Source organism: Cyprinus carpio, chromosome A7 (assembly GCF_018340385.1).
Source record: "Cyprinus carpio isolate SPL01 chromosome A7, ASM1834038v1, whole genome shotgun sequence".
Classification (NCBI taxonomy): domain Eukaryota; kingdom Metazoa; phylum Chordata; class Actinopteri; order Cypriniformes; family Cyprinidae; genus Cyprinus; species Cyprinus carpio.
Window position 1 is genome coordinate 21,851,267 of NC_056578.1, and position 72,089 is coordinate 21,923,355.

The 72,089-nt window shown below is 37.2% G+C and overlaps 1 protein-coding gene across 2 annotated transcripts; it reads left to right on the forward strand.

The window, feature by feature from the left end:
- The first annotated feature begins 23,254 nt into the window (after window positions 1-23,254).
- LOC109085223 (sal-like protein 1) lies at window positions 23,255-36,995 on the forward strand. 2 transcript variants are annotated; one of them, XM_042760345.1, is made up of 3 exons: window positions 23,255-24,195; window positions 30,732-34,138; window positions 35,459-36,995. In XM_042760345.1, the coding sequence occupies exons 1-3, from the start codon at window positions 24,123-24,125 to the stop codon at window positions 35,897-35,899; spliced, it is 3,921 nt and encodes a 1,306-aa protein (XP_042616279.1). In that variant the 5' UTR covers window positions 23,255-24,122; the 3' UTR covers window positions 35,900-36,995. The 2 variants fall into 2 exon arrangements, with proteins under 2 accessions (XP_042616279.1, XP_042616280.1); XM_042760346.1 differs by lacking the exon at window positions 23,255-24,195 and adding an exon at window positions 24,272-27,772.
- Window positions 36,996-72,089: the final 35,094 nt, after the last annotated feature.

The following is a 72,089-nucleotide window of genomic DNA, read 5'->3' on the forward strand; positions in this document are numbered from 1 at the left end:
TCACTGGTGAACAAGAGGATATTGTATTCGAATGAATGTTCGAATATCGTAATACCTGAATAAGCATAAAATTATTGAACTGATTAGTGTTTTTTTTTTTTTTTTTTTTTATATGAAAAACATGAAGGGTGACTTTCAAGCTGGCATATAAGCCAAATATATGAATCAGAAGTCATAAAGTCTGTCTTTCCCTCTCTTGTGCTGTCTCATGGTGTGGTCTGTTGCATCACAACCCATCCCCGTTCAGAAGCTCTGCTTTCTCAGCTGTTTAATATAAATTCTCAGTAAATATCTTTGTCCAGATGGTTTATTTTTACAAACAATACACACAGCCCTCGTTCCAGTAAAACACCCCTTCACTGTCAGACTACTCAAGCACACAGCCCAAGAAAGAGAGACATGAGGGTACATTCGAGGATGGATGCAGGATGAACAACAGATGGTTAGCTTACACAATAAAAAAGATATATGCACTTGTACAGGTACAGATACATAACACACACATTCATATTCAGAGAGGGTATGTGGGCAGATACATTAAGAGAGAAAGCGTGTGTATGACTGAGGGTTATTTCAATATGACAAAGTGCTATTTGTCATCGCTCAGCAAGTCTTTACATGGAACCATATGACAGTTGTTTAGTTTTATTAATGCCACTGACATCACCCCTAAAAATCGCTTCTGTTGTTACAAACGACTGGCAAAAACCTCTCTCAGACAGAGACACACACATACACACATCCTTGGTTTCCTGCCGGCCTCTATAGACCCATTCACTCCCCTCAAGACAAAAGAAGCCCCTCCAGAGAGAAAAAAAAAGAGGCAGGAGTATTTGGCCAGGATTACAGGCCAGTAAGAGAGCTCAGCCTGGGCTTCCAAACGCCCCTGAGCCCTCCCCTCGCCTGGAGCTCACTGAAGCGAGGGAGAAGAGAAAAAGAGAGAGACTAGAAGGACGAGGCAAAATCTTTACAAGTAGGAGATATATACAGATGTGGATTAAACTCAGATTACAGAGTAATCAATATTAACCTTCAAAGTTTCTTACCACATAACTGATGGACCGGCTTGTAAAGTTCCATAAAGTAACTACAACACTGGTAAAAAATAGTGTTTCAGGTTACATGTTTTTATGAAATATGATCATTATGTTATTATATATAGTTATATATTCTTCTTTTTTAAAGTTTGACTACCTTTTTGAACATGTCTTGGTCTGATTTATAATAATTTTAATATTGCTCCCTATTGTCACCAGCCATGCCTTATTAAATGAATAGTAATTCATAGGAGGATGGAGTATATATATATCTATATATATATATATTATATATATATATTTTTTTTTTTTTTTTTTTTTTTTTTTTTTTATTTTTTTTTTTTTCATATACAAGCTAAGTCACACGATATCTTGTGATTTTGTCATCTCATATAAACTATTATTAGTTGCCTTGTGGGCTGTCACCTATGTGCTGAAGCTCAGGGCATCTAACCTCAGCGACTGTTGTTATTAAAATAAGTCGCTTTGGTTAAAAATCTCTTCTACTTCGGTTTTTAACTGTACTGTTCTGACCTCTTCTGTCCCCCACCCCCTGCTCTTTTCCTCATTTAACTGTAGTGGAAGTCTCTCTCTGACAGGTGCATAAAGGTAGGAATCAGCAGTGCTAATGAAGCGTATGAAAAAACTGAATGAAAAAGTTCCACAGTTCCATTTAGAACATAGCTGCAATTCCAGAGCTGAGGTCATCAACCTGAGACCACCGTCAATGAAGTTACAGGGATTTCCGTTCCCAGGGGAACCGAAGACGGTGGCAGAAAAAGCTATTGAGCTCACAAAGTATCTAATAACATCTGAGATATTTGTCACAAGAAAGACAAGGGCATGAGACCGTAGAATATGAGTTCTGAACATCTGCGGCCTCCTGAGCGAGACTGCAGATGTTTATGGGTTTCTGATAAAGGTGCAGATGATTTTGGCTTAGTGGCTGCAGTCAATCATGCATGCTGCTGTCAGAAGTCTGGTAAATGTTTCACTGTCAATCTTTCTCTGAAAGTAAAAAGGAGGTTGGTAACAATTTTAGGTACACTCTTAACAATTAATAAAGGTTCTTTATTGTCATCTATGGTTCCATGAAGAAACTTTCTGAAGAACATTTTTTAAAATGTTCTTTCCAAAAGTGAGAAAATAAATAAATAAATAAATAAATAAATATTTTAAGAACTATTCACTTAAAGGTTAATTGGGGATCCAAAAAATGATTCTCCTATGTCTTTATTGCGAAAACCCCTTTTTGGAACCTTTATTTTTAAGAGTGTAAGGTTCAATTTGTTAACATTTGTAGATAATGCATTAGGTATCATAAACTAAGCACTACAGCATTTATTCATCTAGAATCTAGATTCATGTTAATTTACAGATATATTAATTTATATTTTATGTGACTTTTATATTATAAAACTCTTAATTTAATTTATAAATTTTTATACATCATTGTTATATGTTAAGTTTTCATTCATAATTTGAAATGTTAACTTATTTTGTTATATATAGAAATTAACATAAATCTAGATTAAAAAATGAAACTGTAGTACTGTTCATTATTAGTTCATAATACCTAATATATTAACTAATGTCAACAAATTAAACTGTTACCATAAAGTTAAAATCAGAGCTTCTTAATTTCATACACGCACATGACACATTACCCACTTAACACCCCACCACCACCCACTCACACTCCCTGGAGCCTCTCCCGGAGTTCCCCCCAAAGGCTGATGTCTGGCCCCAGTACGGAGCTCCTTAGCCAGGCTTGGCTCTTAACGTCACTCCCTGGCTGCAGCGGCGGGTTGGTGTGATCCCAGTAATTGATGCCTTGCTCTGGGGATATATTTAATCACTACTACAAGCCTCTCAGAGGAAGAAATGGCCTTGTAAAGACTCGCTGACTACACTGAACCAACACGCGGGAATCAAAACTATGAAAAAGGGTGGAGGTACAAGCTACACCTTTCTACTACAAGCACATCACGCCACACACACATACACACAGACCCAAACAACTCCCACATACCCACACATTGTTCACACACACATATTCAGGCCAAAAAAAATCTGATTAAATCCCACATACCCACACATTGTTCACACACCCTGTAATTATTAGCGCTTCAGATGTGGCTGGGTCGAGAAAAGCAGTAAATGAAGAGGAGAAGGGGTGCCAGCCCTAAAGCTGTGAGAAAACTGAAAACAAATGATCAAGCCCTCCTCTGCTCTCTTCACTCCCCCTCACCCCACACATGCTACATGTGAAACATGTGCGGATGGAAGTGTGTGTGAATAATATGAGGACAACTGAAAATCCTGGTCATTCTGGGTGGATTAGGGTGCATTCTTTAGGGAGCATCGTCCCGCTGCTGTCATCTCGGGAGCTCAGAGACGAATTGGCAACAGTGCAGGAGAGAGTTAGAGGAAGTGAGACAGGAGGACAGGTGCATTGGATGTTACAGAAACTAACACAGAGATAATTAGAAGAAGCTGTGAGCATATTTATACACATTGAATAGTGATGTATTCAGGTTTGAAGGTGAAATGATCTCTATTACGTGTCTGTGTGTGTGAGAGAGAGCGAAATAGAGCAAGAGGAAGAGTTTATGAGTGTGTATGTGTGCGAGACCGTGTCCGGATGACACTACCTGGTCTAACACTAGAATGTGTGTCTGTTGTTCACTGTCTGGCCTGCCTGTCTGTAATCAAGTCTTTTAATGGTTCCAGCCAGTAATTGCACTGTATAGCCCCAAGATAGCAATCAAAGGACTCAAAGATGCTGGATTCTTTCTCTCTCTCCCTCTCTCCATGTCTACCGTTCTCTCTCTCAATTTTCAACGTCATTTTATTTATTTATTTATTTTTTATTGTTTTTATTTTTTTTTTGCAGACCATTTAACAAAAGCATCTTGGCATCTGTTTCTTAGTGTTTGAGGGTAAAAAAAAAAAAAAAAATCAATTCAAACTGAGCTAATGGCAAAATGGATATTTCTTTGAAGACTGGCCTGGCCAACGACCCCTCCCTCTATCTTCTGAGCATTGTTTTCCTCTTATCTTTTTCCCATTACGAGCCCACACTAATGGCCCTTTTAAGTCTATGGCCATCTGCATTTGCTAAAAAATTCTGTCCTCTTCATCTTGAGTTAAACACAGCCACTTTAAGGTTAAGTCATAGGTTTGTTTCACAGCGCACTTTGTAAGTGGTGTGTATTTACTTCAGTGTCCATAATAACAGGTAACAGCATTCACACTGCCAGCATAAGCATCAAAAAAACACAGGTGAAAATACAGTTGTAAAGTGCTTTGGATAAAAGCATCTGCTACATTATGAAATATATGTAAGATTTTATGACAATCACACTCAAAACATTCAAAAGTTTGGGGTCGGTAACAAAAATGGGGATCTTAAAAAATGCAATAAAACAGCAATATTCTGAAATGTTTTTACAATTCGAAATATAACTTTTACTTGGTAAATATATTTTAAAATGCACATTTTTCACTCTAATGATTCTGATATGCTGATTTGGTGCTCAAGAAACATTTCTTATATTATCAATGTTTAATATTTTTGTAAGGGAAAAAAGTATAAAAGTACTACTTTTTTACAAATCAAAACAAAAATCGTACTGACCCCAAACTTTTGAAAGGTAGTGTATTTATAATAGTTTTCAATGACCCATTTAATTGCCATTATTACAGGGAATATTTATGTAAGCCTGTTTTTGGCTAAGAGAGAGAAAAAAAAGTATTTGTGATTTTATATCTCACAATTGTGATATTTATATTTCACAGCTGGTACTGTCTATCCGTTGCAGGTACGCTAAGGTGCCAAGTGAAACAGGCTTTATTCAGCATCAGTCACAGTTGTTGAATCAGATATGGATATTTGGCCTCTATGAAGTGCAAAACTCATGTCAAAGAGACATCATTTTATGAAGAAAAAGGTTACTAATCTAATCTTGATTGATTGGCTGACTTGATCAGTTGATGCAGTTTACAATAACATCTTCACAAAATCTCTTTATAACTGTAACTTTAGAGTAGCTCAGGGAAAATAAACAGTATAGCAGAAGAGAAAGAAGGACACCTGCAGATCTGCAGATGTTCCATCCATTATCAATTCACTCCTTCTCTTCTTCTTAGTGGTTTGGGCCTGTCAAGACACTGCTGCTCTTCTCTGATGTTTAGTGTTATAATGTAAACTGCGCATTTACACTTAAGTTAATAATTGTGAGAAAATAATAGGGATCTTAAAAGTGTTTTTTTTTTTTTTTTTTTTTTTTTTTTTTTTTACTTGTTTGTCTTGAACAGTTTAACTGTCCACTGCTCTTCAGAAAAATCTAAAGAATGTGCAGGACCTGGAGGATTTTTTTTTCTTCTTCTTCTTCTTTTTCTGAAGAACAGTGGACATCTTAACTGCTGAGGATGAACAAGCAGTTTAGGAACAACTATCAAAAAAAAAGGAATCAAGCATTTGGAACTGGATAATTTTAACATCTGTTTTGTTAAATAGATTGTTTGAGGTTGTATTGAAAATGAAAAAAACAATATGCAAGTTTGCAAGTTTTATGATCACTGATTTTGTTAAAATTATTAATATGTATGAGGTGTATTTGATCTTATGAAAGCAAATGTACTGCATATAGCAGTCTAGTACCTGTTGTTGGAATTCTTTCTGCAGAATCATGGATATTAATCTCAATTTTCAAACTGACAAACAAATGATTTAAAGTGATATTTCGTTCATTGCTCCCAAAAGGTACCTGTAATTTTTTCATGGTTTATAGTCACATGAGTGAGTCCATCCTTAGACATTTGTAAACATCATAAATACTTATGAGAAACAGAGAGGAAAAGAGGAGTCAGTGTGTGCTTAATGTTTGTGGATTGTTTTGAAGTGTATGAGTGCAGGCTGATCCAGAGAGAGGTTGCAGTCTTGTTTTGTAATGTCTCTGTCTCTGTGTCTGTGTGTGTGTGTGTGTGTGTGTGTGTGTGTGTGTGTGTGTGTGTGTGTGTGTGTGTGTGTGTGTGTGTGTGTGTGTGTGTGTGTGTGTGTGTGTGTGTCCTTTACAGCGCAGCTGGTCGCTCTCTTCTTTTGCCCAGAACAGAATAATCACCACAGTCAGGTTAACACGACCCATGGAAAATGAAACACAGTGCAAATGAGAACACTTGCACTCTTTACTGTGCTCTCACCTCATCTCCTTTACTAGGAGTTTCACTTTAGTGGTTTGAGTGGTTGAGGGGTAGAGGGGAAGTTGGGGCATTCAGGAATATTTGAGTCACATACATACATTAGATGCAGGAAAATGCCATTTTTAACCTTTTTCTTCTTATGTATTTGTGATAGGCAGCACAGGTCACAATGTCACTCACAGCGAGTCTGTGTGCGAAACACTACCCTTTATAAAAAAATATATAAAAAAATATGCCCTGGTTTTGGTGGCTTAATACAAGCAATAGTTTGTTTCGCCACATGAAGCTTTATTATTATTATTATTATTATTATTATTATTATTATTATTATTATTATTATTATTATTATTATTATTATTATTATTATTTTAAATGAGTTTTGTAATTTTGCAATCCATTAACTAAATATGTTGTTTTTAAACACAATTGTAAACCCTGGGCAACTAATCGTAATTAATGGAACATTGATTACAAAAATGTAATTTTTATTTTTATTTTTTTTGTTTATATAAAATAAATAAATAAATGTAGATTGTGAAGGTCTTGCAGCAACAGTGTTATGTGGGACACAGTTAAACACTTTGTTTTTGGATGTTTTTCCTACAATGAAAAAATTATTTTGTAATCTTTTAAATTAAATAAAATGTCATCATCTTGATAAAGTAATAAAAATAATTTATTTTCTGTTATATTTACTAAATGATGAAAGCAATTTTGGGTCTGGCTACTTATGGGTCCGTGCCCCTCTTACAGCCCCCAAAATCCACCTGTTTCTTCTCTTATTCTTTATAAAAAAAAAAAAAAACTTTTGTCTTGTTAATATAATTTCTCTGTCTCTTTCCAACTTTCCTCTCAAATTTATGTTGACAGGGGTTGAAAGTTGTAATAATATTTTGGTTGTTCCACAGAAAGGCCTGTGATGAATGCATAGGAGAGTTCAGCCATTGAGATTCTGAGCATGATACTGGCACCAAACAACTTTATATGGCCAAGGGCCATATGCAAAGAATGGAGAGGAATATTCCGGGGGAGAGAGCTGGGGAATTAGAGAAGAGGATCTAAAGGACAAGGGACTTTTTTTTTTGGTATTTAATATTCAAAAGAGACGGAGCAGAAAAGCAACATCATCAAAAGCAAACACAAAAGTAAGTATTGTAGATGTCAAAGTGCGGCATGAATTCATTTTTATGTGTAGCACTTTTCATCTGTGAATTTTCCTTAAATTGGAGGGGTGTTAAAATCATATCCAGCTCCTCAAGCACACTCGGCCCTCTAATGACTCCAGACATATGCTTTTTAAAATCTCGTTCCCTCTCTTCCTCTCTCTCATTTTCCTCTTGGTGCCTCGGAGGCTGTGTGCTGGTTCCTGTAGTATTAAGGCATGCAGACTCCCATTACTAAATTGTATAGTGTCATTTCCACCAGGGCTTATGATTAGAGGAAAGAGGGTCTTCGTGCATCAGATAACATCAGGCAGGAGAGACCAGGGTGAGACCCCTGCCTGGAGGGATTATGAGTGCATGTGTGTGTGTGAATCCCAAAACAAAGTACCAAGTGTCCGCTTTCAATGTGAACATCCTCTGTGATAAGATCAGAGAGAGGGGTGTGCTGGTCTTGTCATGGTGGTAAAGTTTTACATGTGTGGTTTTGTGAAGAGCACAATCTGCAGACGGTATTTGCGATTTACAGGTTTATGTGCTGATAAAAACACAAAAGACCAGCCTGGGCCATGGAGAACAGTGATTTTAGCCACCCAGCTAGGAACATATCAGACATACACATGCAAACGCACACAGATCAGTCCTTTCAATACACCACTGACTGCACCATCAATTAGCAGAGGAGTGTGATAGCGTGATTGTGTGTGAGTTTGGGAGGGGGCTGGTTTATAAGGGACAATGAGAAGGACATGGAGGACGGTGGGAGAGAGATAAGTTTGTAGGGTATTGTCTCATGACAGAGACCTGGATAAATGCCTTGTCTTTTGGTTAATGGAATGAAAGGCAGAATTATTCATTTGTTTCTCATATGTAGCCTAGACAGCTGGAGAACAATAGAATACAAGGCCCCTCTCTGCACCGCTGCCAAGCTACTGTACAGCACAGCTAAATACAGCTCAATCAGTCACTCTATTATAAGCCTGAATGCAACAATTAATACAAACATATTATAAATGTATGTACATATTTTTATTCAGCAAGTATGTAATAAATTGTTCAAAAATGACTGTAAAAATGTCCAATGTTACGAAAGATTTCTATTTCAAATAAATACCTTTCTTTTGAACTTTGTATTCATCCAAATAAATAAATGAATAGTACATCTGTTTTCAACATCGATAATAATAAGCAATGTTTTGAGCACCAAATCATAATTTTAGAATGATTTCTCAGGATTATGTGACACTGAAGACTGTAACTGGCAACACTTTACAATAAAGTTCAATTTGTTAACATTAGTGAACTAAATTAATTAACATAAACTAACAGTATTATGTATTTTTACTAAATAACATTAACAAAAATGAATAAATACTGTAACTATGTATTGCTAATTGTTAGTTAATGTTAGTTTATGCATTAAATATAGTTAACAAATAGAACCTTATTGTAAAGTGTTACTGAGTAATTTCTGTTAAAAATTCAACTTTGCCATCACATGAATAAATTTAAAATATATTAAAACAGAAAACAGTTATTTTAATTGTGTTAAAATTTCACAATATTGCTGTTTTTTTTAAAAAATAAATTCAGCCTTACTGAGCTTAAGTGAACTCTTAGCAACCACAAACTTTTGAATGTTTATGTGTGTTTTTATTTATTTATTTATTTTAAATCTAAGTAGTGGTATGATGTGAGAGGGATTTAAATTTTTCCAGATTTCTAATTCCACCAAAAATCTATTAAACTAAATATATTGATGCTGCACAAACATCTTAAAATCGTCACTTAAAAAATATATAATAAATACAAATAAAAATAAAACAGGTACACATCTGGTGGTATTTTGATATCAGTTTCTAATAATCTTCTCTATAAAATTGAACTCAACATCTTTTTAAAAACACCTCTGTAAAACATGTTTACACAAGGGATTATCAGGCCAAAGACCCCAAACATATTTACAGCAATGTCAAGAATCACAATAGGATTTTCTTTTCTTTAAGGGGTATGTGGAAAAGCCACGTATGTTTTCCGTTTTTTTTTAAGAGGATGAGTTTAATTTAGCTAGGCAATAATTATTTTGAAACAAGCCCAGCTGTGCTCCTAATCTCGGGCTTCAATCTGGACATATATAGTCAGATTAAATGCATTGCATTTTTTTTTTTTACATGCCCAGAAATGCACATTTTCTACAGTAAAACAACAAGAGTATGTGCAAGTGAATCTCGCCTGGAGTGAGTGTTTACCAGAGCAGCAGAGATTAATCCTGTAGTCTCTCTCTAGCTCACACAGGAGGGGGCACTTTTCAACAGACACTGAAATGCAACATTCCTAAAGTTTCCAAAGACACACACACTTAAATACGCTCATGTGAATAAACACACATACATCGCTCTCATTACAGTGCCATTGACTTTATATGCAATCAGCTTGTATATTGCTTGGATGCATTCTAAAACCACAGCAGTGAATTAGGGGTTCAAATTGACAGAAGGATTAATCAAACGGATGATAAAACGAATGACATCATCACATCCCCAGACTGATCCAACCAGAATGCTATGTCAGACAAAACCAACTCTCTCCCTTTCTCTCACTAACTCCGTTTAGTTTTATGTGTGTTCTTAACTGTAGGTGTCCTTGTAGCTTTGAATGTTCTCTGGGCATTTGTTTTGTCTTTAGGTGACCACATCAGAGAGCTTTTTTAAAAGCACTCATGCCCACTCAACCTGCCGTTACCTCTCCACTCACTTACTCACTCACCTGTATTAAACACTGAGGAGGAGCCAAGACGATGGGAGAAACGCTGTTTGCAGGTCACCAAGGATCAAAGAGGCTTGTCAAAGTGCTTTTAAACATCTCAACTTTTCAGACTGCTTTTAAAAGAACAGTGAAAACTTCCAAGATTAAAACTCCTTAAACAAGCTGGTTGTATCCATAAAAAATTCACTTCTCATCACCCAGGTACACAATGTTGTCCAGATGTGTAGCAACTGAAAATAGTATGTTAAAACATCTGTATATAACTGAGAACTTGTCTATAGCATGACAGTCACATATTGAGCACCCTCTGGCAGGTCTTGTAATGATGCTCTGTTCATTCAGCTCAGGTTACAGCTAATAAAATAATGTCTAAATAATCTTATTATAAGGTGATTATGATCACATTGGCAAAGTTTAGGTGAGATCTGACAGGCAAAAAATGTCCATTCATTATTTCCATTAGCATAGTAATGTATAAGCTCACACTGAAGTTACTTTCAAAACAAGCAGCTTTTTGTTGGTCAGATTCTGCTGTGAATTTGTATGCATGAGCAAAATCTACATGGGATAATTTAAACCTTGAATAGAAAACAGTTATTTTTATAATATAAAAATGATTATATTATATTTTTTGATAATATTTCACAATATTACTGTTTTACAGAATGAACAGTTTTAAATTAGTGTTGGTTAGTATAAGTGAAAAAGAAAAAAGAAAAATCTTGCCCCCAAACTGTTTTTTTAAATATAAATATATTTATTTATTTACTTAAAGAAGTGGTATGATTAAATGTACTGATTACACAAAACATTCTCTTTTTAATCTTAAGGTGATTGCGATCACATTGCCGAAACTTCACTGGCAAAATAATCTATTGTCAACAGCGTAACGATAAATAAGCTTACACCAAAGTTACTGCTTTCTGATAGTCAGTGTGGTGAATTCATGTGACTAACTTTAGCATGAACTATATTTTAAGCGAAACTCACACATGTGTTGATTTCTGTTAAAATTACTGAATTTCTTCTGTGAACTTTCACTGAGCAACAGTAAATGTGATTGCATCTTAAAAGTGTAATTTGCAAGGTCATTGGGAAACCTATCATGTCACTGCTGAACAAATACATAGCCAGTGTGCTACTGTGTTGTAATCCACTGTACATGCGAAAACATATTTGGTACATATTCCCTATGAGTCAAATCGCTAGGCACAGGGCTTTTCAAGTGCAGGTGTGTTTCATGTTAAGACTGTGGAGGTGAATCTGGAGCAGATGTGCTTTTCAGTGTTTTTTCAACTTCATTCTGTTCTGATTGTTATCAGAAATTCATTTAAGCAATGAGTTACGAGGATGAATACGTTTAGGTCTGTTTTGGAGAAGGGTATCATTTAGGCCCCGGCATCATGACCAGTGTAAGTCAGGTAAAGTAAAATATTTTAGCAAATACTGTCAGTTGGTGACTGGGTTGACATGCAAAACTTTTTGGAGAATAAAACAATGTTAATGCTAAAAGATTTTGGATGTACTCGAGGAAATGTATAGCATATGTTGTTACCTTTAAAATCAAGTACATTTAATGAAACCAAAAAGACCAAATTAAATATTATATTTCAAACATGTTACTAGAATAACTAAAAAACAATATCTTCATTGGCTGGCTAAATGTTAAACCAAACAGAGAGGTGGAATCTAGTGATCAGAAGAAGCTTCACAACAACACATGTTAAAATGTGATAATAGAGACTAGCAACTGTCAGCAAGAGCTAAAGTGTCTTACTCCTGTCTGACTGACCTCAGTCTGTCTGTCTGGCTGTTTCACATTCAATTTTTTTTTATTTTGTATGTATATATATAAATATAAGTAATTAATATGTTTTGTCTGTGCAGTAGTTTGTTTTATATGTTGGTTGCTTTTTTTTTATTTTTTTTTTAGTGTGTGTAGTAAGATATGTGCAATTGGCTATGCATCATTTCCCTTCATACAGCAAGCTATTGTGTGTCGAGGGGACACAAGTCTAAGAGAGGTTTGTAGAGTATGTGAGTGATTTATGTCATATAAAGTTGCACATTGTATTTGACATTGTGCAAGCATGCTATAGCTTAGATTGTCATGTGGGTTTATGTAGCATGTGTATTTGCATTTGTGTGTATATTTATGTTTCATTATGGACCCAAACAGATTGACTCTATCCGTGACGAGTGTGTAACTAGTCTTGTGTTGCAAGCAGCTGTTGAGTTATAAAGATTTTCTGCTTTGACAGGCATAAATAGTGTGTGCTGAGAGCAAAACTACTGTATATTTCTCCTCACAAGAGTAAAGTCATTGCAGGTGTTTGTATTTTTGTTGTTGTTGTTGTTGTTGTTGTTGTTTTACAATGCTTAGCACTGCACTAACAAAGTTTTAAAATCCATCTATACATTTTTATGATTAAGTAATTTTATTGTATATTAGTAATTTCAAAAATAAGGATGGAATATTTTTTTTTATTTATTTTTTTTTTTTTAACAATAAGTTTGATGGTAGATTTTTATGCAGTCACACTGGCACCAATTAACACTGGCACACTAGGACTGTGTGGAGTAAAATCATCCTTTTTTACACTTTATGAAGCAAGACATACATTTCACTCCCATTACAAAACAACAGGAAGATAATACACATATTTGCACCACATTCGCATGCATGCATACTTTAACAAAAGGAAATGTCGTTAAAAGCTGTCATAATTGACCATGAAATATGTTGACATATTTTGTACCTTTCCACAGTTGCATGATGGCAAAAGATGAGATATTTCATAAGTACAGTTATGACACTTCCTCTTGACTTGTGTCAGGCTTACATTATTATTTGCCACTAATGTCAGAGTCCTATGTTAATCTTTAGACATCAAAGACATTAGCTGCAAATAATAATATAAGCCTTACACAAGTCAACTTGATTATGGCTTAAAATGTATGCTAAAATAGTATTTAAAGGAATTTAATGGCATTGCCTTAATTTTAATTTATGCATTTATTTACATTTTAATTAATGTTTTCAAAATAAATAATAATCTGAGGATTTATGCAGAGACATTGTTTTTTGTTTAATCTATCTATCCGTCTGTCTGTCTGTCTATCTATCTATTTATTTCTTTTTAAGAGGAAGAGAGACAGACCGCAGACCGCATGGAAGAAAATCAAAACTCCCTCAGGTAAGCTACTTACCCTGTCTCAAGAGCCTCTTACACAAATCTCCATAAGGATGAGAGAGAGGCAGAGGGGGATCATATCTCATCAGCATGTGCTTCTTGGTGTGTCTTGTTATCACTGAGCGCTGATTCTGTGTGACGATGTTAAACAGCATGATCACTGACCCAGTACTACTGTAGGGATCAAAATGTCATCCTGTGTATGCGGTCACGGTAATTGTGTGGCTGCCCTCTGGGGCGACTGATCGGAGAGAGAGAAAGAGAGACAAATACAGCAGTTCAGACTTCACAATCACGATTCACAAGAGCATTGCACACAGTTTTTCAATACAACTTCTCGCCCACATGTAACTTCTTGCATGCATCTGTGGATGGATGAATTGGAAAAGTATAAACAAATGAAGTGAAAAAGAGCCACAAAGAATGAGAGAGGAAAGGAATGATGGGCCTTCTCCAAACAGAAAGGTGCTTTGATAGAGGAGCATCTCTGTGCTGAAACACTTTGCACCCATCTCTCTTTCTCTCTCTCTCTCCCTCGCTCACACTCTTTCTGTCACTTAAAGAATGGTCGCCAGTGCTGGATTAATTAAACTCTAAACATTAAATATTGATTGATGCATTATCAGCACCTCCCAGTCGCTTCCGCCGAGATTGATTTCCGACGTGATTTATTGTCATATTTGTAGAGTCATTTCACTTGATAACAAAGAGGAATTGCTGCTCACAACCTCAGACCACCCCCCGTTTCTACTTCCTCTGTCTCCCCCCCAAACCACCAGCCTCTCTGCTCACTTTTCCCTCTGCTTCTCTCCCTTTCTCTCTCTCTCTCCATTTGTTAGGTGTAAGATATGTCTGCACACAGCCTGTGTATATTATCATTATTCAAATTGAAATGATAAAACAGCCCATGACTGATGTTTTTCATCTTTGTCCTGCTTGCCTATCATCCCGCTCTGAATGAATCCATAGTGAAAATGGCTGGTTAAATCAGCAGCTATAATTCATGAAACAGAATCTTCACCTTTTGTTCAGTTTAAATCCTCAATGGTTTTTGTAGTTATTAAGTTGAAGTGAGAAAAGTTTTGACTAAATTTGAATGTGATGTGATGAATGAAGGATATTACAATCAGAACAATCTCAACTGTGCTCACGTGATGTGTGTGATGCCTTTGTTTTATGAGCATTTGACTACATCATATCAAATTACTATTTAAATATCATTAGCTCATTATGTTTCTCTTTCTCCATTGTTTATCCATGTTAGACTTTCATGTAAAGCAGCAAGTTAAAGTCGGTTTGAGTATAATGACATGTCCGGCCGATCACACTTCTTTCTCCTTTTATTCATGTTTATTGACAGCATATGTCAGGTATGACATTCTATTAAACACTTTGACTTTTTATCACATTCTCAGCTTCTCCAACAGAGTCTACAAATAAACACATAAAATGAATGGGCCTTTATGTGGAACGATAACACTATCAGAAGTTTTTCAAATCACCAGTGACAGGACGGGGCTTTATGAATTGGATGTGGTGTGAGAAAGCATCTGCTTGACTGTTTCAATCCAATTATTGTCTCTTCCACTAATCCCGGTGGTATTTTTAAACTGTGCAGTAGCACAAACAAGCTTTTATTTAAATCTGTGATAACTACATAATTCTATTTGTTTGTGACCTCCTGACAAACAAATGCTTTGTTTATTTTAGCATGTTCTTTGTATATTTAGAATGTCTAAAAAATTCTGCCGCATTTAGTGAGAAAATTACATTTGACTCTTGTCAATTTGATTTGGTGACATTGAATTATGAGAGGATTTGGTGTGTTTTGGGGTCAGGGGTTTGAAAAGAGAGGACAGTTGCATGTTTGCATGTGTTGTGTGTATTTGTGACAAGTATCTCCAGTGACTAATTCACAGACCCGTGGTAAATATTCTCTCTTATTGTATTTTTACATTACAAAAACCTCTAATTTGGACCATTAGGTCATCTTGCCTTTAAATGGGCCATGGGCAGGTTGAACAGTTTAAAAGGAATTTAATTTTTTGTCAAGCAGAAAAGACAAGAGATCCTCTTTCACCACTGTAGCACTAACAATGATTAAAATCATCATAATAATCAAACTAGAGGGGAGTTCTTGACATTCTCTTAAAGACAGGAGACCCTAAGTCATTTTAATATTATTATGAAATATATTTTAGTGAGAACATTGGACAGGATAATTACAAACCATTACTGAAGCATAGTTGAAATTACATAACATTTAACAGACTGGCATAACCGATTATGAAATGTTTTAATATTGCAATTGTTCAAATAGTTAACTAATCATTATCAAGGGGGGTAAGTTAAGAACACTTAACAAATTAACGGTTTGTATAGAAAAATAATGCTACTCATTTTGAACAACTTTGAGACAGATAAATCACTTTTCTCATTACTGATACAATCAATCTCCCTCTCTGCAAAGGTTAGAAGCAGCAGACATTACATTGTGTAATTGAATCATTAATATACTTAATCTCATTAACAGCAAAATTAGGGAAAAATTAGTCTTTTCTTTATAAACCTGCCACTGATGACCAATGAGAACTCTCAGTATAATTATATTCATCATAATTAGTGCATAGTAATAAGTGATTAACATACAACAATGGCTAAGAGACGCTCTTTGTTCCTAATTACTGGACATGTACTCAAGTTCATACCTTTTTGTCTTTAATTGATACAGTTTTGCAAATGATTAATCTTATTAATTAGTGTTGAATTTTCCTGTGCCTTTAAAGATTGAAGTGTTGGAAATTGGCACTGTAAAAGTATATATGTGGAAAACTATACCTTGTGTGTGTCCCGGTGGTGACTTAAACCTGAATACACACCAACTCATGAGGACTCGTGTCACCATGGGGAACTAAATTGAGGTCCCCATGGGGAAACAAGCTTATAAATCATACAGAATGAGTTTTTTTGAGGATGTAAAAATGCAGAAAGTTTTCTGTGAGGGCTAGGGTTAGGTGTAGGGTTGGGGTAGGACGATAGAATATACGGTTTGTACAGTATAAAAATCATTATGCCTATGAAGAGTCCTCACAAGAATAGTAAACCAGACGCATATGTGTGTGTGTGTGTGTGTGTGTGTGTGTGTGTGTGTGTGTGTGTGTGTGTGTGTGTGTGTGTGTGTGTGTGTTTGTTTCACTTTGGAGAAATTGTTTATTGATCTTATTTATTATTATTATTATTATTATTATTATTATTATGTTTTACATCACAAATATACAAGCAGAGAAACGCACACTGTCTATTGTTTTAGGTTTAGCCTCCTCTAATCAATTGCATCGATCACCTCTGAAACGGCAGAAGGATCAATAGAGCCTTAATGCGAGTTTGCTGTCCAATCAGAGCCTGTTAAAATCAAGAGAAGGTCTTCAATAGACTGTCTGCTTCCTGTCACATACACCAGGAGATAAATGTGCATAATGGTGTCTATACAGCACACACACTGTCATCGTAGAGTTTAAATGTATAAATATATATAAAAACCATATGTACAGAATAGCTTATCGGCAAAGAAATAGCAAAACACAAGTTTATAGATGCTTCTAAAGAACAGTTGATTTGTATCTATTTGTTCTTGCGTGCTAATGTGTATGCAAGGGTTACCGGTCCATTTAGTCTAAATGGTTTGTAATAGTATAAATGCATGTACATAAATAACTTTATATGACCTGTGAACTATGATATTAATTCAGATTCCTCTGCTGATATATTCCTGAAGGAGACTGATCTAGTGGTACCTCATGTAGATGTTTGTCAGCTGTGTATGTTTGTTCTCACAGAGCCACAGTTGGCTGTGACTCTAGAGGAGACTTTGTGAGTGCCTGGGCTCTTACTGTGAATATTAACGAGAGAGAAAGAGAAAAGGAAGGAGAAAGAAAGAAGGAGAGAAAAACAGAGGAAGAGAATAAGGGCATGAAATCTTAGAAAGCAGCTGAGACAGAGAAAGAAGGGGAAAGAAATAGGAAAACTGGGCCAGAGAGTGTAATAGGCTAGCACTATCACTGCTCTCTAAAACCTGCACAAAAGAAGAAATGAAGTGATAGTGGGACATGTGGGGGTGGGACTGTCAATGGTATATGAAGCATTAAAAAAAGAAGAAATGTTCCCTGTACAGAAACCTGTGCACATTGGTGTGCGTGTGTGTGTGTGTGTGTTTGCTGGGTGGTCAGTGGGTCAGTAGTTGTACTCAAACATGTTTTGTTACATGAAGCTATAAACATAAACAGGGACACTGTTATGTTTAAAAAATAAAAAATAGATAGAGGGAAAGAGAGAATAACTCTGTGCTGCATTTCAAGGACATTTTTACTCAGCATCTTTGGCTCCACTTTTTATGCCGAAAATGTCATACTTTTTTTTTTGGTTTTCTCTCCAGCGAGTGTGCATGTGTTTTACTGTGTGGTCTTTGTGAATGAGACTGCCTAGTCTGCTTTTCAAAGACAGACTCACATATTGTTTATCCTCCCTCCAGACAGTGGCAGTTTCAAACCACCGAAACCCCAGTTCCGTCTTATGTGTTGTTGCTTGTTTTAAAGAACAATTAAAACTGAAAAGCTTGAATTTAACTTAGTTTTTCCTTTGTTGGGTGCTAGAAAGATGTGAATGAAAGAGTAAACATCTTGAAACATTCATTTTATATTTCTCACAACGAAAATGTCTTGTGCCTGCCATTTACAGCACCTCTTCATAAACATCCCAGTTATTCCTGAAATGTGCTGGAAATTTAAATGTGTTAAAAATGATGGTAGCACATCTTTTTTGTAATTAATGTGTTGCCCCCATTTCGTTCCAAACCCATAATATGTAGTTTGGTTTTAGTAAATGATTTTAAGATATTTTGGATGAAAACCAGGAGGCTTTTGACTGTATATTTTACTTGGCAGTCTATGGGCAGTCACAAGCCTCCCGGTTTTCATCCAAAATATCTTAAATTGTGTTCCAAAGACGAACGAAGCTTTTACTGTTTTGGAACGACATGGAGGTAAGTGATTAATGACAAAATTTTCATTTTGGGGTGGAGTATCCCTTTAACCACTCAACAATAAACAACTCCTCAATAATAAAATCATATAATGTTCATGTGGGATTATTAAATTATAAATCCATCTTTACAAGCTGAAGATATCACTTAAGCCAAAAGTGATACTTTCATCCTTTTTCAAAACAATTTTTAAAGTCAATTATCTGCTGTTTCTCTTTTTACTTCTTGTTACTCATTATGTTAATCTGATCACGTGACTCCTGCTAGCTGATTTATATATTTTTTAAAGCATAAGCAGCTCTGTAGTCAGTCACTCTTTCTCCTCATTTTTACACACTGACTCACTCTGAATCTGTGAGTGTGTCCATATATGTGTTCAGGTGAAGTGGGTCGGTGAGAGCTCTTCCTCCTTTCTTTGACATCTAGGCACAGTATGTATAAATTTTAAATTTTAAGTTATTAAAAGTTTTTTTTTTTTTTTTTTTTTTTTTTTTTTTTTTTTTTTTTTAAAGTTATTTAATCCATTTTCTTACCATGTTTTATGTGTGGCTTCTTTAAGATTATTTACAAGGTGAATTTTAGTTCTTCTGTTTTCCAAATTTTCAGTGAAATGTGTCAAAATAATCTCCCTCTATCACTACTAAATGCTGAAGGGCTCTTATTCCAAATGCCATTTATCAGTGGCATAAGAGAAGTGGATGTGATTCATGTCGGCCAGTCATCATCAGCTCTGCTCTGTTAGTTTGTTAAACTAACCCTAAGTACATCTAATGGAGATTTTTGATTGTAAGTCAGCTAAAACAGACCATGCATGTTTTGACAAAAGTGGTCATTTTGTTTTAGTATAAGCATTCTTACAATTATTCACGTTATGGAATATTTATTTACATTTTCTTTGTTTTTCAGTATTCAAATAGGATGAATGTCAAACATGCAGAGTAACAAGAGATTGATTGATTAATATTGTACATTTGCATCACTTTATAGAAATAGTGAGAACAAGAATGTTCTGTTTCTACTGTTACCTATGTGTTGAAGCTAGCATAAATTGAGACATAACTAATCATGAATCACTAATTCAACCTTTTCTGAAGATAACAAACCTCTACAGACATCTCTTTCTTTTTGGTCCGTCTCACAGACACTCTTATGCACACACGTAAGACGGACACAAGACTTGCCCATGGGCATCCTCTTGTTTTTTTTCTGGTACTCAACACCGAATTCCTCTGTCCCAAACAGCTAGATGCTTGTTGAAAGTATGTGCAATTAAAAATCAGGACATCTGAGCATGTGCAACAGCTTCATCTCTTTTCTTTCATTTATGCTGTGGTGTTCTTTTCCACTATTTCGGGCTTTCACAGTGGTAGAGCCCTGGTAGTGGATACCTCCTCTCTATTCCATGTGACTGAGGTGGTCACTTAATTTACTGATAAATTGTAAAATCTATCTGTCATCTAAGTTTTTCACATTTAAAAAAAAAAAAGAAAGAAAGAAAAGTTTGACACTTTTCCTTATAAAATATCTGTATGCAGTAAAAAGGTGACTTTAGAAATGTTGTGTAAATATACATATATTGTGAATGTATATATGTGTGTGTCTGTAAAATCAGAGGGTAACTTTATATCATATTTAGTCATATTTGAAATCAGTCTGATATATTTGAAGCAGCCTATTTTGTTGTTCATTACTTTAATGAAATGATGCAAATAAAAGTTATTTGCCCAACAAAATAGAAAACTATTTTAATTTTGATCACATAAGTTCAGTTAACTGATTATTAACAGATAGCAGCAGCTGAGGTAAATAAACGATATGTTATTTATTTGTAATATAAAGCATTCACACCCTGAGGTCTGGAACTTAACACATTAGAAAATGCCTCGGTGGCTGCAATAATCCCCGTCATCTGTTGATAACAGATGGTAGATGTCATCAGGAGGCGACTGTCTGCCGCTTGTCATGATCATCACGCCTGCCATGGAGACAAGATCACAATTTACAGCCCCAGATACATAAACTTTGTCCACTTTCTAAAGAACAAGAAATAATTTATAACCATAATTCATAGTCAAGATTCTTCCGTTATATTTATTCTGTCCCCATCTCTAAAAACTGTGAATGTCCCATTGTATTTTGCATTCCACTCTTATCCTGCAAAAAGCGATCGAGCGCAAATGAATGTGGATAAACGGGGCTTAAAACAGTCGTGCGTCTACCTCCAACAGTCAGAGTGTAAATCAGCCTGATAGAAAAGCAGCGTCAAATTCCTCAAGAGGAAAGAGTGTAAAGAAACATCTTTCATTTATAGCTCAACAGTTAGGAGGATGCTTTTCCCTGTGACATGAAGTTTAACATTTTATAAAGTCCTTCTTCACATTCGCCACTGTTTCGTCTTGGTCCTATTGAAAGTGCGATCCATCTGTTTGTAATTCTCCAGGCAGAGCGTGCAGCAGCTACATGTTGAACTCTGCTACAAAAGAGGGCTCTTTTATAAGAGATAAAAAAAAAAAAATCATAAACCGGTGATGTGTGGCGCCCACAAACGCGCAAAAAGGCGAAAAAAATCATCCATACTGCTTATGCTATTCAATTATGCGGTCAAACGCCTTCTGTTTCTGTGGAATGATCAATTATCGGTTGTCAGTGATAATGGTGAATGATAACCCCACGCGCTCCCGCTGCTATATGCTTCTTATCGATTAGCGCGTGACACCCCAAGTGAGCGCGAGCATCTGCGCTCCAGAAAGAGTCCTGACTTGTTCTTTGCTCTATATATGAAAAATGCTATCTTAAAGATTTATGTATTTCATATTCTGATGGTCGTAATAAATGTTCTCGTGTCTAAGGAAGATGTCTAACTTTAAACTGGAACTCGTGCGCATCGGTAACGCGGTGTCACCCAAATAATATTTCCAAACATTTGTCAGCCCTGCCAATTAATTGCCGCCGCATAATAGTTGGAGGGAGGGAGTGTTTGAGCGCTTTCACTTAACCCCTACCCCCATTCTTTTGGTGCACCCCTGACTTCTCTCGAGTCACATCCCAAATTTCTCGCCGTTAGTGTCATTCACGCGGTGATTGTCCGAGCTCGCGCGGGGAATCTCATTTATAGCGTCTCGCGCTCGGCTGAGCTGCAAATCAGCGTGTTTACAGCCCCACACCAACACTCACATCAATTAACCGAGCATCGATCCTCTCGCCGGGAACATCACAGTGTTGCCCCCTTCTCACAGTCCGTATCCTTGCATTTATGACACGATATGATTTTCAGATGTTGTTGCCTTGTCTGGACTTTTCATAATTTATTGTATGAGTTGTTAAAAGATGTAGTAAAGAAAGAAAGAAAGAAAGAAATAAATAAAGAAAGAAAGAAAGAAAGAATTAGAGGTTAGTCATATTATGAAAAATGTTTTCGAAAAAAATAAAAAATAAATGAATGTGGACAGGTGGGAATACGTTATAGACCATACGTGTAAAGAAATAAAACAATCTAAATAACTTTAAAACACAGCCATAATCTGATCTGCTTTAAAGGTAAGTAGTATATTGATTTCTCCTCCGTGTATCATTTTTTTCTCAAACAAAAGTACACGTCCTCCGTTTACTCCTCTCTTCTTTCCCTCTCTTCTTTCATTAATAAGTAAATAACAGTCGCCTTAAGTATAGATAGCTGACGCTATAGGACCTGATCCATCTCGCCGGCAGCAGTTCGTTAAATATTCAGTGAGAAATAATGGCATCCGAGACATCACCTATAGTAACGTTATTATCTTCATTTCTCAAAATCAGCTAGACTGATAGCTTCGTTTGTCTTTTCCAGGGCATAAATCTTCAGCTTTTGCAGGTCGTTGCAATGCAATCAGAGGGGGATCTCTCTTCTTTTAAAAACACCGCCTATTCATAAATATAATAACTCATATTATTATTATTATTATTTATTGTTGTTGTTGTTAAAGTATACTTGTTTCAAATGTGACAGGATTTTGAATAACAAAACGTAAAGTAACATGGACAGATAACTACGTTTGGAATGATAAAAAATGTCAATTTTGTTTTCACGCATGTGAAATTATTAAAACGTGTGTTTTTGCATATGTTGGCTATGGAAAATTTTAAATGTGTAATTCTCAATATATATATATATATATATATATATATATATATATATATATATATATATATATATATATATATATATATATATATATATATATATATTAAATGCATTGCAAATGCTTCAGCAGATAATTTGCCTGTTATCAGCTTCAAAAAAAGTTTAAGCAAATTAATGTTACATTTTATGTTAAATTAAATTTTAGTTAAATTTTCTCGTATTGTTTTCTCTTATTTCATATGTCATTTTTTTATTTTAATCATGTTTAATCCAAATTAGCTTTTGATTATTGCACATTAAAAAATAAAAAAAGTAAGCGTCAATACATAGCACATTTCCTCATCAAAAGAGCAAACTGTTTAAAGAGAGTTCGTTTTTTATCCAGCTTAAATCGATTCTTGAATATACTTGTTTCCAAAGAAAACAAGTATATTTCTGATGATCTCCAGACTTTTCACTTTTGTGCGACTCCTAACGTTTTAGCACTAAAGAGTAATTGGATGAAGACTGTCTTCTCAGCCACCGCCTCGAAAGATTAAAAAAAAAAAAAATTGTTTTGCAAAATTATTTTCAAACAGGCTAGATGGGACGCATTCGCACGGTCGAGGAAGTTCGGTGTGAAGCGTGAGCGCTTCCCCTGTCTCTTAGTCGCGCGGTGAGAGAGTGAGAGTGGGAAAGAGAGGTGGGTGAGAGACTGAGAGGGACACAGAGCGCGAGTTATGATAGAACAGAGCAGTGACCAATAGAGTAACAGAGGGGTGGGGCTGAGGATTTCTCACCGTTCTGCATGGGCCCTTAAAGTTTGTTTGTTCGCTGAATGCGGCGTGTGATGAAAACGTGTTACTGATCCCGTTCGGCAATAATCAGTTGAATCTGATTTGGGACATTTGATACATTCTTTGGACTTTCGAGACGCCGATAGTTGTCATTACGCGCGAAACTCCGTTGACCGACCTACTTTGCACACCGTTGCCTTGAGGAAAGAACGACTTGGTTAGAAACGGTGCGCTTGCAATCGTCCAGGGGCTGAATTACAACAACTTTAATGCCAATCACAAACGAGGATACGCGATACGCTCTGAAACGTCAAGCCACGGAAAATGCTTTGGAAGACCTTTGGCGGAGAGTTTGGCTGTCCGGACACTTTTTGCTGAATTGCAACTTTTGAGCACCAGTTTGATGTTCAGAAAGATCAAAAGATACGGTTGGTCCTTCGAAAGAGAAATTGACATTCCTGTAGTCGCCAAGTTAAGCTCTAACGTAGCCACCAGATGGTTGCTAAGAAGGGTTAAACTGTATCTAAAGGGAGTTGGAAAATCCAGCCTTTCTTCCACACGGATCAACTCATTGGGTGGGAGCAGCAAGAGAGACAAGAGTCCCCAGCAAATCAGCGGCTAATTGATTAAAGAGACTTCATTTGAATAGGGGGCTGGCGAGGTGCCAATCGCCTTTCAGAGGACCCCCTCCACCCCCTCCCATGATTAATCGCGAGGCATTATTGATAATCATAACAGGACACATGCGCGGTGGATGGGCTCGATTTTCGTAATTTTGAGCAGATTTGATAGTAATTTTTATTCTTTCGTGGCTGATGCGTGAGCCAGCATGTCGCGGAGGAAACAAGCGAAGCCGCAGCATTTCCAGTCCGACTCGCAGCCGGTCCTAACCGAGCACAATGGTGAGTTCAAGCCCTTATTACACACATAAACTCGCGCTGCACTTTTTACCAAAAGGGATTTCTAACTTTAGTTTTTATTGTTTTTATTTTACCTATTTAGAGTGACACTCCTATGTGTTTAATCTCAGACAAGGGATTGATACTGTTGATCTCTCTTTATATTTGTGCTACTGACTCGCTGTAAGAGCTCTATATTTAAGTAGCCTACAGTTGAAAAGTTTTAGACTAGGCTACTCGAAACTATCACTTTGCGCTAAAACGAAAACACGTTTCATTTAGGACTGTGCGATTATTTTAAGAATCCCTTTACATAATTCTTTAAGGTTTTTGTTTTAAGTTGGTCTCAAGTTGACTTATGAAAGAAAGTAGGCTAATATAGGCCTAGGTGAAGTTCGCGTTTCATTTTATTTAGTAAAGATTTTACAAAATTCCCCAGTATTTATTGGTGGAAGTTAAAGTTCATAGAATTAGTTTTGTTCTGGCCCGATTAAGTTGCCCACACAAGTGGGGTTTCGCATGGTTTCAGCTTTTCCCCCTCCTCCCCTCTTCTGTAGGATATTGCATCTCTAGACTTCAGCAGCGCCAAATCCCAGACTGAAACAACATGAAACGTATTAATTAAACGAATCTTTTTCTTCGATTCTTTGTATATAGTTTTACACCATGCTATCTCAGTTACTAGCTGTGCATATCACACTCCGTTATCGAAAATTATGTCATGCGACCTTAAATGTGGTGGAGACGTCGGCGAAACTTATTTTCTTAAAACTATTCTCCCCCAGTATTTCCAGTTTTGTATGAAACTTTGTAATAGGTGACGAGTAAGCACATTCAGACTGATCTAGGATGTAGTCACGGGCGATCGGACAACCAAATCACATAATATCATGTAACCTAATCGAGCTTTTCCATTAAGACTTCACACTTATAGCCTATAATTTAAACTATTTTTGCGTCATATTATTTTTTGCTGTACCTTCTTATACATTAGAGTGGTATCGAAAACTTACACCAATATGTAATCTCTTTCGTTTCCTTTTAATTGAGCTTTAAAATAAGTTTTATGATCAAGAGCCGACTTGCTATTAGCCCGTGCCATGCTCGACACACACTGTCCCACGCTGTGACCAAACTCATCGACACACACTGTCCCACGCTGTGATCAAACTCATGTTTCAGACAGTGCCTTGTCAGCTTTTAAAACGTAGCCTACATTTACTACACATATTACGTGTTTTTCGAACTACAAACAAGAGTGCAAAATATTAATAATACAATTATTATTTTCTTTGGACATTTAAAATAACAATATAACAAGCCTAATCATAATATATTTTTCCCCCTAATATGCTCTCGTACTAAATGTAGACTTTTTTAATTTGATAGTTTTCAGTGTTTGGACATTTCTGTTTCTGAAGTCAGGCAGGCAGTGTCTAAAGGTTTTGCAGCAGCCATTGACTACAAATTTAAAGTCTGTACTTGTTTTACTACTTTTAAACTGCATTTATCAAAGGCCGTCTCACGTCCCATCGAGCTATAAAAAGAATTAAAATGGCATACTGAACATTCTGATCTGTAAAGTGTCTTGAACCGTTTTTCGGGGGAACTGTCCTATCTCTTGCTTAACTCAGCGTTTTGTAGGATATCATGTTTCTGATTGCAATAGGACCTTTGAAAAGGTAAGGATTTTGTTCCATATAGATCCAAATAATTTTCTTCAATTTATTTTTATTCAGCTTTTAGTTAAATCCATTTTTAATATTCCGTTGTGGAACATGTGACGAATTAACAGAAGTGACCTACTTATACCGTTAATGCAAAAGGGAAAGTTAGTAGGCTATAGAAATATAGCACACCGTTATTTTAATGACCGTTCTACGGCAATCTTTAGGTAAGATACATGAAGAATCTGGCATAACACAACTATTAACTTTCTAATATTGCAGTTAACAGCAACGTTATTTTACGCTCCTCCTCTTCACTTTAAATCCATTTGATTTCTGAGGTTATAAATAAAACTAAACTAAACTGCTTTTCATTACAGATCCTGTGCCGCTATAGGCACTAGTTGCTTTTAGATGTAGGCTAACAATTTTAATTTCAAAGGCGTTCCTTAAACTTACAATATGTTTATGTTTGCTTATAAGAAAAATGTATGTCAGTGATAATCGTTAAAGCGTAAAATTATGATTTTATTTATTTTTGTATTTTCTTGTTGTAGGCTGTTTAAAAAATACAGATTTTCGTAGTTCTGTGTGTTGAGATGCAAAACTAAGTACATCCCCTTATTTTAACATATATCCCTTTTAATTTGTAGAGAACGTAGATGTATAGAAATCAGCTGGTGTTATTAAAAAATAATACGAGAACAGGCCCAGATTTACATAAGCAGTTGTTTGGCGACTTATGTATGAAGGGCATTCATAGGTGAATTTCATGTGATTGTGCTAGAATTTCAGAAAAGGAAGAAAGAAAAAAAAAAGATTTTCAAAATTGCTGGATTTTCCCTTTTAAATTGAATAAAGAAGTGAATGGCAGTGTTTGTCAACCGCTGTCAGCTGACCAAGTTCACGTTTTCACCAAATACAGCTCATTCAAAGAAAGAGGCAAAGGCATAACCTGTATGTCAGAGTTCAGAAATGCACTGCTTTCTTCATGAATTAAGCATTGCTTGGTAACTTTTTTCGTTAACCTTTGATGTAAACCAGGTCTTAATAAGTACAGATAAACTTTGTTGGTGTTTTCTCTCTTGAGAAATCTTAAAGCAGAGAGGCTAATTTTCTCCCTATGTTTTGCAGCCTGTGTGAGGTATTAGAAAGCGGTATTATGGCTAGACTGAGGTGAGGAGTCTGTCCCTGTTGGCCTGTCACTGGGGGTGGGATGTAGAGCTTTTTTAACCTTTGCCAGGCTCCCTCTGTGGGGAGGCGAGGAGAGATCAGGTCACGGTGTGTTCATGTGTACCATGTCTCTGACCTCCACCATGCTGTGCTATAGCTAGCCAAACAGGGACTCTTACTTTTTTCTGGGATGGTGTTTGTGTGTGAGGAGGTGGGGGGTGATGTGGATTGAGATCAATGTGGCTGCTTTCCCCTTTCACCTCAGCAAATTTGCCACACACCCACCCGGAGAGATTGCCAGGGAGGTCCCCCCTCCAAAACACACACACACACACACACACACACACACACACACACAAGCATCGCAAATAACAGGGATTTTGTATCTTGTCATTTTGGCAGTGTTTATGTAGTGAAAGTTTTGGAAGTGGCTCTGATGTCTGTTTTTTAATTTTTAATTTTCTCTCGAGTCCCCTCTCGCACTTGTCCTTTTAAGAGCATGCCATAAGAAATGAGGATAAGGGCTCGGTGACCAGCAGAGAAGCCTTTCCCAGGCACACCATCTAGTGTTCAGTAGGAAGTTTTTTATGGCTTGAGAGAGAAAGTGAGGGAGGAACGCTAGGGAAAGCAGGAAAGTTGAGGGCGGGTGGTGGATAGTAAGGGACACACAAGGAGATTCTGAGTGTACGGTAACTCACTCTTCGAAGTCACAACAAGCAAGACGCCTGCTGCTGAGAAAAGTAATGTAGACGTTATAAATTATTCTCATGTATGTTTATCCTCTCTTTTTTTCTAGCCATTCTTTTTTTAGTTTTTACTTACTAGATCACCGATTCTCTCTCCTTTCTCTGTCTTGATTTGCCTGGGATCAGATCTTTGACAAGCTATGTGGCATGCTGATGATGACCCAAAGACTTCACACTGTAAAGAACTGTTCTCATTAAAACTTGCTCTGCTTCATTAATCTACAGCACAACACACAGCCGTGCACACTGTACAATAGCTTTCACAAACTAGAGTCATTTCTTGCTTTCCATGTACTTTAGAGTGACTACGTATAGACACACATCTGGCTTTGTAAGCTGCCCATTGCACATTACCGTTTGAGTATAATTCAAACTCTTCAATATTAATGCTTTTGCATTTGAGAAATGGGTTTTAAAATTCATTTCAATTGGCTTATCTTGTTTTTTTGTTTTTTTTAAACTGAAAATAATTATTTAAAATGTTAATTTATTTGTTCAAATGCTATTCTGTTTATTTTTGGGAACACAGATGTATTTCTTTTTCTTTTTATTAGATTTGAACCAGTGTTTACATGCAAAACAAAGCGTAGGCTTTATTTTAAGGTCAGAAGTTGTGTTAAAATGTCTATTTGGACAGATATGTCAAGAATTTATTTCATCATTCACATGTCATTTGGTGATCGTCAAATCATTGTTTGGAAATTGATAGTTCAATTGTCAACATTTTAGAATATGTATTTTCTAAGAAAACAAGGTACAGTATCTTTTAAATCTCAAAATATTATAATGAAATTAATAATGCAAAAAAAAAAATTGTTACATTCGAATAGCCCACAGTGATGTAACTTTTGAATATGCATTTCTAAGGATTTATATGTATATAACTTATGTGCATAGCAATTTTTGCCCCCCCCCCCCCCCCAAGAAAAAACAAAACAAAAATGTAATTAATTCCTAAGACGTTTGCTATTGTTCATATTTTAGTCTCTTGCGATGCATATTTACTGAGGAAGCGAGAAAAAATTTTGTTCGTATTTTTATTTTGTGATGAGATGAAGTGACAAAGGTCTTCAACGGGTTGCACTAAATAAATTTAAGTTGTTCCATTTTTGGACTGAATTGTCATTACATTATATGACTGTAAATGAACAAGCGACTGTTAGTGTGCAGTCGCTAGTAATTAATACTATTATAATTAAATACTAAATAATTATTATTGCTATTAATATCAGTTATATATATATATATATATATATATATATATATATAATATAATTATTTTTATTTTTTTTGAAAACAAATTAATAATTTGTTCTAATTAGCAATGTGATGTGATTTAAACATTAATTCTTAAATTCTTCCCAAGTAATCTTTTTTCCTACCCCTCACTAAGTGCACTTTTTCTCTTTCATTACCCTCAGCTCAACAGACTTTTAATATTAAAACTTTTTCATCAAAAAAGTCGACTTTTTTCTGTCTGGGCAGCACATCGTTTGTGTGAGACACGGCTTTACTGTCATGGCAACTTTAACGTTATCTGATGTTCCAGCTCAGAGAGACACAGGGGGAAGATAATCCCTGAATTAAACAGGATCTGCTTTAGAGCCAGCCGTGATGAGCAGGCTGGGCCCTCGCCCCTCTCCCCTGCTCTGACACTCCCATGCTGCGGAACAATGGGGAGCCATCCTGTCTCTCCACAGGGCTGGGATACACTTCTTGCAGGGGTTTCATTTGCAAATGAATCTCCACGATGATGAAAATGTTGAGAGCAAAGCCCCACAATGAGTGGGACTCATAGAGAATTGCAATTTGTAAATCAACTTGTATGTTAAACAGCATGATTTTTGAGGGACAAAAGAGAGGAGGTGGGGTGAGAAAGAATGAGGAAACTGGAGAAAGGCCACAGCCCTAAAAGAAGGGAGGGAGGGAACAGAACTGTTTTTCTCACTTTTTTTGCAAGTGCTTATGGTTCATTTTCAAGAAGAGGTTTCAAGAGGTTCCACTGTATAATTTAAATAAAAATCATCACGTTTTCTGGAATGTGATATTATTACTGTACACTTAAACTTAAACTTGTTTAATCAAGTGAAGAGTTTCCTGCTTAGTCAAATGTTAAGTAATTGTTTACTTTTTTGTATGTATATGCTTGCATTGAAAATGCTACATAAACAATCACCTAAAAATAGTTACAAATGTTCCTACTGATTGAATAATTATTTAGTATTCCACATAATGTAATAAGATGACCATGCAATTACTTAATTCATGCTAGCCTGGTATGAGTGAATTTCTGTGCTCCTGTAGAGTGCCTAGCAATCTGAATGCCAAAGGCTTACTTGTTCCTGTCAGATCCTGATTGCAGGCTGACTGGATACAAATTAGTTTAGTGACAGGGATAACCTGTCCAAGATGCCTGCAGTTGGTTGAAAATGAGCAAAGTTGACAGCAAATTGAAAGTCTAATAAGTCCTTCAAATGGTTGATTTGTGCCTAGTGGACATGTAGACATTGAGGAGTATGAAATATTGGAAATCAATGGCCCTCTATGAAATTTCATTAGGGCTCATTGTTCTCAGTTCATAGTATTTTTATGTTTTGATGGATTATCTGAAGAAAATGATTACCTAAGGTGGTTGAATTGATGGGACTTTGATACACATCTTCAAAGATCACTTTTAAGCAATATTGTAGAAGTGCTATTGATTTTGTCTCTTTTCTTATCCTATTTCATCATAGCTCTGCATAGTGTGGAGGCCTTTTTCTTGGTGTTATTTGGTATTTGTTTATTTTTGATGGTTGTTTTTTTTTTTTTTTTTTTTTTTAACATATGAGGGGGATAAGCATTAACAGAAGATTAACAACAAAATAATTTGAACAGATAAAGCTGCTTCTTCAGATACAAAATGTCTCTAATCACTAATCCCCATGTTCCCCCCTCTTATTTTCCTCTGCAGGGGACACAAGAACCAACCCGGACGACTCCCCCTGTAAAGACTCGGGTGCCCATGTCTGCAGCAGATGTTGCGCAGAGTTCTTTGAACTATCGGATCTTGAACAACACCAGAAGAATTGCACTAAGAATCAATTAGTTCTAATTGTGAATGAAAATCCAGTGTCTCCTTCCGGAACCTTTTCCCCAGGCTCCTCTCCTCATAATCCTGATGAGCAGATGAATGATACAACTAATAACACAGATCAAGCAGAGTTAACTGACCTTTTGGAGCAGAACGTACATGACAAAGAGGAGGTCATGGACACTGAGATGTCAGGAGTCTCTGTACCCCTTAATGATGGAAGTGGATGTATGGCAGGTGGCAGCCCACTCAGTGGTGTTGGAAGCAGCCATGGAGCTCTGGGCAGCACTGGGTCTGATCTGGAGAACTCTGTCATCTCTGCCTCACTACCTCAGCTGGGTAACTTGACAGAGCTGGGCAATTTTTCCATGGTCAACAGCAACGTCATTATTGAAAACCTACAAAGCACCAAAGTGGCTGTGGCCCAGTTTTCTCAAGAGACCAGAGCAGCAGGGGGGCAAAGGGTGGCTGTGCCAGCCCTCATGGAGCAGCTTCTGGCCCTACAGCAGCAGCAGATCCATCAGCTACAGCTCATCGAGCAGATTCGTCACCAGATTCTTCTGCTAGCCTCACAGTCACCTGAGCTCCAAGCACCGCCTAATTCTTCCCCTGTCACTTTAGGTTCAGGTACTAGCCCACTAACCACTCTAAGTTCCCATTTGTCTCAACAGTTGGCAGCTGCTGCAGGGTTAGCACAGAGCATAGCTAGCCAGTCTGCAAGCATTAGCAGTTTGAAACAGATGGCTAATGTTGTGCAGTTACCTCAGAACAATTCCAGTGTGGGAGAGTCATCTCAAAACCTTGGAGCACCAGGGCCAGTTACAGTTAATGCCCAACCTTCAGACAAAAGGCCAGGTAATGCAGGAAGCTTGCATCCACAGTTAGGAAATCCTACAATTGCAAAGTCATCCACACCAGCCTTTGCAATGGGAAGCCTTTTGAATCATGTGGCTAATACCCTTCTACCTCAGTCCCCACCAGACAACCCAATATTTTCCAGTGCATTGCCCAGTGTCGGTACTACAGTTGAGGATCTCAACTCACTAGCTGCACTTGCTCAGCAAAGAAAAGGCAAGCCACCTAATGTCTCTTCTTTTGAACCGAAGAGTAGCTCTGAGGATACATTTTTCAAGCATAAGTGCAGGTTTTGTGGCAAAGTGTTTGGTAGTGACAGTGCTTTGCAGATTCACTTACGATCTCACACAGGTGAGAGACCATACAAATGCAACATATGTGGCAACCGGTTTTCCACCCGTGGTAACTTGAAAGTTCATTTTCAGCGTCATAAAGAGAAGTATCCACACATTCAGATGAACCCATATCCTGTCCCAGAGCATCTAGACAATATTCCTACGAGTACTGGCATTCCCTATGGTATGTCTATGCCTCCTGAGAAGCCAGTAACTAGCTGGCTGGATAGTAAACCTGTTCTGTCGACTCTGACATCTTCTGTTGGCATGTTACTTCCACCAACTATACCAAGCCTGCCTCCATTCATCAAAAAGGAAGAGAATAACTCAGTGGCTGTAAGCAGCCCTTCTCATTCTGCTAATGACTCAGGTCCTGCTGATGCACCCATGAAGAACACAGATAGTGTGTTGGAAGAAGGTGAGAGCACAACCCTGCCTACCTCAAATGAAAAAGTTGAAGAAATCAACCGTTTATCCAGTTTAACGACAAACATGAGCTCTGCAGTGGAGGGTACCATTGAGTACACCACCTCCAACAGCCCTCCAATGGCCACTAACCCACTCATGCCCCTGATGTCAGAACAGTTCAAAGCTAAGTTTCCTTTTGGGGGTCTCCTTGATCCTCTACAAGGTTCAGAAACATCTAAGCTTCAGCAACTCGTTGAGAACATCGACAGGAAAGGGACAGACCCTAATGAGTGTGTTATCTGCCATCGTGTTCTTAGTTGCCATAGTGCACTCAAAATGCACTACCGCACACACACCGGGGAGAGGCCTTTCAAATGTAAAGTGTGTGGTCGTGCCTTCACCACCAAGGGCAACCTCAAGACTCATTACAGTGTCCATCGAGCTATGCCGCCCCTGAGGGTCCAGCATTCTTGTCCTATTTGCCAGAAGAAGTTCACAAATGCTGTTGTACTTCAGCAGCACATTCGCATGCACATGGGTGGACAGATCCCTAACACCCCTCTTCCTGAAAACTATCCAGAATCCATGGGATCCGATGCTGGCTCATTTGATGAGAGAAACTTTGATGATCTTGACAACTTCTCTGATGAAAACATGGAAGGAATCGAGGATGGACCAGACAGCAGCATTCCAGACACACCAAAGTCAGCTGATGCATCTCAAGACAGCCTCTGTTCATCCCCTACTCCACAAGAGTCTTTAATCATGGAGAACCAGGAGAAGAGGGCCAACCAGGGAGCAGAAGATGAAGTGTACTTTGACCAAGGAAAATCAGTGGAGAACGGAGTAATGGAAGGAGATAGACTCACAAATGACTCCTCTTCACTTGGAGGCGACATCGAAAGCCAAAGTGCTGGAAGTCCAGCTGTCTCTGAATCTACCTCTTCCATGCAAGCTCCATCACCCTCTAATGGTACTATCCAACAGCAAAAGTCTCCTAGTCTGGAGGATCGGCAGCAGAGGGCATTGTTATTGGACCACATTAGTGCGGGTCTGATGCAGTCTCATTCTGCCAGTCCTGGAGCTCTGGATCTTACTTCAATTAACTCATCAAAAGATCCTCTTAGTATGCTTTTCCCCTTCCGTGATCGAGGCATCTTGAAGAATACAGCATGTGACATCTGTGGCAAAACATTTGCCTGCCAGAGTGCCTTGGACATCCATTACCGAAGCCATACCAAAGAGAGACCATTCATTTGTACAGTATGCAACCGGGGCTTTTCCACCAGGGGGAACTTGAAGCAACACATGCTGACCCACCAGATGCGAGATTTGCCCTCCCAGCTCTTTGAGCCTAACACCAGTCTTGCCTCCAGCCCAACTCCATCCCTTCTGTCTGTTGGACCCTTGTCCTCTATGATGAAGACTGAGGTCAACGGCTTTCTGCATGGACTTCAACCTGAAGTAAAAGACTTGCCCTCTTCACTGGTGACCTCATCTGCTTCCACCTCTCCAGTACTTTCGGCTGCCCCACCACGGAGGATGCCTAAGCAGCACTACTGTACAACTTGTGGGAAGACATTTTCCTCATCCAGTGCCCTGCAAATCCACGAGAGAACCCATACGGGAGAGAAGCCCTTTGCTTGCACCATCTGTGGACGAGCATTTACCACCAAAGGAAATCTCAAGGTAATTACTGGTGTATATAAGATGGAAATTATTTTGTCTGTTCTTATGAAATACATTATTTGACAGTTTTACTTGACATTATTTTGCTATTCATGTTTGTGAAAAGCCATCCAAAATAGGTATTGACTGTATAAACAAGTATTGATGAGGGAAAATAAGTTGAATGTGTTGAGAATAATAAGTGTGGGTGGGGTTGGGGGGGATGGTGGGCACCATCATGTATAAAAATAGATCCGCATTGCAGAAAAAAAAAAAATAACAAATATATATATGAAGGTATACATAAATAATAAAGAGGAAGTGGAAATGTTAAATTATCAAATTAATATGAATATTGGGCTGAAACCTGAGCTTGAAATTGGTGGAGCATAGCCAGGAATGGTTCACTTAACAGGCTTTAACCACAGTTACCAGCGGCAGTGGTACGCTCACTATTTGTTTTTGTACTAAATGTTTTTCAAGAGAGTTTATCTCTTGAAAAACATTTTCTTTTTGATCGCAATGAATAAAAAGCCTAGCACACAGATAAACAGATATTTGATTGCACTAATTTGTATGAAATGTGACTCGCATTATTTTCAGGAAGAAATGTAAATGTCAAACTATAAATTTCTTTCTGAATAAATGAGCATGTACTCTTTTACTGAAATATGAAACAGAAAATTAATTTTAATAAGTCTGATTTCACTGCATAAAATATTGATTTTGTAAATTTGCTGTTTTATGAAATAATAATAATAATAATAATGAATTATCAATGCATTTAACACTATCAGTTTGAAAAGATTATATTATGAATGGGGAATAGGGGATCACTAAATAAATTTAGAGCTTTGTAAACTGCAAAAGTAGCATAAGGAGATGACAATATCAAGGTATAAATTTACACCTCATATGTTCAGTGCTACACTAAGGGTTGCAACAATTAAACAAGGTACTTTTTCCACTGAATGTATTGCATGCTTCAAGGGTGAACTGGGGGCAACTGTCAGATACAATACTGTCCAACACAATGAGAGTGGACAGTGCAATTTTCTCAGAACGCACATCTACCACAGGCCCTTTGTTTCATATGCAGAACACCATTCTCAGTGAGTGTTACAACATTTTAACCTTGTTTTAATAATTAGACAAATGCTGCTTCCAGTGGGCCTATTTTAATACTAATTATTATACTACTTCTCTTTTTCCATTGCATCATCTCACATGTTAATCATTTTAATGTTTCCAAATTTTAAACACTGTAGCTCTCCTGATCCTTTGTTTTTATACTCTTTAATCCTTTTGCTTCCACTTCCTTATTTCTCTCTGTCTCACTAGGTGCATATGGGTACCCACATGTGGAACAGTGCTCCTGCACGGCGTGGTCGCAGGCTTTCAATAGATGGTCCCATGGCTTTCCTTGGCACCAACCCTGTAAAGTTCCCCGAGCTCTTCCAAAAGGACCTTACCGGTAGGGCTGGAAACGGAGACCCAACAAGCTTCTGGAATCAGTATGCTGCTGCTTTCTCTAATGGCCTGGCCATGAAGACCAACGAGATTTCTGTAATCCAGAATGGAGGCCTGCCCCCTCCACTGTCAGGGAGTGTGGGCAATGGGGGCAGTTCTCCGATCGGAGGTTTGACAGGCAGCATGGAAAAGCTGCATAACTCTGAGCCCAATCCTGCTCTGGCTGGCCTAGAAAAAATGGCCAACACAGAGAATGGGACTCACTTCCGCTTCACACGCTTCATGGAGGACAAGCAGATAGTGACCAACTAGAGAATAATTTTTGTTTTGCTCATGAACAAACATACACTCTTTAACTGACACACACACACATGCTCCCGTATATGCGTCTTAAGACTTTATGAAGAGGAGTTTGAAAAGAACTTGCTTTTTTTGTACAATGTACAACATGTTATAGTTTTATGGAGCTTATTTATTAGTGATTATAACCTTGCTCGAAAAACCAAGTGGAAATATTAACAGTTACTTAGTTTTTATGTTATTTTCTGTTTTATCAACAGAGTGAATCTGTATGAGTGTTTAAAGTGTGCTTTTGAAACTTAGCTTTTCTTGGTAGAAGACTTCACCATGGCATTAAATTATTTTCTATCTCTAGTATGTGTTAACAAAACTTGATGTTCATGTAATTATTTAGAGCTTAAAAAGTGCAACGTAAGGCTGTAAATACTGTACACTTATCTGTGCTAGATGGTTTACAAGCTGTGTAGAAACTTTCCTCTGAGAAATATCAACATTTCATAAATCCAGGGACATAGGTTAGTCCTTTTCTCTCTGTCTTAGAAGTTAAAAAAAAAAAAAAAAAAAAAAAAAAAAAAAAGGTTTTCACCTCAGCTGTTTATTTACACCTTAGTATTTTCACTTTGCTTTTTACTACATTCAGTTCTCACTCTTCATTTGTGCTTATAGGATACAAAGCATAAACTGTTGTTAGATAACAACACGGAGAAGTCCACACACTTACGAATGGGAGAGGAAAATGCCTTGTGTGATCTTAGAGGTTTTGTTGGGCTTTCAAACTGCTGCTAGGTACTAGCGTCTTTGTTTGACATCTACTGCACATCATGTGTTGACGCGCCCTATAGGCCTATGTATTTTTTTGAATGTGGAGCAACAAATTCCTTTACAGCAATTGTACATATAGTCTTACTCGAAGACAAGGTCCATCTCGGCCAGGGGACAAATGATGATAGTGTTTTTATAAATATTATATAAATATATATATATATGGACTGTTACATGCACTTTCTTGAAAAGTTGGAAGATCTTTTAGGGCCCAGTTTCTCTACAGTTTAATACCTACTAACAGCTACGATACTGTAATTCTTTACTAATCAAATACATCAGTTTTCCAAAAGAAAGAGTGTCAGTCTTGATGATTCATTTGTATTGTTTTTTTTTTTCTTTTTCTTTTCTTGATTTTTTTTTTTTTAAACCATCTTAACCATTTCAAACTTTACGTATTTTTCATTTAAAATGTGGAGTTTGCCCAGTGGATAATCCTGTTTTTAGCTCAGGCAGAATTTTTTTGGCTGATGGACAATGGATTTCTTCTACCGACAGAGTGCATTAAACGTGTGAAATGTTAATCCAAAGTCGGTTACATATTTAACTTCAACGTGTCAGACCGCGTCCGGCAGGATGCAAATGCAATTACAGAGCGCTTCAGTAAAACACATGCAGCTCCGCTGTAAGTCACATTTCTGAGTTTATCATTCTGGCGGTTGACAGGCTTCAGCATCTTTAATTAAACAATCGATCGTTTTAGAAGCCCCTTTCTTTCAGCGTTTGTACAGATGGATTGGTTCACCGTTACTGTCTCATATGGCAAACTTTTCATGTAGGCTAATCCGTTTTCTTTGAGTTAATAGGTTATCTCCAGGTAACATGAAACAATTATAGTACCGAATTAAACTACAATGTAAATAAATAAATAAATATATGCTATATATATATATATATATATATATATATATATATATATATATATATATATATATATATATATATATATATAGCATATATTTATTTATTTATTTACATTGTAGTTTAATTCGGTACTATAATTGTTTCATGTTACCTGGAGATGTTGGTTTTAGCCGGACAGTAAATATATACATTTTATAATTATAAAAATATAAATTAGCCTATTTAAATTAATTTTGCGCTGCACAAACAAACCGTGGTATTTGCTTTCGCCTCAGGATTTTTTACCGTCGCCTTTTAACAGGATTTTGTCCTCACCAACAAAAGCATAAAATATCCTGTTATCGGGCTATTATATTGTTATAATTCTAATATTGATTCTTGTTAATTAGTCATCCACTTTTTACAAAGCGTTTAAGGGAATGTCACTGATGGATAGTGGGCATTAAAAAATAAAAAATAAAATAATAATAAAAAATAATAACTATCATTCTATCACCGTTTAAAATAAAATATATGTCCTGCTTTTTCACCAGCTGCATTCAATTTAACACACCATTGCACTTCCTGAAACGCAGGATCTGTTAATTTGAGGCTTGCATCTTCTCGCTCCATGCCGCCTCCTCCCCGGATTTTATAGCTGGCTAAATTCCCCAATATTTACAAGATCGCGATGCTAAATGACCCTTGCAAACAGTCCGGGAGCGGCAGAGGGTTCCCGCCCCTCTCAATCTGTGCTCTCTCTTATAGCACCAGAGACAGGCGCTTTGTTTGAACATCTCCTCAGCTTCCGGATTCTTCAATGAAAGACCGCGCGCAGTTTATTGACACTATTGACACGAACCCCCTCTCAATTTTGACATTTGTCATCGGTGTTTGAATTTACAGTTATTTGATTCACACCCGTTAAACTTTGCTTCAGGACAAAAACAGTTCTTATTTAGCTAGGATATTTATATTATGTATTTATTTTTGTAATTTCGTCAAACTTATTTATCTACTAAAGCCACTACAGGCTACTATAATTTAATTATAACGTAAATGTAATTACGAGAACCTAATTGTTTCACTTTTTTTTTTTTTTTTTTTTGGCAGTTTAATATAGTTGAACATTATCAAACAACGTTTTATGTATGTATATGTTATGTTAACATAAGGATGTCGATACAGAAGAATAAGAAAAAATATCAGTTATTGCAAAGTTTAAACCAGAGAGCCATTTTTTTGTTATTTGTAATTGGATTATTATTATTATTATTATTATAATTTTTTTTTTTTTTTTTTTTTTTTTTTTTTTTTTTTACCTGTTATTTTTTTTTTTTTTTTTTTGATGGCTGGATATGTGATCAATTAATTAAAAAAAAAAAAAAAAAAAAAAAAAACACTGATTGTTCCAATCCAGTTCTCATTCAAATGTAATTTTCTACTTTTCAGTAAAAATCCCCTATTTTTCATTTATTCTTTTTAAAAAAAAGAAGAAATAACACAATTAATATTTAGAAAATTTAAAGAGACGTCCATGTACTAAAAACAGATAAATGTTAATCTTTAATATGTCTTTAGTTCAGTGCAGTTCTTATTTTGAGTTTGAAACGTTACACTACATATATGGTTACACATTTTATTATTACTATTATTATTATTATTATTATTATTATTATTATTATTATTATTCAATGCAGAGTAAATTATCCTCTTATTTATACCAACTCAAAACATATTTGTGTCTAATAATGTGATTTAAACTGAAATTGGACAATCTGAGATTTTTTATGAAACAGACAATTATATATATATATATATATATATATATATATATATATATATATATATATATATATATATATATATATATATAATAAAGTATTTATAAAATAAATAAATAGTTTAAGTATAGCAATAAAGTATTTATTTAAAATACATGCACACACTGGATGAGCTGTAGGAACAATCCATGAGAGGTAATATGTGTGCGTCTGTGTATATAAAGGTCTTCTGTACACTATGCATAAAAGAATGAGAAAGTGAGAAATAATAATGACACAAAATGAGAGCAGGGAATAAAATAATCAAATAATAATAATAATAATAGTGACTCCACTTACCCCCTGCCTTGCAGTGCAAAAATAAATGTGACATACGTTTTCTGGCAGTGCATTTTTAAAAACACGCAAAGATGAAGGAACTGAATGCACCTTTCGGTTTCTCATGTTTTATTGTTGTTATTGTTGTTGTGTTAAGTGTACTCTAGTATTTATGCTCATGCTTCAGAGTATTAATCAGTTTAATTGGCTTTTATGATACATATGCATCTAGGCCACTTTATTTTAGGTTTTTTATTTTTGGTTTATTTTAGGTTTACTGTAATATTTGTGTCTGTTAACAATATATTATGTGTACATCAGTCTATGAGAACATGCAATTTATTGCATTACATTTAATAAAAGTGGTAGAATGTGTAAGAGAACAAGACTATAATGAGGCTTTACAAACATCAGGTTGACTGATGCTATGTGGATTTATCTTGTTAAGAAGACACAATCACAGAAACAGCTGATGTAATAAGAGATTGTATTGAATTCTATTCACTGTTTTGTTTTTGTAATTGAGTTGCAGTGTGTTCAGTTATGGAGGTGTGGTGTAAATGAGTGAATAATAAGGAAGGTGGCTGTTGTTTCAGTTTATCAAAGAGGAAGTTTATGAGATCTGACAGGATTCAGCGCTGTGTATGAGCCTCAGGGAGTTCTCAACAGAGTGTGCGATCTCTTCACGTAACGGACCCACCTCTGCTCTATATTGTCTGTACTGGCTTTAGCCCCGAGGGCTGGCTGTGACTCCCTGCTGTGATTTTGGTCTACGCAGGGGAGATCAAAGACACATTTGGGACAATTGAAGTGCTGCTCAACCGAGCCACTACTCCGCACCACACCTGCCCACCTGTCAAACATTCCCAGGTGTCAGGCGAGTGTGACAGTAGTGGGCCGTGTAGGAGCAAAGGATACAATTAGGGCAATTAGTGATGTCTTTTGTGCTTCATGGATCCACTGCTCATTTTGTTTTTCATCTGTTCGTTGTCTGTTATTAGTGTTCATCCTGACTTCGCCAGTATTTTCTCCCTTTTTCTTAACTCACTCCTGCCCTCTGTTCTCATGGTTCATGATTTCCTGAGGAAAGAGTCTCAGTCTCTGAGACGTGTACACAGCTGGCTAAAAGAGGACCTCTAGATTGAAAGAGCAAACATGGAGGAAGATTTCTCAGCCTGTCTTTGTGTGTTTGTGATATCATGGCAGAGTAATCAAAGCCAACATGTGCCATCTTTACACTGCAAGACAGCATACAATGAAAAGATGTTCACACATATTGTTTAAAGCTGCATAAATGAAGAGGAAATGCATTTAGACCAAATTTAAAATTGCAGAATTATTTTTAACATATTTTAAATATATTGAAAGACTATATTAATTTTCATGTCACAACAACAAAAGAGGTTTAAGGCTGCTCTTTAATTTAATTTAATTTTTATATATATATTTTTTTTTTGTTTAGCCAGTGTACTATTCAAAATGAAATGGATGCATTTTCAAAATAGAAAAAAAAAAGAAAAAAAAAATTGTTTGAGGTAGCAAACAGGTTGCAGAATTGAATTTGAATGTTACAATTAAAATAAATTGAAATACATCAAAAAAAAAAAATTCTCAATACACTGTATACGCAGCCTTGCATCTTAAGTCAGAATTTGGAACAGGTACGAAGCCACCCATGAAAACATTTCAGTAAAAAAGTACAGCTTTCTTTCTGTTTCTCTTCATTCTTTCCATCTCATTCTCTCTCTATAGGCCATATCTCTCTCTGTCTTTCTCTTGCTAAATCCTGAATCAGGACTCTGTCTTCTGCTTGGTCTGGCTACTGGTTCAATCTACATGGTTTCCTGAGGTGGGACAGGGGCCTGGCTGTGGTCCAAGTGTGCAAGTCATTTATCTGTCCACTCCTTCAGCTTTTCTCCTGGCGCAGAGCGACACACACACAGAGATATTGTATTACAGCTGCCATTGTCCCTAGACAGACAGGTGGGACTCTCACTGTGGGGTCCTAAAAGCCAGGCGGCAGTGGGCAGACATTGGGTGCGTACTTTATTAGTGCACTCATGCCTGCAGAAGCCTCCCAACAGTACGAGGGAAGGGCGTACAGTAAGGTCTTGTCCCTCTCACAGAGCGATGGCTGTCTAAGGCTTGGGTTTATCATCACTGCTGAAATTGCTGGAAGTTCTTTTGTTGGGGTTTTATTGCAGGAGGGGTATTTAGCCTCATTCTGATGCTAATGCCTTACATTTTAGGGGCTCAGAGCTCACTCTCCAAGTCTCAGGGCCGCAAGGGTGGTGACACTGTCCGTTATGAAAACAGTTCCCTCTATCTCTCCCTCCTTTCTTTTTTCCCTTGTGAATAAAAGAAGAGAAGGGCTGCATTTAGGCCATCTGTGCTTCCAGTGCTTGAGTGTAATTTAATGTGTAGGTCCATTTTAAGATGAAGCCCATGTACTCTTGTGTGGTTTGTCTGTAGAATGGAGCCCAGATCGGTTTCCTCTTCCTTTAAGAGCAGTGGGAGATTAAGTAGGTTGATTGTGTTCCTTTCACCATCAGAATAAGGGCTGGTAACCTTAGCCTGTACTGTCTGCCTGTCTCAAAGACAGGTAGATGCTCACTCCTCCGTTACTGTCATCCCGTAGATTACGTTTCCTCATCGTCAAAGTGTCTTAAGATGCACTGTAAGGACACGCATTCCTCTTCTATCCTTCCAATTACTGTACAATGACAACGGAGGAGCTGTTGTCAGAAAGAAGGGAAAACTACATATGTTAGTGGCAGACACATATAAATGTATGCATTTCTATACACTGTGATCAGCCTGACTGATTGTGGTATGCAGACATTGAAGTAGCTCACGTATACATAAAACTATTCTTCCTTGCATACTTTTATTCAGTCCCATCTGCTCTGCTATTTGCTTCTCAGTTGATCACTCATGAGTTTTTTGAGATATTGTACATTAGGATATACAATTATGAACAAGGATAGGATATACAATTATAAAAATCAAATGGGTGATAGCAATTATTAAACTGCTTAATTATGCTGGAAATTGTCTTAACCTGCTTTCTGTATTATAAAATAAATCTTTATTCATCATATTTATCATATGATTAGTATACTGTAAATTTAGAAACAGCACTTTTGTGTTTTTACTGTACGTCTCTATTTTGTCTCTATTTCTACTTTTCTCACTGCAGGGCTTTGTACTTGGATACACAGCTATTTTTTTAACCTTTCTTATACTTTTTCTCATTTGTAAATCACTTTCCATAAAAGCCTCTTATAAATGAATAAATGTAAACTTTTTTTTTCTGCCTATATCAATAATCTCTCCTCTCAATATTTTTTTTTAATCTGCGCTTTTTTCTATCACACTTGTGTTCATTTCATTCTTGTTTTCTCTCTGTATTTCCCCCTTGATCCATCTCTTTCTTCTTCATCCTCTCCGGTGTGGTCTCAGGAGTAACGGCTGAGTTTTAATATTAACCTGTTGTGATGAGGGCTTGTCAGCATGAATATGTATGCGTGTACTCTAAATGGATACAGAGCTCTTTCTGTCACCTCTGAATGGTGGGAATAGAGATGCAGGCCCTGATAGGTCTTTTTAGGAGTCTCTCACAGGAGCCATTAAGTTTCCAGTGTTGTTTTATGGGCCTGGAAAAAACCTGTAGACATTCATACTGATATCAGTGGTTCTTTACAGTATAACACGATTGACCCCTGCTAAGATTTAAAACACCAGTATGAAAGCTTTGTGTATTATCGATTGAAATTCATTGGTTGTCAGGATGACTGACCCAAATATGTTTCGGTTTTTGATCCAAGTCTTGCTAAAATGAGACTGAGGAATGCATGCCTCAAAAAGATGTTATTATTCTCTCAGACCAGACGTGACCATGGCATCTGAAATGAATGACAAATATCCTGTCTCACAGGTTAATTTTTAATTGCCTAAAGCCTAGTTTTAACAGGTCTAAATTAGCCCCGAAGAGACTTTTTTTTTTTGCACTTTGAGATTGTGTTCTGCAAGTGATTGAAAAAAATAGATAAAAATAAAAAGTTATATGTATGTTACCAATATAATAGAGTATGCCTTCATAAGGTAAAATATTTAAAAATCATCTATGACTATCATAGAGAGGAAATATCAATGAATAATCAGAATTAAAGGGACTGTTTACTTGCGATTTTTCTCAGAGTACTTGTAGTTTCTGCATCTGCAGCACAAAACATTTACTTACCAATAGAAACAGAGTCCACCCTGTAGTTTAAAACCTCTTAGGGGTCTTTGGCTTTTTTATTAGATAATCGATATGACCATATTAAAACAACAGAGTAAACTTAGTGATTCTCATATACTTCATTATTGCAGCCATTTGACCGGGCAGCATATTTTAGCAAACTGCATGTCACAGACCATCAATACGGCTCTAATCAGGGTTAGTTATGGCTGTACTATAATGGCCAAGCCTCCTGTGGTCACTGGTCCACTATATGATTGCTCTATGTATGTGTGTGCTGTGGAAACTAGCAGAAAGAGAATGGGATGCTCAGCATTTGCACTAACAATTTGATTATGTTGTTGAATTACTGTTATATAGATCTGCTGAGGCATTCATTTCACCGTATGAAGAGAGAGAGAGAGAGACAGTCTGCGGTATATGAATACCATAAGTGTGTTTGTTGTGGTATCTGTGATGTTTTTTTTTTTTTTTTTTTTTAATCACTGTTTATTTAGTTTGTTGTGTGGGTGCCAATGTTCCTCTGAGAGATTTGCTGTGAAATACAACCCTTGAGCTGTCATTACTATGAAAACATTTCTGATAGCCTGGATATGATAATGCTATTTTGTCTAAGAACATTGTGCTGTGGATGGCAAGACTTATGCAGCCAATGCCACTGTGACTCAAACAATGATAAAAACATCTAATTTCATTTTTAAGAACTTTGCATAGTATTCAATGCCTGTGATCTTCAACAGTTAGTGACTCATTCAGTAATGCAGGCCTTGTATCTTTCTAGCGCTATATTTCGGTCCAGTCGCTTCCATTCAGCAGCAGTGCGGACACAAGACAGGTGTCATCTTCCCTGACCATGGAGGCAGCTAGGCCTAACCCAGGTAAGATTATCCTGTCTCCTCACCGCATAACTCAAATCAGTCAGCGCTATCACCCAGCTCCACAAGGAGCCATGTCATGAAACTCAACACACGAACATGTGACACTTACACCCGTAAAACATCTCCGATATTTAATATTCAACGGCCGGTGTTATTTACATCTCACTCAGTGATAGATGATCAGTCTCAAACTGGAGTTTACTGCAATTCATAATAATGACTTTTACATATCTGAGGAATTTCTCAGGTGGTCCATGCTAATTTGATAGGGTCTACAAAAAGTACAGTTGTCTTGAGATACTTCGAAACATTTTGTCTTTTTGTTTTAGATTATATATTAATGTAACTCTACCCTGACTTCTACATTTCTGTAACATAACCCCTAAGTGATGTCAGATGGCAGTGATTAAATATGGATGGAGATTTGGTACATTTTCCTACAGGGAGAGAAAGACCGAGATGGGGAGAGGGAGAGATAGAGAGGAAGAAAGAGTATACAGAATTTTTTTCTTTTCTTTTTTTTAACAACCACCCCACTCGGTCAGATTGAGGAATCTCAGAGGTCCTGTCAGTGTCACCTGCATTCAGAACTAATGGACTTAAAATCAGCTCTACCTCCCAAGCTTTAATGAGTGTTAAATTAATGAAATAATTCCATCCCATCCTCAACCCCCTCCCTCTCTTTCTCTAATTCTCTCTCTTTCTGCTCTGTTTTTGCATGACAACATTTTCAGATTGCGCTCTGAGACGGATCAGTCCCTTGTTGGCAGTAATTGGGTGCTGGCCTGGGTTAATGCGCTCACCACCATTAATGAAAACGTTGAGCTGTAAGTGGGACTGTATGAAACGGAGAACGTTCTCAATAGCCTCCAAACAGTCACCAGGGTCCATTCTGCAGCAGGCCAGGCCCAGCTTTTATTGGAGTGAAGTGAAGCATGATTTCTGTGAGGGAAAGATGGAGCCAGTTATATTCAAAGCTGTAAGCCAGACGGCTGAATGAAATAACCTTCTTTTTCTAAGATAAAGAGAATCTCTTGGGTAAGTCAGGTGAATAAAGGCCCACACAGAGAGTAAAAATACAATGAAAGACACACACACACACACACACACACACACACACACACACACACACACACACACACACACATACATTTGTGAAATACAGTGCTAGATCAAATCTATTTACAATTTCTCAGGATACATTATTAATAAAAATCCTTGTTTTGATATTGCAATAGTAATAAAATAAAACATAAAAAAAGCAATCTTAAATGTTTTGAAATGTACAGTATGTGCATTCATTGACATACATGTCATAGTTTTAAAAGCAAATCCCCTAAATATATTCATGACTTCATTCAGTGAGAGTTACTTAATTTGCTCTCTTTTCCTCCCTTTCTGTACCTGCTTTTGTTGTGCTTAATCCAGAAAGAAGCTGGCTTATTTTCTTGTGGAGTCTCAGAATGAGAGCTTTCTAAACAACCATATGTATACTAGTGTAGTTCTAGTTTTCATGCCACCAAAAGTGAAAGCCCGGCCAAATGACAGTGAAACACTGAAGAAAAATTTATTTATTGTAAATAACTTTGGTCTATAACACAGTATCTATATGCTTTCATAGTAGTGTGTATGTTTGGATAGTGTGTGTGTGTATTTGTGTGTGTGTGTATCCAGACAGCACCACCAGCAGACAGTGGGGTCACCATCTCAGCATTGGTAACCATCGGCAACAGACCTCTTTAATGGGAGTTAATCATGTACCCTGAGGTAACATGAGAAAAGCGGTTCTGTGTGTTAAACTGTTGCATTGAGCCGGGATTGGTTGATGAGGGTTGTTACAGGATTTCCTGTCAACACTGTAGTTGCATTCACACAAACATAAGATGGAAAAACATGGTGTGTAAAATTGTGGATCAGTAACGAAACTGAGTTAGAATGGACATCTGAATGTTCTTTAAAATATTAATAGACTTTCATAATTATTTTTTGGTGCACATTTTCTTGATCTCTTTTTCTCTCTCTGTTCCACTTTCTATGTAACAGATTTCTTTTGGCCTTTGCTTGCATCAAAACACATACTAACTGTTAAGTCAACTGTTTTTTAATCATTAACTCTATCAGACTGTGAATGTAGCATTTAATAATCACTTAAATGTGCTGTTAAGGAGAGAAAAAAAAGTTGCTACATAATCAGAATAAGCACAACTACATAGTAGCTAAAAGAAGTGTGAGACCAGGAGAGAGAAGGAATAGATGAGAACTAATGAAGGGCTGGAGATGAACAGATTGCCTGGCAAGGAAGGGCAGTCTCACAGTGTGGATGTGACTGCCGTATCGACATATGCACAGAATCTGAAATCTGAATTTTAAATTCTGGAGAGCTGCTCACACTCTTTAGTGTCAAAGAAATGCCATCCTGTACAGCTGTCACATGACACCTCAGACCTCACACACACTCAGACACACACTCACACCATTAGCACACATACATACACATCGCATACCTAGCTTGCATCCGTACACACACACACACACACACACACACACACACGCACACACACACACACACACACACACACACGCACGCACACACACACAAACGGTCATGAAGGAACTCCAACATAGAAAACTATACATAGATGGATAATTGTTTAGTAAATGTATCTTTGTATGATTTATAGATTTTTTTCCAGATATCAGTTTAGTGTACTGTAGTAACCAACTATTTGATAGATAATTTTCGGAAGCCAATGTTTGAAGAATTGCTTGCTTGCATTAAAGCCACATTCTTACTGTTAAATAGAGAAATTATAATATAATTTAATATAATATAATATAATATAATATAATATAACCTGAACTGTTTTAAAATACATTGTAATATTTGCTAATTATTTACGTACAGAAATTCTGATGATTAATACATGCGTGGTGAACCTGGTTAATGAGTAATGAGTGACGCATTGGGTGACTGCACAGAGGATAAAGGAAACAGACTTCATGAGAGTGTGTGTGAGTTTGTGTGCGTCAAGTCTGCGAATGCCTTTGTGTATGTGCCTGTGTCATGAATGGCTTTGTGTTTGTGTGTGTGTGAGTGAGTGATAAGAATCTTTAACAAGTCTGTTGAGGGGTGCTACACACTTACCCCACATCCAGTCCCCAACCTCCAATCAGAGCTGTCTCCGTTGTCAGAGCACATTAGATACAGGCCAACACACACACACACACACACACACACACACACACACACACACACACACACACACACACACACACACACACACATACACACACACGAACAAACTATGTGCTCATACCACAAAGATGCTCACATATCCCGTTCACACACACACTGCTATTAGCATTAGAAAATGGGCTATCAGTTGAAATAAGCGAGATGGAAAAACGACAGAACGCACGTGTGTGTGTTTGTGTGTGTGTGTGTGTGAGAGAGAGAGAGAGAGAGAGGGAGAGGGAGAGAGAGAGAGAGAGAGAAGTGGTTAGCATAGCTTACCATAAGACACAAACACTCTAGTATCAACAAACAGGTTTTAAATAATTGCATCATCCTGTTCAAAAACACAAGAAGCACAAAAATCTCACAACTGTTCAAGAGTGTAATAGCATCAGTTATCAACTGATTCTAGCTTCATAATTATTTAAAATCATTTGGGAGAACGGGCAACTGTACCACTACGCAACAACCAGGGCCTTTATCCCCATAGAGTAGAACATTTCTCTGTGTCTTTCTGTGACTTTGGAACATAATTGAGTTTAAACACTCAATACAACATTAATTAGTTTAGCCGTCTGCTGGTGATACCATAGATAAGAGACTATGTAATTCATATTGATTGGAATATGCACATTGAATACAACCTCTTAAGACAAGCCTCCTTTATTAAGCTAGCACAAAGAACAGGTCATCATTTGTACAAAGAGAGATCGCTTTAGATATTATCTTTCTCATAAAAAGATTTGATTGGGCTTTCCTCGCTCCTCATTTTATTCTTCTTTGATTATATTACCTCTTAATTAGTTTGCATATTGAGTTGAACAGAGTTTATTGATTTCACCAGGTTTCATTTGCATTGCAAAATTCTTCTAATCCAATATAATCTTATCCATAGCCACATAGAGAATAATTACTTTCTTTCTGCCAGTTTTCTTTTTTCCCCACCTTTACACAGGTTCTTTCTCTTTCCCTCTTTTGTATTTATTTATTTATTTAAATATTTTAATATTTTTCAAGAATTTTTTTTTTGTGTGTTTCTGTTAATGAATCAATAGATTTTATTGTAAATTAAAGAACTTAAAAAGTTGAAAAGTCTCTCTTTCTCTCTCTCTTTCTCTCTTATATTATTTATTATTATTATTATTATTATTATTTTACTTTTAACAGTGTCTAGGCATTATTTTTTACATTATTTAGCTTTTTAGCTATTGTTTTATTTTTTAGTACAATGCAGAAACCTTTCTACCTTTCTTTTTTATATATATCACCTTGTGAATTCTTATTCTTCTGAATTTATATACATACTGTATATATAAGCATTTTTCACCTTCTGAATTCTTATACTTCTGAATTTGTACACTAATTTGTAAACTGAATTTGTATACTAAAATTGTGGCTGCTGATCTCACACACATTGCAGTGCCATGTTAAAATGTTAAACTATTCAGACTAATGAAACACAGGCCTGAGCTAATGGCCTTCCTCGGGGAGCAGACCTGTCCTTCAGGGGCTCTCTCTCTTTCTGTTTGTATCTGTGTGTTTTAGTATCGACACATATATAGACACACTTGTTTTGAAGTCATAGTTGGTTGGCCGAAGTGTTGTCCTGTGGACAATGGTGATATCATTCTATGTGTGCTTGTTTCATCATTGGTTTCCATGCTGTATGAGTATGCAACCCCTAGTGCGGTGAGTTTGTGTGTGTGTGTGTGTGTGTGTGTGTGTGTGTGTTTGTGTCTTTGCTTTAGTCAGTGACTCATTCACCCCAGGTTGGATCAAAGGCTTTTAAATGGGCCACACTGACTAGGAGGCAGAGTGAGTTACCCGGGGTTTACAGCATTATCAGCATCCCAACTATCTACACACAATATGCACACTGATCTACAGCAGTTGAGCACTATGAATAACAGCATTGTTCTTCAAAGATAGCTGCACGTTTTTACTACTTTATAATTAAATCTCGGGTAAGCTGCTATTAAGTCATATATTAATATATATATATATATATATATATATATATATATATATATATATATATATATATATATATATATATATATATATATATATATATATATATATTATGGACCATGTTAAATCTGATACAACTAATCTCAAATTGTGCATTTTAAGTAATCATGATTTGAAGTCCCCTTCTTCCATTTCCAGTCAGGGCATCCCATTTTACTGTAATGGTTATATACCAGATGGATTCCAGGCCGTTTGTGCATGAACAATAGACATGGTCAAGATCATGTTTATGTGTCTGCCAAAATACCCGTGTAAGTTAGTATGGTGTTACAGGAGGAAGTGGCTATGACTAACACTGAGGTTTCCAGATCAAATGCAAACAAAGAGTATTCGTTTTCAACATTTGTAACCACTATGGCGTCTTCTGGAAATGGTGAATGTGTCACATATGTCGCTAAGAACAGCTGTTTTCAAAACGTTTGAGGCCGCAGACCCCCAAATAAAAAGCAGTGGCTGTCAATAGGATAAAATAATTATGATTAATCTCATGAACAGCCTTTATTTATACATTCATTTAGGTTTATTTTATTATTCTGTGAACATTTCTGTCCATATAAAGGCTATACTACAAGTAATATAAATCTATAATTTATACAATTTAATTCTGCGTATTTAACAAATTAAGATTTTCCTTTTCAAATCACAGATTCTAGCTGAGGTCTTTAGTTTGGTTTTGATCAGACACCCAGACCTTGTAAAGTATATCTCTTTAAACTTTACATAAGAACAGCCAGGGACCAGTCGTAATAAAATGGCTAAATAAACTTCTCACGCAGGCCCTGCAGCCCGAGGGCGCCCACATCACACTGAACTCTGACCTTATCAGGTGAGAAAGCGTAAGTGACTTGTAAAGCATGTAAATGAAGACCTGTGCCCTGTGAGGGGTTACATTAGCCCCTGAGGAGACACAAGAGGTGGGGAGGGATTGTTGAATTTTTTTCAAACACCAGTTGAGTCCTGGTGTTTGATTGATGCTGTTCTTTGCTGTAAGATGATGACCTGCAGTGTAGATGGTTTTGTGTATGACTCCTAGGAACGTAGAACTATTTTACATGTCTGCTCCCCGTGAGATGATGAATCTACGAAAGCTTTTATTTTAAGAGTTTTAAGAATGAGCTGGTTTGTTTCAAAAGGTCATAATTTTATTGCAGTGTCACCATGAGTTCTCAAAGATTAAATTATGTCCACAAAACAATGAAGGCAGAAGGACAAACCATATTAATTCATTATATAAAATATTAAACATAGGTCAATATAGGATTTTAAAGCTAAGTTTTTATCATCTGCAAGAGCTAACATTAAGTATTTCCATGCAGTTGCCGTCTCTGACTCCTCTGCTCTCCATTCTCTTGCTGTCAGTCTTCAGTGTCCCAGCAGGCACTGAATGATTTATTGACAGGGTAAACTCTATATGAATCAGGCCTAATCTTTAGTTATACAGTTTACAATGTTTGAGTAACTAAACGGCATGTGTGTACATACACTTTTCATCCAACTGTTGGGCTGAAATCCGGAGCTGAGGTAAGCCGCATTGAAAGAAATCTCTAAGTGTCTTAATTCCGAGGTGTAATGATGAATTTAGAATTACATCAGTGTGTATAAACTGATTATGGTAGCATGTGGACACACATAGATGTAATAATAATAGTTAAAAAAAAAAAGGTTTTGGCGGTCTACATGTATTCTAGCATGTATGTTAACACATCAGTTTACATTTTACTCCCTTGTTCCAAAAACATACAATTTAAAACACATTCACCTCCAACTACTGAATAAACAAATAAGTGAGAATGAATGAAATCGATGACTGAATCACTGACTCAGTACACACATATTCAAGTGATGAAGCACGAAATATATATATATATATATATTGATTAATTATAATTGTTTTAGGTTATCCCCAGTAGTTTATCTGCATCCATGCATCTGCGCAGAGGCATTTTTCTGGCATGTTTAAGTGCAGCTATTATAAAAATGGTTCTCTGCGATGCAAGTGGTTGTATTCATCCCTGAAGAAGGGGAATAGTTTAAATGCAGATGTTTTCACACTAAACACTCCTATGAGTGTGTGCACAGCAGAAAAAGCAACGTGAGCAAAATTAGTCATCCAGCACTTTTTTGACAGAAAACTTGTTAGATAGGGAGTTAAGCATATTTATATGATATTATATGACATGAAATATCCAGATTATTGTGGTTAAACAAAAGATGAATATATCACAAACATTATTCTTCTAAGATGAATACATTAATCAAATTACTAAAAATGTTATCATCACACTGAACAGTCTTAATTCATTTATTTCTAGAGGCCAGAAATGAGGAAGACAAATCAAAACTTATTCTTAAGGTCTTTATTTATTTATTTATTTATTTATTTTAAAAAGTATGTGATGAAGACTGAAATGCCTTACTTATAGAAAATATTTTGTTTTATTTTACTTTAAACCTTAAAAGGACACATTTTATATGAATAATGGCATCCGTAAAATGCAACAGTATGTTACACAATTTGATTTTCCCCTTATAAAACTCTTAAAACAACCTTAGCAATTATGGAAAAGCTATTCTGAGTGGCATTTTTGTGAATTCTTCATTTGCTGTTTCAGCAGAACATGTATTGTATCCACATTTTCACCTACAGTCAGCTGCTTCATTAAAACTGAACATCATGAAGTTTTGCAGACAGGAATATCAGGGAGTTATTTTGGGAGAGAAGAATTGCATCGCTTGTACACTACTATAACATTTATGGTGAGTTCATTGTGCCCTAAATTATTCCCAATGTTACTTTTAAGTGTTACATTTATAGCTGAAGTAAAATTCCAGTGTACTTATTCAACTAGCCCTATTTGAGGAGATATACGCATAAAAAGTAAATTAGAAACATTATCTAATCTGTGGATCAGTCATTTTGCTTTGGGGGATTCTTGAATATATACATGTTGTTGTAATCTCCATAACTTTCCTAAAAAGTACACAGAATATTCCGTTCTCCTGGTTACAATTATTTCCATCTTTTTAGAATAAGTTGTCCAACAATTAGCCCTTGGGTTTAATGTGTGATGTGTTTTAGATGTCCTCTGATTGCTGATGCCTCTTTAGACCTTTTAATATGATGTAATTGCTTCCATAGAGAGTTTGAGGGCAGAAGTGAGAGTAGCAGAGGTTTTTTATCAGTAAAGTATGTCATGACTTAAGAAGTGACCTTGTCTAATAACTCTAATATAGTCAGTCTCTGTTGGTTTAAATTTTAAAATAATTCCAATGGACAGCATTTAACTTTGTTTTATTTCATAATAAAATAAAATAAAATAAATTATGTAACGAAAATTAACTTTGTGTGATATGTATACATGTATGGAATTAATTTGAGCAAAGTACACTTTCGATATATTGCACCTCACACTTTCGGTGTATTGCATTGGCCTTTGTGTGATTTTTTTTTCTTCACATCCCCCCTCTCCTCTCAGTTACCTCTCCCTCCTCCTTTCATCCCACCGCTCATCCTCCTTGGTCAGCTCTCTTTTGTCCTCACCCTCCCCTCCATTTTGTCAAGTGGTCATCAAGGGGTCAGTTGGGGTGATGTGAGGCTGTAAAATGGCCCAAACCATGCTGACCACAGAAAGAGAAGAGTTTAATCTCAGCGGTGCTGACCTCTGACTGCTGAGTCTGAGTTAATGTCAGTGCTGAGCCTCCAGCCCCGAGCTGCCAATACCACCATGATTATGACCAATCTGCCCCTCCTAATGCAATTATCTGATCAATCTCCCATTTTACTGAATAAATAACGAGGGAGAGATGGACAGAGGGATGAGAAATGAGGGCAAAAGAGAGAGAGAGAGCTCTGCAGAGGCGCAGTTTTGAAGAACATTTTAAGAATTTTAAAGATTGCGTGGAACACATATTTGACTACTTATGTAGTCCGTAATTGTGGATGTAATAATAATAATAAAATAATAATAAAATATATTAATGCTAATGTAAAACTGCTCTGTAAAGGTTATTTTAGGCCAGTAGCTTTTCTAAAATATGACAAAGTCCCAAACACCCACAGTTACTGATAGCAGGACTTGACAGAAACCTCTTTCATTCATTTCTGAAGCCTTCTGGATAGTTTCATCCCACCCAGTCTTTGGTTGGTTTGGACCTTGAAAAGAAAAGACAAATTTGTAGATAAAGCTAAAGAGATATGATATATTGCTTTTCAAAGAGAAGAGAGAAAGAAAAAGAAAGTTTTCTGAGCGAGGGTGGTATAATTCAGATGCTTTTGATGCTAATCGTGTGATTATCGCTGAGGACCAGGGTTCAGTGTCTCACACTGGGCTTCACCTTACTTAGCTGAACCCTATAAATCTCTCTCACATGTCAGTTACACTCACCAGAAAACATGACGAACAAAGCAGAGGGAGAATGAGAACAGCATTTTTGAGTGACATAACCAGACTGCGCTGTTCGGTGAGAATCCGAGATCGTGTGATGACTGAGCCTTACACGATATTCAGCCGAGCTCAACCGACAGGAAGTGACACGACGGTCCCTCGTCATTTATTTACCTGTGGCTTTTTGTAGCTTGCTTTACTGTGTGCACCTGACACCCAACTCCCCTCTCCTTTTCTTTCTGTTCTTCTCAGTTCCTCCAGGCTTAGCTTACTTCTTTCTCTCTTTCTCTCATCATCTAACTTTAATCAAGTAAATGGATGCATTTAAATGCTACTAATTTCAGCTCAGGTAATTGCAATCCATTAATTAAATTTGATCAAAAAAAGGCATTGTAATTGATTGGAAATGTCCAAAGTCACAGAGTGATTAAATCTTCTCTGTGCTTCAGAGTATTGTGCCGAGGGAAGATATTGCTCTCTAGTTTTACAAACCTTCTGTACAGGCAGAAACGCATGCATTGTTTGGGCAATCATCCATAGAGGCGGTAAGCTAAAACGGCTGTTTTTTTTCCTCAAGAGGATCTATAATTGGTAGTTGAGTGTGGTAGGTGGCCAGCTGTGGACAGTAACAGTGCACTCTGAGTATGATAACATCTGGAGATCAGGTTAGAGAGAGAGTCAACACGACACGAGAGAGAGATGCCAGGATGAGGTAGTGCTTAAGAGCAGCAACAGGTTGCCGTTGGCAAAAGATGTCACATGTGTGTGTGCTGAATGAATCACAAGTGTGTATTTGACCCTCTTTTCATCTATTGTCCTTCCACAGATTATGGGAAATCCTGCTTTAGATGGCCAAACAACTTCATTCAAGATGCCTTTTTTTGACATCTTAAAAGAAAATGAAAAACATTTTTAACCAGTCTAAGCTAGTTTTAATCTTCCAGTGTCTGGAGTCTCATCATGGTCGTGCTGGTCTGGGCTAGTTTTAAAAGGGGTTTTGCTACTTTCAGACTGGAAGACCAGTTGGACTGAAAGGTAACCCGCCATATAGCAAATATACATATATATAAGGAACCGATCAGGAATTTTTATAAACAGACCGCAGACCTATTAATGTACAATTTATTGGATTTGTCATATACTTCTTTACTGTCTTGAGTACTTCATATTGGTAATTTCTTGTCACATTTGAAACAAGGCATTGTGCTTGGTTGTAGTCATCCTGAACAAAAGGGTCTTATCTAATGTGTCTGTGGTTTCTAAGGATGGACTGCTTGAGCTAGCATGGAAACACAGGTCTTTCCATTGATAGTGTTGAAGTCTGGTTTCTCTGCAAGTCTCACTGTTTCCATTGTCTTTATCAGAGCAATGACAGAACACAGGACTGAAATTCAGACTTTCTCAGGACCTCACACACACACGCACAGGGCTACATACAAAGACACATATGCAGACACTGACGTGAACACACACAGACTCACAGATAACAGGCTTGTAAATTGCTGCTGTTCTGCAAAACTGCTGAGCTCAAACCGTTACACTACTGAAGTGTGTGTGTGGGGTGGGGGGGGGGGACAATGTCTGTAAGCTTAAGCAGAGCTGCCAATCTAAATACTTTTTTTTTTTTCATTGTTAAGGGTAATTAAAACAGGTAAGACGAGATGTGCGTCAACTGTGCATCAGTGAGATGGAAATAGAGGCACAGGACTTTGATAGTTTAAATTGAGGGACAAAACTTTATGAACACAAATGCAAACAGAGAGGCTTGTCGGCATGACAAAAAACATTCTGCTTGCAGGAACAACCAGTGGGTGCAACCAAGCAGCAGGGATGAGAGGAGAATGTAAAATGAAAGCAGCTGTATGCTGTGATGGAAACTTTGAGAGGAGATGAGGAAAGGAAGTGGTGTTGAATTTTCATGAATGAAAAGAGAAAAAGAAGAGCAGGGAGAAATGAAGGTGTATTTTATATATATATATATATAATATATATATATATATATATATATATATATATATATATATATATATATATATATATATATATATATATATATATATATAAAATACACCTTCATGTACTCTACCATTCAAACGTTAACGGTCGGCAAGATTTTAAAATGTTTTTGAAAGAAGTCTCTTACACCAAGGCTGCATTTATTTGATCAAAAACATGTAAATATATAAATGAAATATTACTTAAATTTTTAATTACTGTTTTATATTTGAATATATTTTAAAATGTAATGTATTCCTGTAATGGCAACATCCTATGTTTTCTGATCCTTCAGAAATAATTATTTTTTGAGGATTTTCTGTTCATGTATAGTTTTTTATTTTTTTTTTTTTATTTTTTGGATGGTTTTGAGTTGTTTGTTTTTGTTTGTTTTTTTGTTTTTGTTTGTGGAAGCTAACCTTTTTTATTTCTGATGAAGAAAAAAAAAACATTTATTTGAAATTGAAATATTTTGTAACATTATAAATATATTTACTGTCACTTTTGATCAATTTATAAACACATAAAGAGAGTGGCTGTGAAAAAAAAAAGAAAAAAAATTTTTTTTGAGAGTGAGTGAGTCATGAATTGTGATATTTGATTTTTACAGTCTTCAGCTGTTCAGAAGTAAGCCACTTTTCTATAGTTATTGCAAAAGGAGTTTCTATAAATTCTACAAATTATTTTATTGTAACTGACAACATTTGTGAATGTTAACACACACTGAGTGTGATGCTTGTTAATTAAATATGAAGTGTACTCGTCCTCTTTACACACTTTCTCTTTCAATTCACATTAGCATGTTAGAGAAGGCTGTAGCATATGTCAAGGTGAAGTGAGTATTAGGTGCTTGTCTTCGTCCTACTGTCACCTCTATATTCATCCAAACACATGTGTAGAATGTGTATGATTAGAGCAAGTTCAACAATTGTCTGATTCATTTTAAACGAGATATGTTAGACCAAAGTTAGATCAACTATTATCTAGAATAAAATAAAATTATAGAATTACAGTTTAAAAGTTTTAAAATACATATTGTATAATGCTCCTTTAAAATGGTGAATTTTGGCCTGTCTCATTTCATTTTGTTTAAAAATTGAAAATTCCATTAAAGTGTGGCACACAGGAAGTGACGTCATTTGTGCCCTTCTAAAGCATGGCAGGAAGATGACTGCTCACATTCCACATTTTCACAAATTTTAGTGTTGACTGCGCTTGTGGAGCTAAATCTTGTTATCAAAAAAAGTGATATTTAGTTAATTAGTTAGTCAATCCAAAGTCCAAGATTTTTTTTTTAAAATACATTGAAATGCAATTAATACAAATTCAATACAATTCATACAAATTATATTTGGAATTTTTATTATTATTATTTTTTTTAATCAGCGTAGTAACCAACATGCAGGAAGTCAATAAAAAGTCAATACATTTTTTAAATTTGAGTCAATGAAAAATCCTTTGCTTCTCATTTTAAAACCCCAATTTTGTTAATTTTGGTGTGTAAAGTTTTGTTTAGCTGGAAATACAGTTTTTCTGGCCGTTAACTTCTCTTAACTGTAGCACTGGACATGATTCCTCCATCATGGTTTGATGCCCCTGACTGTCCTAATACAGCAACACTCTCTCCGCTGCCGTATCCAGGACATGTCCAGAGTGATGTAATATTAGTCGGCACGGTAACGGACACGGATAGAACAGTGTATGGGCGATCTAGTGACTCTTAATTATGCAGTCCTCTCTTTTTTGGACCAAGCTGTGGAATGGACCATTAAGCAGGACACAACACACAGGCCATGGGTCAGAACAGAAGTTGCATAGGGGACGTGACCTCTGTGTGTTCAACAGAGATAAAATAACAGCCATACTAGGATAAAGTGGATCAGTTCGATTTTAAGTTAGCCAATCTATAATTTGACTAATAATTCAATATATAATTATTGTGAAAGCAGGTATTTATTACATGGATTTTACTGGGGTTAATGGTATGACATTCGTTATTTGGTTGTGCCAATTAATTTATTTAAAAATAATTTTGATATGTTTTATGGCTAATGAAAAGAGTGTAGTATTATTGAAATGAAAACCTTAAGTACACTGTAAAAAATGATTAAGTTTAAAACAGATTATTGGAGTACATTAAAAAAAATGTAAATAAATAAATAAATAAACTTTTTCAGTCTTCACCTCAAAATTTCTCATTAAATTTTTTTAATTTAAATTAATTAAAACCCAATATGTACAAAATTGTACCTTTTGAATAGGTACCGCCCCAGTGACAGCTATTGTACCTTTATTTCTGAGAGTGTATATGTATATTTATGAATAATTTAATATTTACTAAATGATTTCAGAGTAGCTCGTCATTATTTTTATTATAAATTCTTATTAATATTTGAAAAACCCTTCAAAGCAAAACTGTGATCCAACATACATTCAGGAAAAACATAAAACAGGAAATTGTATCATAGGACCCTGTAGACCCTCATAACTATGTTAAGGTTAGTTCAGCTTTTAAAATGTAATGTGCAAAAATTTAATTCTATTTATAAATTAATTTTAATTATTCATGTTATTTGTTATAAATACTTTTTAACTTGACACTTTTATTTATTTATTTAAAACTATGAATGTGAACTGTTCTTGAAAAGATTTTTAAAATCATACGAAATCAGTATGATTGCAAAGAGTACATTTCTTTTCTTTTCTTTTTTTTACACTTTATTTTATGTCCCTTTTCTTTATTGTGGACACTTTTTTATGTTGTTGACCCCAGTAAAAAGTCATGTTTCCACCTGAGAGATATTGTACATGTTACGTTCTACTCAGATGTAGCTGTTGTTTAAAATATCATGAGTTGCTGAGCATTTAGTGTGTGAGAGCTTCAGGCTCTCTGTCATGCTTAACACAGACCCACTACATTGATGTAACTAGCATAATCCAACATGAGAAATCACACGCTCTCTGTGTAACATCAGTGTGTGTATGTGTGCGATAGCCCCTTTGAAATCCCTGTGTGCTCATAGACGAAGCTCTGTTCCCTGTAAGTGAGTGTGTGTGTGAGTGTGTGTGTGTGACAGGGGGCCATCAGTGAGTATGACGGGCAGTGCAAGATATGAGCTGTGACAAGCGCGGCCGTCACGGGTTATGACTGCTGGAGGGGGCAAGACAGTGTTTAAGGAAGAAAGAGAGTGTGAGTGTGAGAGAGCATCCGGCACACGTGGCCGACTCGTGCTACATTATCCGGCTGATTGAGTTATGACAGCTGTGTTCCGCACAGGGAATCGCTCTCTCTCTCTTTCGGAGCTGATGATGATGAAGAGATCACTTTAAACAACAATCTCCATAATATTTCATGCTCAGTAAGCACCCGGAGGCTGCCGGCTCACTTCTCCATCAATTGATTTGATTCACTGCCAAGTTCCTGTGCATGCACACACCTATGCCTAGCACTCAGTCCTGAAGATAAATGGCAGGCTAGATGAAAATAATATGTATGTCCATAGGAAATGGGAGTGGATGTTTGTGTGTGTCAAAGAAAGTGGGTGGTGGGAGGTTATTCTATATCAGCCTAGAACATCACAGGAAGCACTGAGATGATTTATAACTCTCACATCCCTCCGCACTACAGCCCACCCTTTTATTCTTTAATTCATCAAAGTGTGAGAAATATCATGATGGGACAAAGAGCTCTGTGTTTTGTTTGAAAAAAGCATTGAGTTCAATTAGCAAAATCACATGTGATGTGTGCTGATGATTTCTTATCTGACCTGAATTTGAAAACTGTTTACTTCTACCTTACATGAACCGATTCTGACACTTTCAGTTGTATTCTGTTTGATTTAATTCTAGTTATATTTGATGTACATTTTGAATTACATTATAAATGTATACTATTTATGTGCTCAAAAGTAAAGAGTAAAAACACTAATATTCTGAAATAGTGTTAAAACTTAAAAATAACCATTTTAATGTATTTTAAAATGTAATTTATTCCTGTGATGCAAAGCTGAATTTTCAGCAGCTATTACTCCATTCTTCAGTGTCACATGATTCTTCAGAAATCATTCTAATATGCTGATTTGCTGCTCAAGAAACATTTCTTAATATGATCAGTGCTGAAATCAGTTGTGCATTGTATGTATATAATTTAAAATATGTATGTATGTATATATATATATATAAAATACATATTTTAAATATGAACATTAATAGATTGGACCAACTTGCATGGTAGCGTCAATATTTGAAAAGAGAAGTACAAATAATAAAAAAAAAACTGGATGAAAGAGTGCAATGGATGTGTCAAGACATGGCTGGTAAGCTCTGTGTGTGTGTTTTATTTGTGTGAATGTATATCTAAATGCATACATTTTACCTTTGTCTTTTGGGGTGTGTGTGTGTGTGTGTGTGTGTGTGTGTGTGTGTGTGTGTGTGTGTGTGTGTGTGTGTGTGTGTGTACAGAAGTAGAAGTGGTTCTAGATTCAGGGGATATTTTGGTTGTTGAACAGTGTACTAATGAGTCCACCGGAGACTTCCTCCACAGGAAAGGGGAGAGAGAGACAGAGAGGGAAAGAGTGAGAGAGGGTAGGACTATGGTAGGATTAAGTATCTCTTAAAGAGATCTACTTTCAGACTCTCAGTTATCAAATCACTAGTGTGTATTAATTAAGCCTAATGCAGGGGTGGGTTATTGGAACCCTCTCTCCTGCACACACACACACACACACACACACACACAAACACACACATTATGCATTTTCAAAGACTTTATATCAACATATTTCTACTACTATATAACAATCATGTCTGCATACAAATTCAGACATGTCGCTCTTAAATGCATAATTAGTTGCACAGCTGAAACATAACACGCTGTTTTAATCATCATATTAAGTAACAGCAGGTCTGTGTCACAGTGTTCTGGTTGTTTGGAGGAGAGCTGGTATCAGGCAGCCCTCAAGCAAAGCTCTGCTTTGATGTTCTGGAACTTGTTTCATTTCAACTGCCCCTTTCTCTCCTCACTCTTTGAGGGGTCATCACTGCTGGTCATTTATGTGTATGTAAATGTGTTCTTATAATACAATAGTTACTGTAGCTGTAACAATAATATAATATTAAATAATATAAAAATAATTGTAAAAAATATTTACAATACTAAAACCATAAAGTTCAGCCAACTGTAAAAACAATATTATCTTTACGTTTATTAAACTATTAAAATTAAATAAAATGACAGAAGTAGTTTGAAGAAGACATTCCATATAAATTTAATATCAATTTATTTTTTACTGTAGTAAACAGTATGTCATGTTGTGTGTTTTTATGTATGTTTGCATGCTTGATTAACTAGCATGGTACACCTGAATAACAAAATCTCAGTGCAGACAGAGTATATTGGATAACCTGTTTGGCTTCTAAATGCAGAAATGAAAGCAACACTTTGGTGTTCACATATATTTTAAAGTAAGTGGGGGTGAGAGAGAGAGAGAGAGAGAGAGCACGCTGGCAGGGGTACCCCACTGTCCTGGCATTCACCCTTTGACTGTGCCAACATTGTTGTGCCAACATTTGTATCAGATGTAGGCCAACTGTGCCACTTATGGGTGGTTTCTGATGTCCGCTTCCAATTGGAGATCAAGAGGGCCAAATGAAATAAAACAGTTGTAATTAGCATCACTGTTAAAAGTTGGCTGTGACGTTCTGCTACAGGGCCACAGAGCATACCCTCATTTTAAAATGTCAGATTTCAATCCTACTATCTGACAATATAAAACCTAAACCTAACTTTAGCCTTAGTGGTTGATGTTGAGAATTTATGCATATTTTTAGGAGACCATTCTGAGCCTTAAAAAAAACTTTTATTATTATTATTATTATTATTATTATTATTATTAAAAAATAAAACAAATATAAAATCTAAATACTTAAAATCTGTCTATGTAAAAGTGTAACCATTTTATTGTGCTGTTCTTTCACCATTTTGTAAATGTAAATGTGTTTACGGTAATCTTTGATTTCTTCTGAGGCTGTCACTGTTGGACCTATTGATTCCCACCATGAGTCAACAGACATGCCACAGATGAGCCTTGCTCTCTCTCTTATTCTGTCTCTCTCGCTTCTTCATGCTTATTATACCAATTATCGGTAACAGAGAAACGTTTCACTTTTTTGACTCCCTGCTGTGTGATTTGAGCAAATCAATATCTCTGATCAGAGTTGCCTCTGCAGCATTCTTTATAGGGTCCAATCACATCTTGTAAAGAGGTTTGTCCTTCAGATATGTGAAACTAATCTGTGCCAAATATCACACATTGTATTTTATGCTATGGCGCTCGGCAAACGCTGTAGTATTTTTGCATGGATGGCACTGATGTCTCTTTATAAACCCTGTTCACCTCTGTGAACATTACATTGTGAAAGATGAGACCACCAAGAGCACAATAAGCCGCTGTCTGATGCACATGTCTCACTCTCAGTGTGCCTCGGCACTGTCTAATTACTCGCCACAATCACTGGAACTCATTACCGTGTCTGAACTTAATGCTATAGACATAGGCCCGAAAGCAGATTAAGTGCCCCGATTCCTCCAAAAAATTTCCCACATTTTGAGCGAGACGCAACGGACAACGTCCGTGTGACCCGAACATCCAGTTGAGATTGAGCTCGGCATTCAGGCTCTGTTGTTTTCCCCGGTACTTTGATTGACAGGTTGTTTATCATGCAGCTGGGGTTGACATTTTCAAAGCTGGAGGGTGCACATGTGTTTGTGCGTGCATTGGGGAGAATATCCAATCTGTCTAAACCCCCCCATCCCCTCCACAGCAGCTGACCCCTACGGGTCGTCACGACTTAAGTAAGAGTGAAGTTCCTTAAACAGAAAAGCTCTGGTCAGAGGGGCCCGGCCCAAACCCACAGCTGCACTGATCTCCTCTCGTGCTCAGGCCTGTCTGTGATCCTTTAAGAATCCATACATATTGATTCAGACTGATAATAAACAATTTGATTAGCCTTCTTCTATAGGCTGTCAGTCCAATCACTCTCAGCGAACCATCCGAGTGGAAGAGGAGGGGAGGGGAAGGAGGGAGATAGAGAGATAGAAAGAGTGCGAGAGAAAGCTGAAAAGGATGGATGGAAGGTACAGGGCCCAGGGGCGAAAAGAAGGGAGGGCAGAAAAAGGGATCCTGGTGTGATTAGGCGTCAGCGTTTGCTGGATTGGACAGGACAGCTGAGCTGCCTGGTTATTAACTCCCTCAGAAAATTCTTAGGCTCTCGCGAGCGCGCCTGAATACTGCCATCTGGATCGATAAGCAATCTCCGCTGTGTACTGAGCAACTGCACCTTTCATTTGTCTCAGACGGTCCCTCTCTCTTACTCTTGCCCCCTCGCCATTGAACAAGTGTATTGTCCAGAGAAGAGAGAGAGAACGAAACTTCTCCTCCGCTCTTCCCATTTCTGTTTCTCTTTGGCCATCACTCAGATTTGGTCTTTCTTCTTTCCTTGCTCACTCTCCTTTAGTCAGTAGCTATAGGGTCTCTATCACCACTAACATAATGACCCTGGGGGAGAAAATGCGAAACCATCACTCCCCAGTACAGGCCAGCATTCAGAGGGGACGGTAGGCCTGTGCACGGTCAGGGGAGGATGAGGGGGATGGGTTTGATGTTTGATGCCTGACAGGGGAGCAGATGTCATGACCGGGGCTTCACCACAGCCCAGAAAGGACAAACATTTGGCAGACACTAGAGAGGGAAAAATTTTGAAAATAAGAGTAAAAAAAAAAAAAAAAAAACGCTAAACACGGAGGATGCATTTATTAGAATGATCTAGCACACACACACCTGTGTATGGACTATATCGCTCAGTAGTGTGTGGGTTTAATAGACCCTTAAAAACTCATTTGCATTTGCAAAATGGGATCCGTGCTAAGGTTGAAGTATCCGCACATATTGGCAGTGTTGTACAGTTTTAGCTGATGCTTTGGCTGCAGCGGGAAAGAGAGAGTTTAAATGTGTGTTAGCGTAGCACTGCCTACAATGGTCACTCAAAAGATGAATGTCTATACTGATTTTGTGTGCAGATTGAGGAGGCCTTGGGCTGATCACTTTGAGTGATTCTGCTGGCCATTGATTGGGTGGATGGATCTATTGATGAGTCAGGCAGCTGATGGGGAAGATGGGATGAACATTAGCCCGTCCTCTCACAGCACATATTCGCTTCACTAGTTCAGAGGTGCAGAGCTCAAATGCACATATAAACTGTATGAGAAAATCACAGAAGATATGAGGATAATGACTTATGTAGGTCTTATCTAAAAACATCTGTACAGAGAAATAGTACAATAATAATTAACATTTAGTGTGTTGTTTCCAATAAACAACTTACAGTATTTTGACAATTGTATAATTTTTTTGTCTGTGACTGATTGTCATTCAATATTATTATAGGATACATATTTTTCTTTTTATTTTGATGTAGAGTTAACAGTGTGACTGTCGGGGCAGAAATCTTGTATCTACATATTTCAGGATTTTACACACACACACACACACACACACACACACACACACACACACACACACACACACACACACACATATATATGTGCACACACACACACGTGTGTGTGTGTGTGTTTATTTATTTTTCATTTATTAGTCCTATTGGTCATCCTTTCCATTTGCCTGTTGGTTTTACAAATATTTAGGCAATGAAAAGTATTAACATGAGCTCGTAACTCTGTTGGTTCTTCAAACTATCAGAAAAAAAGGAAAATATTAATAACATAAGTTTCTGACCTCATATAAAGCAAAAATTTTGTGGTTTTGAACATACCGGGTTTCTACTCTGCATATACAGTAATAACCTTGTAACAAAGTAAAATAAATTGTACTCTGATTCTACAATACAGAATATTATTGTCATGCCCCTGGACTCATTATGTTGTGTTTTCCCTCCACATGTGTTCCATGTCACTGTTAATTAGTCATGCCTTGCACCTGTGTTTCCCCAATTATCCTGTGTTTAAAAGCCCTAGTCCTTTCAGTATGTGTTTGTCGGTCCTTGAACGTCATTTCCTTGTGTTCCAGTGTCTCCTATGTTCCCCATGTGATCATTAAAGACTGTGAAGTGAAGTAATCTCCGTGTTTTCTCATTCCTCTCTCCTTGCCTCGTGTGTATTGTGACAGAAGGACTGACCTAAACAGTAACCTCCGTGTGTACCCTCTATTTTGTTTCTCGTTTTCCTCAGTTTTTGTTTTTCGTAGTGTGTCCCATGATCCCCTCCTTTGCCTGGAATACCTCCTCCTCCTGCTGGAGCAGGGGGAGAAATCACTCAGGCCCCACACTAGACTGTTCATGGTTCTGGCAAACCTCACCAGCTACCTGAACAACACGCTCTGTGCGTTCTACGATGCAAGTTTGAACATCGCGTACAATTTGAACAGCGCCGTCGTCCGAGGAATTTTGCCAACTTTGTGAAGTGGACACCGCTGACGGAGATCCAGAGCAGGCCGCGACCGACGAGCCATCACTAGAGAGAGCGACAGAGCTGAGGATCGCCGCGGAGCCAGAGGCAGTGACGTCAGTCCAGGTGTGTGAGCCGGCAACACCGCCTGCCACAAGGGAGAAAGCCACAGACGGTGTGAATGCGGAGAGGAGCCCCCCACCCCCCCGCACCACAGCTGAGGGTGAGCCGAGTATGGAATGCCGAAAGGGCTAAAATGTCGAGGAGGGGGATCTAATAGACTGGGAGTCTGAACTGGAAATTGAACTGCCCACTCTCCTTTCTCCGTCGTCTCCACTGGTCCCATCCAGCCCTCCTTCATCTTCGGTTTCCAGTCCAGTGCCCGCTCCTAGAAAGTGTCCTCCAGTGCCTGCTCCTAGAATGTGCCCTCCAGTGCCCGCTCCTCGAAAATGCCTGCCCTCCCACCCGCTCCTGCCTCTTCGACCGCTATCGTCTGGCAGCCCCTCTGCTCACCCTCAGCCCACCATCTATGCGATGACTCCATGGGACTGCCTTCCTCCAGCGTCACCGGGGCTGGAGTCTCCCTAAACTCCACCTCCAGCCCCCGAGGCCTGGACTCTGCCTTGGCCATTTGACCCGTAGGCTCCACCATAGCTCCTAGCTCCCTCCTCTCCATTGTGGCCCAGCAGTCCACAAGCTCGCATGGCTCCCTCTTCCCTCCGGCTCCGCCTTGGTCTGGCATCTACCATCTTGCTCCTTCGGGAATCCACTCCTCTGGCTTTGCCTCGTCCCTCCTTCCCTCCAGCTCCGTCAGGCTCCTTCAGGCTCCTTCATCCCCTCGGCTCCACCTCAGTCCTCTGTCACTCCTGCTCCACTGTATCCTCCCGGAACCACATCTCTGCGTCAGTAGCCGGTGCCATCGGCTCCGCCTAGGACCTCCGGATCCTCCCCGTCACCCTGACTCTTTGGCTCTCCGTCTCCGCCTTGGGCTCCTCCACCACCTGCTCCTCCGCCAGTGATCAGCCCCCGGGAGTCGACGGCCATACCTCCTCCATGGCTCCACCATGGGTCGACATTATGGCTGTGGCCTGGGTCTAGTTGGACTCCTCCTGTTCCAAACTCCTCCTGTCTCCTCCCTGGACTCTGTCTGCCTGCCCCCTCCCAGATATCCATCCTCCTCCTGAGCCTCCTCCCTAGTTCCCACTCACTCCTTTTCCCATGTTGTTCCTACGGTGTGAGGACACATCTTCCGGGAGGGGGGAGTAATGTCATGCCCCTGGATTCATTATGTTGTGTTTTCCCTCCACATGTGTTCCATGTCACTGTTAATTATTCATTCCTTGCACCTGTGTTTCCCCAATTATCCTGTGTTTAAAAGCCCTAGTCCTTTCAGTATGTGTTTGTCGGTCCTTGAACATCATTTCCTTGTGTTCCAGTGTCTCCTACTTTCCCCATGTGATCATTAAAGACTTAGAAGTGATGTTATCTCTGTGTTTCCTCGTTCATCTCTCCTTGCCTCAAGTGTATTGTGACAATTATTAATTACATAATTATTTGTGAAGCATTTTTTAAATTGTGCAGCAACAGTGTAAGTAGCAACATAACTAATGGTGCATGATGGAAAATACAACAAGCAGAGATAATCAGGCTTTTTACATTATTTATATGAGACTCAACCAAAGCAAATTACTTTGCATTTAAGGTACATACAGTAGAGTCCAATTTTCATAATAGCCATTCACTACTGTTTGAGCTACAGGAATGCTAATTGTTCAAATGTAAGTCACAACATGAAAATTGTAAATGTGGAGGGACAACACATATACTGTACACCCAACTGACACCCTCACTAGGCATGTACATATCATACACGAACAATGTGCACTAATAGACACAATACAAACAGCACTCTAATGTCACCAGACAAAATAGGAAGAGTAAATCATGAATACACTTTTAATCAGTTCAAAGCTGCAGCTTTGTGGGTGTGTATATGGAAACACAGATTATGGCATACGGCTCCAAATTTCCCACATAATGATGGATAATGCCTTGTCCTCGGATATTTTTAGAAGGAATGTCATAGCTGCTGTAATTTGAATTTGTGTACAGTAAATATAAATTCATGCCAAACATTGGAACTAGAATCACTGTAAATCAGTATTATTAAAAAAGTGATCTTAAGATTTTTATTTAAAATGCTTTTCTGTGATTTGGACTTTCTTAAAATGATAAAAAATAAATAAATAAATAACCTTCCTCTTTCCTGTTGATGTTTCACTGATGTAGACACATTTCCCTAAGAGGCTAGTTTTATCGTGTCTTTGTCTACTCTTCTTTCAAGGTCATTTCCAACCTGGAATCTATAAACCTCAGAATGGGCAAAGTTATATGAATTCTTACTTTTTAATGAGCAAGTTAAAACATTTCCATCTCAGACCAACCGATTTAAAACAATCCCACAATCTGCTGAGAGGAGAGGATGAAATTACTGTGCAATTACTGCTTTCTCTGTCTTTCTTTCTCACAGTCAGTCGCACCCTGGGATGTGACATGCTGTTCTGTCATCTTGCTCTTTGAAATTCAGAATGATTCCGACTGCTTGATATTGTTGGTGCCTGTCATTGCTAAGCTTTTTAGATGATGCACTTGTGAAGGCTGAGTTGTTAGAAGTGATCCAAGAGCTGAAGATCCAACAGTCTGTCTCTCCATTCTGCTATCAATAAAAAGCTTGGATTCACTGTCACTGGATATTTCTTCATAAAGCCCAAGGCTCAGTAGGCTCAGTAAACAAATACAATGATGGGAGTGTGACAGTGATGGTAATATGTGGCTAGGTGAGCTGCCTCCTGGAGTTGGTCACCTTTCACCACCTGTCATCTGCCCCTCATATCAAATAAACACAGGTACTCAAGTATGTTTTAGCTGCCGGAGCATCTCAGAGGTGCTAACATGCCCTAACCCTGCTAACTTCTCAAGAAGATGCATCTGATGCTTTTTAGATTCCCCCTCCAGACGTGTCTCACTCTCCGGGCATTGATATAAATGAGATGGGACTGCATGCTGTTTGTCTGAATCTCTATTCTACCTGTTTGTGATCTATAATTAGTGTCCAGGACACCTGCTGTCAATGGGTAAACATGCATGGCAAAGTTTAAAAGCTTATAGAGCAAAAAGTGACCTACAGTCAAACACCACTTTCCAAACAGACCACCCTAAGTGCCTTTAAAAATATTTGTGTTCTTAACCACAGAGTCTTGCTTCTGGAAATTTTGGTTGTGTAACATAAAACACACAGTATAATGATAATGTGCTGTATTCACTTGCATTTATGCACGCTTTGGAGAGGCCATAGATTATGCTCTCTTGGCTCCTTCTTGAGAAAGTGCATATGTAGGCATCATACAAATTAGAATTCATTTGATGACTTATGGATTTAAATTTGCAACAAATTTGATTGAGGATGATTCACTGGCTTGGAACTGGATCCATCCAGCCTTCTGCCCATTGTGTCCCTTGATTGATTTTTAAGTTAGCGGGAAGCAATCGGTAAGCACCACCCAATCAAGGCCTACGAACATAGCGCAGATTAGACAATTTGTGGTAATCAATGAAAATATTCCATGATTTGCTAGCACTCAATCGGCACCGTAAATCAAGACCGTAATGCCTGGGTTAGTTAGCGATAAAACAAGAGCCCCTGACAGGACAAACTATAATGGATGAATTAGAAGGGCAGGCCAGGAAGTGGGGGGGTGTAATAAGGCTGATATACAGGCTACATATACCCACCAGAACCCTGCGCCCACACCAGAGCTGTCAACTGCTAATGGGTTAGCAAAAGTGCAGGCATTTATCATCTGCTTTCCATCCACATTTTTATTCATTTATTTAGTACTCTGATGCAGAATCATAATTTGCCATCACACACACACACACACACACACACACACACACATATACTGTATATATATATATATATATATATATATATATAAGGTTCTCTGCTCTGCATTTTCACATCTGCTCCTGCTGAGCTATAGAGGAAAATTACAGTCATAAGACAATCTTATTAACTGTTATTTGCATTATTTATACATGTTACTGTAAGTGCTGTGTACATAACATCTTAAGCGTATTTAAGAGCACAGTTCTGATACAACATTCTATTGAGAGAAATGGGCCTCTTCTCTTATATGTTGTAGAATCAGAGTATAGCCAAAATGGAAAACTCTGTAATCTTTTGCTCATCTGCATGCTCTTTGTTTCTTTCTTTATTCCATGGTGGAACACAAAATGAGATGTTGTGAAGAATTATCAAATAAAGAAAAACCTATCAAATCTATATGGAGTGCACCTTTAATATGTTATTAAATTAAAGGTTAGGTGCATATCATAATGATATGAACTTTAAAAAATGTGCCTAATTAGGATGGAGCATTTCATATTGATATGAACTTTTTGAAATTATTTGGTTCATTATGAATTAAAATGATTTGACATGTTTTATGTGATTGTAGAAACCAACAACTAACCCAGTGTAATCTTATTAGTAATCACAGGTATCCCTATGAAAAGTGTGCTTCTAGAAATATATATATATATATATATATATATATATATATATATATATATATATATATATATATATATATATTGCAATTTTTCTTCTTAGGGATAGGAGCTATAAAAAAAATAGTCAAATTTAATATTTATAATATAAAAAAATGAGATCAGACTGACCATTTCATTGAAAGTGAAGTGAGTTTCTTATGTTTTAACAGACACACTGTTTATTTAGCACACAGTTGCAATCAGTGAATTTGTCCAGAAATAAAAATTAATTCAGGGAATTTCATACTCAGTGAATATGATTATTTAAACTTATCTAAAAAGAATCTGTCTGTACTGATATGCAGTTTTCCACACAGAAGTCGCTCCACACATCCTTTAAGCCATACAAACCCACAGGTCAACCCTGCCCTGACTCTTTGCAAAGGTAAAATAAATCTCATTTGGTTTAAAAAAAAGAGAAGGATACCTTAGACTCTTTCTCTCTTGCCCACCTGGCCTGTTCTCTTGACAGGTGCTGGGTCTTTGTATTCTGTTGTAATGGCTTGACTAGACTGATGCTCCAGCGGCTGACCTCTACCAGAACATTTGATTCTATCATTCTCAGCCCTGCTCAGGGGTCAGACTGCTTTATCAGAGGAATTACCTAAAGTGCCTGTTATTTCATCATCCTGCCCGCCAATACAGGCTATTCCTTTAATTTATACACCCTGAAAACAACTGCAGTCTCCATATATCACCCTCTTCCTGCAAGAGGTAAAATATCACTCCCTCATCCAAGGCCAGGTGTAGAATCATTAACCTCTGTCGTAGCGAGGGCAAGGGGCTATAATGGGATGGAGGCGATGCCCGTACAGAGAGAAAGAGAGAGAGGGGCTTTTGTGACTTGAGCTGTCCTTTAATACACACTTCTTAGACACCGGCATGCATCAATACACTGATTTCCTGCTCTCATAGGCGGCTGCTGAACTCAGGAATGTGAGCTGTTGTGTAGGACTTGTGTTTGGTACAATTCTATCTTCTAATGTGAGGAAATCTCAGAAATAATTACTTGAAAGGAATATTCTGGGTTCAATTGAAAATGCAGAGTATTACAAAGAACAATTTCGACTCGTCCCACATTTTCTAGAAAAAAATAATAATAACAATAATAATAATAATAATTTACAATGTGAGTAAATGTGTACAATTATTTTACATTCCCAGTGAAAAGTTTGGGGTCAGTATACTTACATTCAGCAAGGATACATCAAATTGATTTTAAAAAATTAAAATGTGAAGCTTTTATTTTATAGAAACACTTGCATTAATTCTGCTGTTTAACTTGTGTATTATTTTAACTGCTAAATCTTTTACTTACGTAAGGTTTTGCATGGTATACTTCCATGGCAGCAAAGCTGCACATTTGAATATAACTCAGAAAGGTTCATATTTTCACTCTTAAATCATGTAAACTCACACTGTTTATTTCTTGCGGCTATTGAATCAATGGACTGGCCCTGTTTCTTTGCAAGTGCCTTTCTATCACTCATATATTTGCTTTTTTAAAGCAGAGGAGAGACAAGTTGAAGTAATTTTTTGTGGTAATCAACATGTGCTGTCAGTTGACCTCAACGGTTGCCGTAAGTTTAGC

Coding starts and splice junctions, on each gene's coding strand:
- LOC109085223 (XM_042760345.1), top strand. CDS start 24,123: ATGTCGCGGAGGAAACAAGCGAAGCCGCAGCATTTCCAGTCCGACTCG. Junction 24,196..30,731: donor GGTCCTAACCGAGCACAATG/GTGAGTTCAAGC, acceptor TTTCCTCTGCAG/GGGACACAAGAACCAACCCG. Junction 34,139..35,458: donor CCACCAAAGGAAATCTCAAG/GTAATTACTGGT, acceptor CTGTCTCACTAG/GTGCATATGGGTACCCACAT.